The 60,948-nt window shown below is 37.9% G+C and overlaps 1 protein-coding gene across 1 annotated transcript; it reads right to left on the bottom strand.

Moving 5' to 3' along the window:
• Positions 1 to 21,638: 21,638 nt before the first annotated feature.
• LOC125230490 (protein hairy) lies at positions 21,639 to 60,657 on the bottom strand. The gene is made up of 4 exons (XM_048135652.1): positions 60,565 to 60,657; positions 26,971 to 27,066; positions 25,324 to 25,600; positions 21,639 to 24,933 (listed from the first exon to the last, which is right to left on the bottom strand). Exons 1-4 carry the CDS (start codon positions 60,616 to 60,618, stop codon positions 24,662 to 24,664), a joined length of 699 nt encoding a protein of 232 aa, XP_047991609.1. The 5' UTR covers positions 60,619 to 60,657; the 3' UTR covers positions 21,639 to 24,661.
• Positions 60,658 to 60,948: the final 291 nt, after the last annotated feature.

A 60,948-nucleotide genomic window follows, 5' to 3' on the forward strand; every position in this document is an offset into this window, starting at 1 on the left:
CACTACTATGTATATAAATTAAAACCGAAATAAATTACACATATGAAAGAAAAAGTGACCAAGTCCTCTGGTGCCTGAGGCTGGTGTCCAGTCTACTCGACTTGGTCACTTTTTCTTTCATATGTGTAATTTATTTCGGTTTTAATTAGTATTCACTCCATTTCAAATACGAAGGCCCGATAGCACTTGAACTAGTCATTAGGCGTTAACAATAGGTTTAGTGAAAACAAAAGGTACCTACCCCTTTTTCAGTGTGGCCTTTTATTTACATGCACTTTCGCTGTATTTAAGTACATAGTTGTATGCAGTTTGCTTTGCACCAACGCGTGCCAGTTTGAAATGCTCCTAATTAGTCAAAAGATAAACATAATAAGCTTTTTTGTTAAGTTTCAAGTACTATCGGGCCTTCATATTCAAATGAATAATACCAGTGGGTGACACTTTAAATCAGTACCTAGTAGATTTTATCTTATACTAGCTTCTGCTCGCGGCTTCGCTCGCGCTAAATAAAAAATTGCGGAATGCTCCATACAGACATCAACCCCCCATTTTAGAGAAGTGGGGGGTCAGAAAGAGACAAAAAATCGCATATGTCACTCTCCATCCCTTCAACTATCTTCACTTAAAAAATCACGTCAATATATCGCTCCATTTAACGTGAAAGACGGACAAACAAACAGACACACACACTTTCCCATTTATAATATTAATTAGTATGGATGGATTTGTTAAGTAATAAAGAAAAGTAAACAAACCCTGAATCGTAAAGTAACCTAATCAGCCCAACTGTCTCAAGACATATTTTTTCTCGCATCCCTAACCTTTATTTATCCAACATGGTGAAAAAGCTCTGTTTACACACGTTTACTCTTTCGCACTGATTAAGGCAGCCGCTGGACGGGTTCGACTGACGCACGTGCGGCGGCGTGGGTGGCTTGTCTATGTTTTATGTGAGGTCTGACGGGTGACTACGTCGGCTGCAGACTGTCACGGTACCTAGCCAACGCCGCAATCACTTGACTATTTCTCCGCAGTGACATTGACACTTGACACTGATAATAAAAGTCTGTGCCTAAGTATTTCTGGGTTCATAAGTAACATTGTTACTCAGCGTCAATATTTCCTTGTCGAACAGGCAATGAACGGCAAAGTATCACTGTCGGGCGACAATTGTCACTATTATATTTTATTGTAAACGCGCGACGGAGTATAGCGCCATCAGGCGGTCTAGCACAACTGGCACTCTCGCCCGCGAGTCCATACTTGAAGTCGCGCTTGATGTATGGACTCGCGCGCGACAACGCAAGTTGTGCTAAACCGCCAGTTGTCATTTTATAAAAGATTCGTCAGATCGTAATAATATGTAGAATGGCAGGATAGGTTCATTTGGCATAAAAAGGGCCAACCAATTTTCACGTTTTATGATCGGACGGAGCTTTTTTGCTAAAAATTTCGTTAGATACATGCATCTTCCTCATGTTTATCGATAAATTAGGACCTTTGACAAGAATTCAACACTTAGGTATATATGCAATTATGCATGCCTGCTTGTACGTACCACAGTCGACCAAAATGACTAATAAAATATTTACAGCGCTTGATTAGGCACCAAAGAAAGCCCATAACAAAAACACTGTTCTCGAAAAATTACGATTTAAAACCAAACAGGAGGTGACCAATTTAGCCGCTTCAAATTGCCATTATTACCATCGAAGCCAGGCCACCCCGATGTTACAATTATTCTCTAAAATACTCGGACTCCTTTATTAAATACTAAAATGTTTATTAAATGGCTATTGAGTTATTATTTATGGGTAGCTGCGAGCTGTGTTTGGGATAATTGTCAGTTTCTTTCTGTATAGACTGTGCAATATTCTGAGGCCATCTGTGCAACATCATGAGGAATATGGTAATAATGTGAAATAACAGACTTGTTTACATGTCTTCTTTGCATTAATTTGGTATTTTCCTTCTGCTCATGAAAGCCTGGTGGTTTAGCACAACTAGCGCGCGAGGATACTTCGACCTTGACAACACATCCTGAAATATAGCGTAGGCACAAGTTCTACGAAAGCAACTGATCTGACCTTCCAACACAGGGGGCAAAATAGGTTCAATTGGGATTAGTCCTATATCCTCACCACGATTTTCTTCCCCGAAAAACGACTCGTAAATTTTAAAAAACCGTTTGTACAGGAGTTTAAAATTAAAATATGTCTTTATTATTTTTCCGCTATGGCACCATAAAATTACACACCATTGTCAATTTTTCTTCAAATGCATGTTACATTTCATAAAATGTCAACAAATTCTCAAAAAAACCTTAAAATCCTATACTAATCAGAACTCATAGTTCTGGCCGCCGCAGCGACCACCTAAATAGTTCGTGGTTAGTCGCGGCGCGGCGGTCTTGCACAAAAACGAGTACGAGTCCAGCCAGGCCACCGCACGGAGGCCACCGTCGGAACTGTTTTTAGAAAACATACCGCAAATGAGACCCGATGAACTTGAAGAACAAAAAAATTGTCGGTTCTACTTCTAAAACAGCATTTAAAGCATTTGTTAGGCGCAGTATTGGCCCCGATTCTAGAATAAATGACAAATATTAAATCCGTATACGATTTGTTTGGGTTATGAGTTAAAATTTACGTTTTTGTTGGAAGAATTATGACCGACTCATATCGTATCCATATCCAAATAAAAATTAAAATCGGGTTGTGTTCTTAAATAATGTTGGTATAGATTATATATAGAGAACATTATTTAAAAAAGAAAATGGTTTTCTTAGAACTTTCATCGATTCATAATGTATCTACGTATGTATAGATGTACCCTGTTCCTTTTTTTGTCTCGTCCAGTCCAAACCATTTTTATATATAAAAAACCGGCCAAGAGCGTGTCGGGCCACGCTCAGTGTAGGGTTCCGTAGTTTTCCGTATTTTTCTCAAAAACTACTGAACCTATCAAGTTCAAAATAATTTTCCTAGAAAGTCTTTATAAAGTTCTACTTTTGTGATTTTTTTCATATTTTTTAAACATATGGTTCAAAAGTTAGAGGGGGGGGGACGCACTTTTTTTTCCTTTAGGAGCGATTATTTCTGAAACTATTAATATTATCAAAAAACGATCTTAGTAAACCCTTATTCATTTTTAAATACCTATCCAACAATATATAACACGTTGGGGTTGGAATGAAAAAAAATATCAGCCCCCACTTTACATGTAGGGGGGGTACCCTAATAAAACATTTTTTTCCATTTTTTATTTTTGCACTTTGTTGCCGTGAGTGGTATACATATTGGTACCAAATTTCAGCTTTCTAGTGCTAACGGTTACTGAGATTATCCGCGGACGGACGGACGGACGGACGGACGGACGGACGGACGGACGGACGGACGGACGGACAGACAGACATGGCGAAACTATAAGGGTTCCTAGTTGACTACGGAACCCTAAAAAGCTTAGCAATCTAGATACCTAGTTTATTAAATTAGAAAGACGTTTCTGGAAATCTCCATTAATTTCTTTATTTTGCCTCTCTGGGCAGAGGAACTGAGCCAGAACCTGCCTGCCCTTGCACTTCTCTTTGGACGGTGATTCGATATAAAGCAGCTGAAACGCATTATTTTCTTAAACGCAGCTCTTAATGAATTTTTAATTGAATTATTCGCAGAAGACTACTTAATGTGCGTAACGTCATTTTTAAAGTCTCGCGATCCATTCGTCTAGACGATACATCCAGTTTGAAAAGGTTGGCCATTCCTTCATTCTTCTTTTCAATTAACTGACAAACATGATCGTGACGTGAAAATGCCAAGCAAAATGCACCGAGGTAATCAACAACAGCTAATTAACCAAGTATACACTTTATTTTCAACAATTTAAGGTCCACCTATGGTCAGTAAGTGGCTGCATAAACACGTAGTCAATCTGCATACAAGCGTCATGTTGGGCTCTCATTAGCTCTTGTCACGCGTCATAACGCTGATTAATTGTGCATCTCACTGATACTAGTGGATATGGAAATAAAAATACGGACAGATATGGCGGTGAGGGTTCCGTAGAATCAAAAAAAAATCCTGCAGGCTAATCAAAATAATTGTCACAGAAAAAAAAATGTCAAGACAGCGTGAGCATTTTGACCAAGGTATCTGCTCAATGTAGCAATGTGTGATGTGTGTGTGTGTGTTTTCCGTGATCATGATGAATGCAACTGCGTCGCAATATCGGGAGCTCGGTCAAAAATCATAAAGATAATCACGGTCTATTTCCTGATCAAAATAAGTCCAATGTATCAAAACTTCTGTGGACAACTGCACTTCACAAAGACAGAAACAGCACATTTCATAAGAATGAGCTTAGCTTGATCACTCCATTTTGCCTTCTTTTGGAGAACATGGCAAATGAAAGATAGTGAATCTTTCACTATCTTTCACTATATGTTCAACAAAAAGCAATCCTGTGCTGCGCTTTTGTAAACATTTCTTGTCCTTATTCCACCTCGTTGGAAACCCCTGATTGCAATCGTCCAAAAATTCCAAAAACATTTGGCTCAGTAATCGTAGACGTTTTAGTACTAATATGTGCCCCAGTTACTTCCACTATGTAAGTCTATGGCAATTAGCTCTAAGTCATATCGATGATTGAGATTTTCTTGTGTACCTAAGCCGACAAATTAATCTACCAACTCTCTAAGTTCTAAATGTTGCTTATGATGTTCTCTCTAATATATCTTTCTTTGTAATTCAATGTCGCCGTTTCCTTTCTTTAACTGACCCTTCGACTGCAGACCCCTAAAAAACGAATGACAAGAAGCAAGCATCGACCTTTCCGTAACGAGGACCCGTCACTCAGCGGCCCGACTGAGACCCGATCTTGACATGTTCAATTTACGTACCAAGAGCAACACAAGATTAACAAATCATGACTTTTATGCCTTTGGAAAAAGGCTCAGAGGTTTTCAGGTGAGGATATAAATATGCAGCACAATGCATTCGCGAATGATAGGTAATAAAGTCCTGGGATTGAACGCTCTCAAAAAGTTTATTGGCAGAATTATCGAGCGTTCGATTGACACGCTCCGTCTGATTGGCTGGTGGATGTTTCTGGCGCCAGACCTTTCTGCCGGTCTGTACAGACTTTTTAAAATTTGGATGCCCTTTATAAATAAAAAATCACATTAAGCAATATTAGAGATAGGGAAAACCTGACTTGGTTGGAAGGTTAGATGGATGTCGCTTTCGTGAAACTAATGACTATGCTAAATCTTGGGATTAGTTGTCAAAGCCGGGGGTCCGGGCTCCCACTAGGCGATGATGAGAGATAGGAAAAACCTAAACCAGAAATGAAATGAAATGAAATGAAATAGTTTATTAATAACAAAGTTACACGTCAGGTTGGCCAGCATTCTACGCAACTTTTTGACAAATGCGATCCCCGTTGTTAAGTAGGTAGGTACCCGAAAAATTGTCATTGTTTTAATTGTTGATGAATTAAAGGTGTTTCACACCTTTGCTAAAAATATATTTTAGAGTATGTTCAGTCTGGTGAAGACTTCACAGAATGTAGATATTGGACAACATACATTCCACTATCATTTTATGCACGACCGGACTACCTAAGGAAACGCAGAATAACCCAATTTATTTCTCAATCTCGTTAAACAGTAATTGAGGACGCTAAGCCTTAGTTAATCCCACAGAAACTGCCTATTATTTAGCCAAAATTACAAGGGCACAGTCATTAAGTGACGTAAACTGTGGTTAGAAGCTGCGCCCGCGCAACTTGGGTGGCTCGCCAGATGTTTTAAATTCATAAAAAAATCACCACCGTATCAATTACGGTCGGACCTTAGAGCTCGATATCTTTGGACATTATACAGATTTTTACACTGCGTGAGAAATCGCGATTTTTAATACATTGCGGTGTTTGATTGGTCTCCTAAATTGTATGTAACCTGAACAGTCCGCAATGTAATGTCTAGAATCGCTTGCGAGTTCGCTCGCCGTCTAATCTAGCTTTTAAATTGTTAATTTTAATACGAGGCAGGGTAAACATACAAGTATTCATATTGATTTTTTATTCATATCAATAAGTGAAACGTGTAGTTGCATGCATTTGAGCTTTTATTGCTGCGTTTATCGTTATCTTAATTAAAATAATAAACGGAGTAGCCGAGATAAAGTAATTGCTGCGCCACCCAGCGCGGGTTCGGGACCGCTTCGTCAATATCCTATTTCGCCAAACTACATGATCTACCTTGTCACTATCCTATCTTTTATTTTGACGGAAGTTTTTGACAAATACGGAGGTTTATGATAAAGCCTGTGGGCTATGGCGGACAATCACTAATTTAGTTTGGGCGATATTTCTTGAGGGTGCTGCTTTTTACACACCCGTCTACGACGCTACTGCGGCGTGGTTTTTGAGGTTTGTGTGAATCCATACTAATATTATAAATGGGAAAGTGTGTGTGTCTGTTTGTTTGTCCGTCTTACACGGAAAAACGGAGCGACGAATTGACGTGATTTTTTAAGTGTAGATAGTTGAAGGGATGGAGAGTGACATAGGCTACTTTTTGACTCTTTCTAACGCTAGCAAAGCTGCGGGCAAAAGCTAATATAATATATTTTATATTTATTCTATAGGTATTGGCCACATTGCTATATATGCTATGTGGTCAATGTAATAACCTGACAACTCGTCCATATTCTTAACATAGGTGAAGGTCAAAAAGTCAAAATGACAGGCAAATAAAACTAAAATAATTATAGGTTAAGCCCTAATGATGAAAATGATAGAGTACGCTGCTGACTTGTCATTATGAATGAAAAACGTGACGAAATAAATGCACGAAACGAACCTAACCCCCAACGTGGCAAGGGAGGTTTCGTGTGTGCACGAAATTAAATAATTAAGTCACACCACGGCTGGCAAATTGCTGTCGGTGCCATAATTTGTGGACGTGTGTGATTAGTGTCCAGACTGTGCAAACATAAGGTTTCAGATGATGAATTAGGACCACCGGGGATATTGGGAACCGATTGGTTCATTCGTACTTGTACCATCCCTAATAATAATTGAACTGGGGAATAAACCTGAATATTTTTTTTTTTCAAGTTAATCTAAACATACATGCACTCACGTCTGTTTCCCAGAGAGGTAGGCAGAAATCGAGGATTTCCATTTGCTACGATCTTGAAATTCTTTCATAAGGTTCCTCAATTTTCTCATACATGCTCATCGGTTTCGGCTGACTGGGCCTTTTTGCAATATTTCCCCCATTCCTCTCGACTACTACTCATTACATCATCATCATTAGCCACAGCATCTTTCCAGGTGATAGTTGCAGCACTTGCAGCGACTAAGTAAAAAGGTAGTCTTTTCTGTAGGCTAGGTACTATGTATGTATGTATAAGCTTTATTGTTCATAAAGGAAACAAAAGAGACACAGTTACAGAGTCAGTAATATACAATGTAGGCGCACTTATCCCTTAATGGGATCTCTTCCAGTCAACCTTTACTCAGTACTCATTACAATACAGTATAAGTTATTCATTAAAAATAGATGTCATACATGAAGGAAACAACCCTATCGACGAGGACCAAAAATCACTCGTTAATATGAAGATGCGTACGCACGCATGCGATCCGCGACGATCACGCGTAAGCGTCTTTATATTAAGACGCTACAGGAGCGCAAATGCTAAAATGGAAAGGAGCCCCTTTCAATTTGGGAATTTTAGTTAAATGTACTAGTGTTATTAACTAGATTGATCGAAAAAAAGTTGTCCATTAAGAATAACTCATTTAAAAGATATTGCGAAAAAATCTTTAAAATCGAGATTCCGCTCTCGACTATTTCCTCCTTCAAAACTTAATCAATCGGTACGAAATTTGAGAATCAGAGTAACAATGAAATAATCTGTATCGGACCGTTTAGTTTTTTTGGCTAATTGTCAATCTTAAGTATCACACCTTTTTTTGCGCCATAATGAAAAAGGCCGTTTTTGGAAAATTTTAATTGGCTCTAGCGTCTTTAAAAATAGAAATATCAAAAAAATCAAAACGGTCCGACACAGATAAAAATGATAATAATCTGTGTTGAAAAAATCATTGCTCTATTATCAAAAACCAGGGAAGAAATAGTTGAGAGCGTTTGTATGGAAAGCTGACCCCTCTTGTATCGTCTTAAAAGCGAATTTTTGGTAGACTATAGTGCCGATTCCACGTGGATAATAGGTTTGGAAGATCCTAAGCCCAGTGGTTAGCCGGAGAGCGAACTTGGAGTACCCTGGCTCCCTTAGAGTTGGCGAAAGGCGCCTGCCTTATCAGATAACATACACTAGAGAATTTTCGACGGGCATCAACCACGGCGGGCGGGTGGTCTAGTGGTCAGAACGTTAGCCGCGTAAGCTGAAGACCTGGGTTCATCCACCACCAGTGGGTTTACTAGTAGTCGTTTTTTTCTTTCGTGTATGACATCTACTTTCGTCTTAATTGCTCTATTTCTATGATATTTTCTACCTTGACTAATCTGCCGTCGCAAGGAGAAAAACCATAACTGACATTTTTTACGAAATTGAGTTATTGACACCCTTGACATCAGGAAGAGAAATGTGATTTTTCTATCTAGTCGCTGTAGCGATATCTCTAACCAATCACGATTTAGACAAGCATAACTGCATGCTATTTCGTTAAAACTACCTCATTTTTGGCAAAGAAAAAGCATAAGTGTATATTCATAGACAGAAAAGTACTAAGTGATGCTCTTGTGCTATTTTACTCATACCTCACTCTCAAGTCCAACGTTAAATTCAGAAGAAGAAAAACCGGCCAAGTGCGAGTCGGGCTCGCGCACAAAGGGTTCCGTAGCAGCAAATATAATAAACCAATAACTTAACCAAAATTACAGTTAAATCAACCTATCTCAAAAACTATAAGAGATACTTTGATCAAACCAAAAATCGTTGAAAGAGTTAATTAGCATGCATCACCTCTATTTTTTTTAGAATTTTATACCCCGTAGTTATAAAAATAGAGGGGGGGACATACTTTTTACGACTTTGAGAGCTGATATCTCAAAAACCGTTCACTTTAAGAAAAATGTTTTTTAGAAAACTTTATATCATTTTAAAAGACCTTTCCATTGATACCCCACACGGGTATGTACATCGAAAAAAAAATTTTCATCCCTCAGTTACATGTATGGGGGGCCCCACCCCCAATTCTTTTTTTTACTATTTAGTGTCATAATTTTGTAGCGGTTCATACAACACATATTCCCATCAAATTTCATCACTGTAGTACTTATAGTTTCCGAGTAAATCGGCTGTGACAGACGGACAGACGGACAGACGGACAGACGGACAGACGGACATGACGAAACTATAAGGGTTCCGTTTTTGCCATTTTGGCTACGGAACCCTAAAAAACATATATTGGTGTTTTATTAAATTTCTATGCAAAAAAACCATAAATGTACATTGTATGTTTATTAAGGTTAGGATTACATTAGAATTGTATTTACCTCTCGGAATGTAAAAAAACACAACTCGCACGTTATGTCTTTTCTAACTCGTTTGACTCTTTCTTATGCTTTTCCTGCTTAGCGACGGTTTCAAAAAAAGGGAACTTGTGGTTCATTTCTTAAAAGCGACAGTCATTTATGCTTTATCAGTAGGTAGCCCCCTCCGCTCCCCTTAAGTGCAGAGAGTTTGAAAAGAAGTGGCCCGCCGAGTTTCTTGCCGGTCCCATAGTGGATACCCTCCTCAAACTGAGGGGGGACTGAAATCTTCTCGAGGCTGAGGCGTAGGGTTAGAGCCGGCGTAGTTTTATTTGACGTTCATAAGCGCATTGTAATATGCCTACTTGGAAAATAAATATTTCATTTCATTTCATTTCATTTCATTTCATTTCATTTCATTTCATTTCATATTTCATTTCATTTCATTTCAGATTTTGGTCGGATTTTTCGGCGCGCGAGGCTCGATCGAGTACTTTCGTCTGGAATAAGTAGCGCGTACGTCGCACGTATTTATTACTCCTGTCTGCTTCGTATTAGTAGGGATGCTATTGCAAAGCACTTTTTGATTAAGCTCTGAAACTTGGCATAGTTGTTCCTTGGTTTTTAAAATAGAAAAAATAAAATAAAATAATAAATATTATAGGAAATTCTTATACAGATTGATGGAGTCCCACACTGAAAGAAATGTTTGCATAACTGTAACCAAATTTTAGGTTACTGCTTACCTAAAAATTGTGACTTGCGAACTATGTGTTACCCATTACCAAACCGTGTTTTGTTATTTGTGTTGAGTTATGAACAACTTAACTATTTATGTTACGGTTTAAATTGTATGTTCTACTTATAACAATGGTAATAGTCTAGTAATAATTATAACATTTTGTGATTTGCAACAAAAGTACAAGCGCCATTTTGTTACTATGGAACAAATAATTTAACTATTTCACAACCAAATTGCTTACGAATCTATAACATCTAGTTGGTTGCAAACACAAAAATGTTTTGTAATAATTAAATAATCCTACATTTACTTAGTAATTAAACTGTTCAATTATTTTCTGAATTGATTTATTTATTAGTAGTCAAACTGTTCATCAACTGGTAACTAATTTAATTTGTTGACGTGTTACAGTACTTAGGTTGTTAATCAGAAAGTTTAGTCTGGTAACTAATAACAAAACTGTTTAGCTACAAGTAGCTCGACCAATTTAGTAATCTATAATTAAAATGGTAATTCCACTATATTTTGTTAGTTAAACGTCGGATCAAATAGCTACCAGTCCATCCGGCAATTAACTTAGTACAAAAAGGGACGATATCAATGAAACCGTCCTTAAATTAATCAACGAGAGTATAGTAAAATCACATTGTATTGAAATGAATTGTAACAACACCTTTTAGTAGCCTTACCCGATCACTTATTACGATTCAGTTTAAGTTTTTAGCTCCGTCCTGTAGCAATTCCGTTTAGGTCCTAAACTGAATCTTAGATAATATTCGTAATAAGTGATCAGGTAATGCTACTAGAAGGTATTGTTACAATTCATTTCAATACAATGTGATTTTACTATACTCTCGTTGATTAATTTAAGGACGGATTCATTGATATCGTCCCTTTTTGTACTAAGTTAATTGCCGGATGGACTGGTAGCTATTTGATCCGACGTTTAACTAACAAAATATAGTGGAATTACAGTATATTTATAATATTTATTATTTGACTGAATTCTGATAAATATTCATATTAAGACGGGGTTTTACTTGAATTGGTGTTACTTACATTAAAAACAACAATAATTAAATTACATTATTTTCATAAATAATTAACGTAAAGCGTCTTGATACGAATATTCAAATTTTAGGTAGGTAGCATAGTAAAACTCTTCATTTAAATGCTAAGTACAGTTTTATTCAAATAATTCCTGTATTTCCGAAATATTATAATAAAATTATGACACTAAGGTAACGGACCCAATCATGGACAGTTTAAGAAAAAATTTCGCCTGTTTTTGATATTTCACTGATAAATGTAAAAATTCTACCGCTAATAAGCGTGTTAAATCTTGAATGTCCTATCCTTCTTTTACATTTCAAGCGTATTGCAGAATAGATACTCCTATTGGTTTCTTCATAGTTAACAAATTAAAACTAGGTGTTTTTTCTCCAATTATGGACGGCAGATCTCCAGTAATGGATCCCCCATTATGGACAGTGAAATAAGTTTAAAATTTTACTTTTAAAGCCAACTGATACTCAATGAGTCAATTTTATATACCATAAATACAATTAGTTTGGGTTATTTTAACATAGGATTGTTTCTTGTAAATTTTGGTTTTGTAAATTGTTCCTTGTCCATCATAGGAGGTACGCAGTTTTTCGGGTCCAGTAATGGACATTCGCAAAATAACGCTATTTCTTTATATCTTTGGAGCAACAAACTAGTATGTTTTATGCCTTATCTCATGCTTAATGCAGTAAGTAAAACGCATTCAAGTTTACACCGAGCATTATTTTTTTATTATTTTATACGTGAACTCAACTCTCTTAACAACATTACTAAGAATTCGTCCTGATATTTTTTTCAGTAAACTGGTGAATTTTATCTTGTCGCCAAATCCTTCAGAAATAGCCGAATTAATTGAAACTTCAAAATGAAACAGCTCTACAACTCTAGTTTATGGTACATAGCCGTCAGTTTTTAGAAACTAATTTTAGATACTTATTTTTAAGGATTTGTGTTTTTTTGTCCATAATGGCATCACCGTCCATTATGGGGTATTTCACCTTATAACATTATTTACTTTCTGATTTCGTAATCATCAAAAAATAGAAACAATGGAAATACTAACTTATGCTTATGTTTCGCTTTTACTTTAGCCCAAGAGCTACCCAGTGCATTAAGAACAAATTTTATTTTAAATCACGCATCAACTGCATTTCGTAACGAACATTATTTACAGTTAGGTTTATTAGAGCTTTGATAGAATATCTTACAATTTAGACGGCGGCAACGTTAATTCCATTTCGCACCGTCTTTCCGCTCTGCGTGCGATGGTCTCTTCTATTTGCGCAGCACATTTCACATGCATAAAAAAAATCCTTCCGGCACAATCAGCTTAGACGGCCACCAGAAAAGTTTAGAGTAGACCTGGTTTAATTCTTACTCTTGCCTACGTTCGAAGTAGTCACCAAAAAAGGGGTCGCCATAAATGCTGCCAGGTCCAGGACTTCTTCACAATGTTCTGAAACATTCAATTTAATATGTACCTTCCTCAGTCCTCGTATACTTTTTAATAATGTTTTATTTTTGTACATATTACAAAACCATTTTGAACTTTTATCGTGTAAAAAAGGGTTCTAAATACAAAAACAAAACAATCGTTAATATTAAAAGATACATATGAAATCAAATAATGTGGTGATGTTAGTCTGTTCGGAAAGAGAAGAGTCGTGGAATGTATTGGACCCCAACCCCATATTATTCATATTCATATTTTTTATTGGTAAAAGTAAATTACATGTCAGTGGTTACATTACATTTCATTGTGTCAAATATCAATAAAAATAATAACAATAGGTAGTTCAATTAAATGGTTATATAATAAATCGTATTCACTGAATACATTAGAAAATGCGTTAAATGCTTTCAAATACGAATCAATTTTACATATGCGTTAAATGCATTAAAGTATTAATTAATAATATATTAAAATACGAATTAAATACATTTTTTTTTTTACAATGTTTGTGTGTGGGTCGATGACACCTTATCGAAAAATTCATCGATGGTATAACAGGCCATATTTAGTAATAGTGTTTTAAGTTTGTTGGAAAATGTGACGTCGCTGGGTGCACTTCTGATTGCGATAGGTAATGCGTTGAATAATTTAGCTCCCAACACACTGACTGATTTCTTGGCTTTGGCGGTATTATGTGGCGGGATCAGAAGAAGACTTCCACCGCGCGTGCTTCTGCCTGACTGCTGCTCACGGGTTTTATACGAGCCTATATTATTTCTAACATACTTACATGCTTCTAAAATGAAGACACTAGGCAATGTTAGAATTTTAAGATTTACGAATAATTCGTGTGCCGAGTGGTCGTATGGTTTCCTCGCGATTATTCGTATTGCGCGCTTCTGAAGTTTGAACACTCGCTCACGATCGGCCGCTGTCGCCCAGAGGTCAGCACCATAGGTTAGGATCGAATGAAAGTATCCGTAATATGATTTTTTCATATTTTCGTCTGAAAGTGTTGGGGCCAGTCTTGACAATGCAAAGGCAGCTGAAGCCAATTTATCACAAGCCATGTCTATGTGAGCTGACCACGTTAGACCCGAGTCAATGATGAAGCCTAAGTATTTAGTTTGATCAACTTGTGGTATTTGAGCGTTATCAATATTAATTTTTAACTCCGTCTGGGACTTTCTTAGTTGGAAATGGATTAAGTTGGTTTTATCCAAATTAAGGACCATACCATTGGCACGGAACCACTTTGCTATCTGGGTCATTACATGAGTGAGTTTAAGCTTAAGTTTTTCAGTATTGTTATCGCTGACTATAATACAAGTGTCGTCCGCGTAAATTACGTATTCCGCATCTGAGCTAGCAGCGGTTATGTCGTTGACGAGCAATAAAAACAAGTAGTTGCCAATCGTGGATCCTTGGGGCACGGCACATTCGCCCACCGTCTCCAAGCTGGACTTGGAGTTCAGGACGTGGGTGCGCTGTACTCGGTTTTCTAAGAAGGACGCAACTACCCTGTGAAAGCTACCCCCCACTCCATAGCACCACATTTTTTTCAGAAGGAGCTGGTGATCGACCATCTCGAAGGCGCGCGACAGGTCGCAGAAGACGGCTGCGACCTGCCGCCCGCCGTCAAGATGCGCGAGCACCCGCGCCTTCAGGTCGCGCGCTGCACTCACAGTGGACCGACCTGCTTGATACGCGTACTGATGTTTGTTGAGGATGTTATTATCTAGAAGGTGATTCATTATCCGGTTACTTAATAGTTTCTCGAAAACTTTGGAGACAATAGGTATCAGCGCGACAGGTCTAAAATTCTTAAGTATATGCATCTCGCCTTTGCCCTTGTAGATAGGCTGAATTTTAATAATTTTGAGAGGATTAGGGTACACTCCCGCGTTGACACAATCATTCAACAACATAAGCAATAATGATACTAAGTTCGGTGGTAGAAATCCTAGTATTCTAGTATTCATATCATTGCTATCTTTCGACGGCTTACATTTTATTTTCTTTAGCGTTAGAATAAACTCATCAAGGGTAAAATGCCTAAACTGAAATTCTATGAGCTCAGTCGGTAGGTATTTCTCTAAATAGGCGAGCGCGTCCGTAGGACATGGTTTCGGGTTGTGGGAATTAGCTGTAGTAGTGTAATACCGGTTTAAGGCATGCGCGGCGGCGGTCGCGCGCGCCTGCGCACAGTCGCCCTCCGACCTGCTCACGAGTACATCCAGTGCCCCGCTCCCGCGTTTGTTGTTATTGCACGTCTCCGATGCTATAATGCGCCATACACCGCGACACATGTCATCACATTCTTCTATTTGTTTGTTGATGAAGCTAGTGCGAGTTTGTTTTAATTCGACAGAGTACTTAGCCTCAAGTTCTAGCAAGTTCGAAAACATAGCAACATCACCCTTAGACAAACTTTGTTTACATACTCGAATCTGATTGCGTAATTGTCGCAAGGTATCATTGGCCCACACACTCGACTTATTTATTACGGGACATTTCTTTACTGGAAAATGTACATCAAAGGTGTGTTTTATAACATTTAAAACAGACTCGCATTGTTTACTAGGGCAAAGGTTTTTTGCTAACAAGGCGTCCCAATCATACAAGGTCAAGCTTTGTGTAAAACCATTTATTCTTTCCTTTGAAAAGATGCGTTTAGATATATGTTGTTGTTCTAAATTATTATTACACACATTTACTATAATATTAGTACACGAGTGATCAGATACATTCAATTCATAACAATATGAACGTATAACGTTATTTCTAGGTAAGTTAGTGTATATATGGTCAATACAGGTTTTTGTTGATGACGTTATTCTAGTTGGCTGTTTCATTTGTTGCTTAAATCCAAATTGTAAATGTACATACATCCATACATTTCACTACTCTTCTCTTTCCGAACAGACTCTATAGGTACTTACTTTTTTGGAAAATGCGTCCGTAATTATACTAATTATGTTTTGTAGCATGGCTGTTTGGGTAATCAGTTTCGTCTTGTAATAATTTCTTATATTTCCTCTTCTGATAATAACTGCAAAATATCAATATGTTTTCTGTGTTCTGAAATTAAAACGTACACAAATGTCAGAATACCAACGTTCACTGATAAAGGATAATAGAACATACAATAGAACTTTCCAACTATTCCAACGAATAACAATAAAATTGTAACCCCATAGCAAAGGTGAACTGAAAACGCCGCAGTGAAAGGAATATAGGTAATGGTATTGACCACTCGTTTACTATGTTACTGGAAATTAGTAGTAGAATTAATTCCTGACCTACAAACCTACCTGCTGTGTTTACCTACCTGTAAATTGCCCCCTGTAAACCTACGTATTAAACTTAGGAATTAAGAAAACTTCCACCTAATTAATTGCGTATTCAATCCTACTTATGGGCATTAAGCACGTTTGGTAGATATCTACTTACGCTACAACTACAGCTCCCATATCATGCAATTCATTATTGTTATTAAATGTTGTTACTTACCTTTAAACATCTAAATATTTACATAGGGAGAGCCACGACGCTAGGTACTCCTCCATCGTAGTGGTACTAGTACACGAGGCATCTCACACTCGGAGGTTCTGGCTGACTCCGCCGCCGCCGCCTCCTCAAGTTCACTCATATTGTGTACCCGCCCTTGCCTCCAAGGTTTTCTTCACAAATACCATGAATTTTATTAATAACAACCGGACTGAACAAACTGTGATGCGTGCTGAAGTGCTGAGACTCTCGTCTCGAGGAAACACAAACGGGAACGAACAGGTTTGCTTCGGTCTGGTCCGTTTACTGTGCGGCTGTGCGCGTCGCGTCATTCTGTTTCATGTTATAAACAATCGTTCGAGCTACAGATAACAAAAGTTTTGTAGCTGTTTTACTAAACATTACGTACTTTATAACTATAGTTTTCCTTAATTCGTACATTTGCTTAAGTAAGCAACAAAGAAGTAAAATCACTTATTTGTTACAAAACTATTTTTTGTTAATAAATAGAGTAGTAAATTAAAGACAACATAATTGTTTGTCTAATATTTGAATGAAATTGTTACCTGGTAGTTATGTAAGGTAAAATTATTAGTATGCTATTAGATTTGGTTAAAATCAATCAAACACTTTAACAGTCTGCAAACATATACAGTTTTGTTGGAACAACAATACATAGTTTGGTAAAATGTAGTCTAACGTACTGATAATAATTAAGGAAACATTTAAGTTAATTATAAAAAGACAGTTCTGTTGCAGCAGCTCTACTACTTCGTTTAAGTTGATTAAGTTAATAACAGCCTAATAATAAATTACTGCACATCAAATACAAAATAACATGACTAGTATTGTATTAGACCACAAAATTAGTTATGTAAATTTAACTAAAATTTGTTTCGCTATAACTTGAGTTCAATTATTTCTGAAACAACTTAATTAGTTCAGTTAATTATTTCTTTCAGTGCACGGTAAGCCCAAGATAGATCGTGTTGTGGGCAGGCAACGATATGTATAATATATACACTTATAAACATAAAAAACTCCCATTACTCAGGAACAAATATCATCACTCAAATAAATGCCCTTACCGGGATTCGAACCCGGGACTGTAGCGTTATAGTTTTGAGTAGATTCGGACCGGCAGGTATTCCCCATCTTTATGCGGGTGCCTTGGCCGGGCAATGCCGGAGGGCGCCGTGGTGAATGACATGATGACAACATCGATCCCAGCGCGCCCTCACGAACGGCAAAGAGGATGGAACGCCGGAGTGGGTTTAGTGGGTAGGGCCAAGTTTCCCCCCTCTCGACAGGGGAGGGGAAAGAAACGGCGAGTCCCACACATCGTGCGTAACAGCATTCCCACTTCGTCAAAAAAAAAAAAGGTATCGAGAGCCTTTCTGCATTTAGGATGGAGAAGGGGGTATGTATGGTGCCTTCCGCACTTCCTTTCAAATCATACTTCTCTAAAACTTTAAGCAATAGGGCGAGTAATAAAATTATAATTTTGGAATAAAACAAATGTACATTAGATGATGTTGGGTTTCATAACATGCAAAAGCCGTAATAATTCAATTTGTTTAGTATTTATTTTACCTATTCTAAACTTAAAAAAATCACCGCAAGAAAAAAAGGGGATATTATTTTGCCAAATTTCTTATCTTTTTCTTTATGCGCAACAGCCACACAACACAACAGCAATAAGCCACATTTACGTTGTTTACAAAAATATATAGTTTGTTACATAATTATACTACCAAACGGATGATAAAAAATAATGAAAATGATGCGGCAGGGCAATCTTGATGTACGGTTCAATTTTTATTATTCAGTGAGGTCAATGAGGTGTTTTCTTTTAGCTTATATCTGTGGGGTTTATTTTGGACACTCTTTGCCCAATGAGGGTCTTCTATGCAATTATCCCCTAGAATCGTAAGATTTTTCAGCTATTCGAGGGTTTCTCGATCATGTTAAATGATGAGGGTCATGGACATTTCTGAATTATTTTGGTCCCAGGTAACCTGCTCTAAATCTAATTCTTTACACTTTGTCTGCTAAGAGCGTAACATTATCTCTTTAGCTATCTAACAGTCCCTTTTTTTTTGCTACACATACGACAATCTGCCTAGATTAATTTGACCCCGTAATGGCCTGTAAGTACACCCGTTACAACCTGTACTGACTTTAAAATAAAATAAAAATTAATTAATAAAATATTGGGGACACCTTACGCAGATCAACTTAGCCCCAAACTAAGCAAAGCTTGTGTGTGCAAGGTGCTAAGCGACGATATACATACTTAAATAGATAAATACATACTTATATAAATAGAAAACATCCATGACTTAGGAACAAATATCTGTGCTCATCATACAAATAAATGCCCTTACCGGGATTCGAACCCACGACCGCGGCTAAGCAGGCAGGGTCACTACCGTCTGAGCCAGACCGGTTGCCGCTTTCGCTTATCATTTTATAAATAAGTGGAATCTAACTGTGGTTAATTTTAGTTTTGTGTTATAATTCCATGCACGAGAGATGAAATGAGATTTTTCAGATCTATATCTCAAAAAGTATCTGAAAGTAACATTTAAAAAATAATTTTTAATAATTATATTTATATTTATATGTTTTTTATCAATCCCCATAACGAGATGAACCAAATTTTAACTAAGCAAAAAAACACAAATTACCCAATTGTGCTTTTTCAGCTTCGAGGTTGATCACTGACAGAGCCACAACTGTGCACTTGTGTTTTTATTTCTTAGATATCGCAGTGTAAAACAAACAAGAAAAGCATAATGTGCACATGTGTCTTTTATAATAGTAAATATATTTTTTATTATTTTATGTTACGAGGCAGAAACAATTTTTTCTAAATAATTAATTTAAATAAATAGATATTCGAATTATTCATAAAGCATAAAATATCTGCCCTATTACTACGTTAATACACAAAAGTTTCAACTTTGTCTTTTGAATTTATCCTATTTTAAAAAGAAGGCAAAGTTTTTTGGCTTTTTCTCGAAACTTACTTTTTGTCAGTTATGGTTTTTCTCCTTGCGACGGCAGTAATAGCTACATGATTAACACTGATGTGCTGTGTTCGATCCATATCATATATACAGATCTAATATTTAATATATATTTAATTTCGAATCGGGCTAGTATTCAGTTTTTCCTTCGAGTTTTTGTATCTTAAAAAATACCTACTTTGTAAATACCTCACACCTGCTATTATGTAGCGAAACATAAGTACTTATTCACAAGTGTTTTGTTGACGATAATTTATGTAAATACCTTACCAGGAAGGCGATGGACATGAGTGTCAACTCGTGAGTTTATCTCTTAAATCGCTTGAGGCATGATTAAAGTACTTATGCCTATTTTGTATAATTACTGTTGTAGCTGGAGGAACACTGTGTCTTGATAGGGGAGACTAGGGTGGACTGAAATAGGGGTAACGTAAATTTTTCAGTATTATGGCATGGTAGATGGAGGACGTCAGAACTGCTTTTCGGTGAAGGAAAACATCGTGAGGAAACCGGACTAATTCCAATAAGGCCCAGTTACCCTTCGGGTTGGAAAGTCAGATGGCAATCGCTTTCGTAAAACTAGTGCCTACGCCAAATCTTGGGATTAGTTGGACTTCAGGCTAACATGAGCCGTGGCAAATGCCGGGATAACGCAAGGATTGCATTGACCATGACCATCATCCACCAAACTATTGGGTGGATAGTGTTAAGAGGTCTGCCAGGAATTAACACAGGCGCCTATAAGCTACTTGACCCCTTTTTAAAGTCAGTTATATGATTAAGTACTGTCCAATTAAAATATGGCCATATTTTATTACGGACTAAAGACAGCAAAAAATATTTTTAAAGTATTCAAGTGTGGAGCCCTTATTTTATCAAGGACATCGATTTGTTGGAGAAGGTTCAACGCAGCTTCACCAAAATACCGAAGAAACTTAAAAAAATGTCCTATGAGGAAAGATTGGAGTTCCTAAAGCTTACAAGCCTGAAGGAGCGTAGAGAGCGTGGAGACTTGATCGAGACATACAAAATACTAACCCAACATTATGACCTCAAAGATTTTCATAAAATGCTAGAACGTAATAACAACACCCGTCTGAGAGGTCATCAGTATAAACTGGTCTCTCGCAGGTCATACAACAATCCTCATAGACATTTCTTTAGTAATAGAGTGGTAAAAGCTTGGAATCAGCTCCCGGAGGATGTAATATCGGCCCAAAGTGTAAACGAATTCAAGAATAAGTTAGACAAGCACAGTGCTAATTCCACATAACACCTGAAACCTCTACTGACAACTGGATACAGGCTTTATCAGTTACTACAACTGCCTGCCTGCTTTACAAATAATAAAGACTTGGCTCACGAGATAACCGCCATGTGGGATGTTGAATCAACGATCATTGTTCCGATAGTCGTTTCAGCGAACGGTCTCATAGCGAAGAGTCTCGACCAACATCTTAAGAGACTCTCGCTAGGTGGCTGGATCAAGGGCCAGATGCAGAAGGCGGTGATCTTGGACACAGCGCGGATAGTTCGACGGTTCCTCTCTCTGCAGCCCTAACCACCGGCAGCTTGGGCCCTGCCCCGCTGCTGGCGGCACCCTAGGTTAGGTTTTTTATAATATGTTTATATGTTTTTATATTGTTTTGTAAGTGTTTTTTTTTATTTTACTTTTATACTCATATTGTAAAAAACCTAGCATAAGAAAAAAGATAAATAAAGGAAATAATAATAATAATATACTTTTACGTAATCAGGCAAAAACAACACAGTCATGTCGATAATCTATAGATTATCTGTGTATCAGGTCATTCTATTCGAAAACAACATGTTCTGACTTTTGAGTATGAGGCAAAAAGTTCAATATGTCAGTGATTGTTTTGACATGAAGTAAACTAGTTCGAATTCGATGACGTCACTACATAGCTGACAGCGTTTTCGGAGGCAAAAAAAAACGTAGTGATACTAATGATCAAACACTTTTAATACCCAAAATATATAAATATTGGTTTTTTATGTCAAATACTACAGAAGACAGTCATGTATTGTGCCAAATACGATATGAGTCCAGTAGCCTATTGGAAGCCCGATGAATGCATATTTGCCTGAAAACTCACTTCTAGTACTATCGGGCCTTCGTATTACAAATGGAGTAGGTATACCACTTTCGAAGCGCCCAAGGTCAACGTTATTTCAAGGTGATGGAATCGGTACTTATTGGCAAAGTATGTAATACTTATCGGTTTTGGTGCTGTGATGATTTGGTCTCTACATATTTATTCATATCGATATAAAAGGATTCTAAGGCTAATCAAATAAAATACTTTAATATACTTTGTTATCATAAATGTATTTCTATTTTACTTAAATGGCATATTCTTTTAGGTACATTTAGCTCTTAGTTTTAGAAACTGTACACTTTTAGGTACCTTATACAACAGAGGCATCTTAGTATTTAATATCACGATATATACTCTAATATACTTTATAAGAAGACATAAAAAGGTAAATATATGTAGTTACACACAATAAAAGTTTAATATTTTGAATTAAGTGACATCTTAAAAATATTTGCACATAACTTTAGTATTTAATAGAAAATCAAAATTAAGTGCATGCCTTCCATTTTTTTATGAAGTCATTTATTGAATATTTTCTTAACTTAAATCTACAATTGATTTACTAAGGTTAAAAACGCATGTATGTAAAAATAAAGTAAATATAATATGAATGATGAGCCATCTTTACTAAATCATAAATCCATGAACAAGGCGGGCACGTACACCGCATGCGTATGCGTAGCGTTGACGTGCGCTTTGTAATATACTGTTATTTATTAGAGGTGGCATATGGCCGGCGTGGCATATCATATGTGCGTGCACTACTTCAAACACTAGAACCTTAGGCCCAGGCAGCAATGTAAGCATTTACAAGATAGCCATGTAAAGTTATCATGAGTGTTAGTTATTCATAAAATAGAGGTACATTTTTTTCATTTACAATACTTATTTTGCTGGCTCTTTCTTTAGGTAACTTATAAAGGAAGACACTAATCGACTGTTTTCTTTCGGTAACAAACTAAGTTATTGAGCATTTGTGTCGAAAATTAGTCAAAAGTCCCACTTTGTAACTCACTGAAGATTTGTTTCTACCTTTATCATACTCCATTTCAAATAGAAAGGCCCGATAGCACTTGAGCCGATCATTAGGCGTTAAGATTTTTTTAGTGAAAACAGGTTTGCTTCTTCTTTTCTTATACCTACGCACTGCCAAGGAGTGGAATTCCTTGCCGGCGGCTATATTTCCGAGCTCATATGGTTATGGTTATATGGTTACCTTCAAATCAAGAGTGAACAGGCACCTTCTGGGCGAGCTCACTCCGTCGTAAGCCACGTCTCTGCCTTTGGCTAGTATGTGGCCAAAAGTAAGCCCATTTATAATAAAAAAGATGGCCAGACCTTTTTTCGGTTTGGCATTATTTTACTCGCACTTTCGCTTTAGTTGTTTAAAGTTTGCGCCGATACGTGCCAGTTTGAAGTGGTCCTACTTAGATAAGAAGCCCTTTTCTAAGTTTCAAGTACTATTGGGCCTTCGTATTTGAAATGTAGTATAGCAATAACCTGTCAAAGCTTCCTAGACCCCCTTGCATACAAATGTGGTCTACTTTTCTCTGCAGCTGACTGTACGAGAGCCGATCCCAGATGACATGAAGTTAACTTTTTTCAAATAATGGGACTTTTTACTAGAAAAATGACACAATTTTATATTAAATGTAGGTACGTTATATTAACTTAAAAAACTAGTAAGTGATAAACAGTGCTCTAAAGAAATTAAAAGAGTTATTTTACATCTTTTTTCGAAACTAAGTTCTTTTTTCGAAGCAGTAGAATTGGTATAGTATAAAAACAATAAATGGTAGAAACAAATAACGTTACATTATATTTTCAAAGATTTTTAGAAATATTTAAACCATGCAGTCATAACACTTGTATATGTGTGTAGGTACTTTTATTTTAAACCACTGGTTTTATATGTCGATAAAAAGTAGTGAAATTGAATTGGATTTGATAGGGCTATACTTTTGCGATTTTAATACACTTATGCGCCATCGATTTTTTTCTCGAGCACTTAACATAAATTATAATTTTAATCTCACTTACATCTAAGTATTGGAAGACTATTCGATTTTGCTGTAAGGCACACAGAATTCTTTAGATGGACAATTAAGTTGTTTATATATCTTAAGTGTATGTCGTAACTAATAGCGATTATATATTTTCCACGTCCAAAGTGTCCTTTAATGTGTTGAAGTTACTCTTCATCAAAAATTCTAATACAATTTCTGATAAAAAGGTCTTTATTGATAATGGACCCTTTTGACATGGAATGTCACATATTATTAAGTGTTAGCAAAGCCAAAAAAAGAGTAGGTTAACCTTTTCAACGCTTCCCCTCTTATTAACAATGGCGCGACGTACAGAAATAAAAACAAAATAAGATTTATTTAATAATTCTGTATAAAATATATCGAACACACCGTTCTCTCACATAATAATACGAAATACTGCCTCAGATGTCTTTCACAAATATACAAACCATAACTAAGGATCTACATTTAACTTAAGGAAGACTAAATCAATGCGACTTTAAAATAAAGGCCAAGAAGTCGATTCTGAATCAACAAATCATAATGGTTTTGATAAACACCTGATTATCGTCTTTGTAATCGACGTACATCTTCAATATCGCATCAAACTCATAACAAATTGAGAATTCTAAACTGGACTCTAAATGAAATAGAAATACATATCCTTAAAATATCGCACACACACTTGTACTGGCCATGCAAGTAGCTTGAGAAAAATTTACACTTTCTATATTTACAAACTTAAATAAAACACACGCTTTTATTTAATCTAGGAACTTCATTCTCGCCATTCACAGACTTAAAAGTATATCACAGAATCCAATATTAAGTATTTATGCATGCTCGTGGTCTTTTGAGAATTCTGAATGGAAGTCTTGAAAAATAATCCTCTGCCTTCAATGGGTTTCAAGTGCAGGTTTCAAATATTTAGACACTAAAATTCCACCAAATGTCCCTAACGAGAAGCGATTCTTGTAATACTTCTGAAAATGCTAAGAAAGCGATTTAGTCTCTGACAATCTTTCGTGACTTGGTTAAAATAAATTGGCAGCATTTTCTCGAGTTTTACGGATTTGATTGAAGTAGCTGCCGTACAAAACAAAAGCATTTAGTAACGGGCATTTTTTGGAATGCACCCAAACAGCAACCAGAAACACTTTAGACCCCACAACATTCAGAATCCTCAAAAAGCAGATACAAAAAACTGTCACCACGGTCTCCACGGCTTATCCTCCGTAGTCTTCCTAGTAACTAACGCTAAAGGTGCAGGTTCATCAGCAGGTGGTGGTGATCCCCAACCAGAGCTGGCCGGCGAGAAGCAGCGGGGCTCTGAGGAGGCGGAGGAGGCTCGCGGGGAGAGGGGCACGAGGGTGGGCACCGCGCCGAGGGCGCTGGCGCTGACGCCGGCCGGGAGGACGAGCGCGAGGTCCCCGTTGGAGAGGCGAGTGGGGACCAGGCGGACTCCGGAGCCGGGACCCGCTGGAAAGAGGAGCTGGTTAGAATCTGGTCATAATTTTTGTACTTCTCAAAAATTACAGAACCTACATAATTATAAAGGATAGTGCTGGCGGGTACTTCTGTTTTTCTTAAAAAAATACTAAGTACTATTTTCAAAAGTGTCATATTGTCTTTCTTGAAAATTGCCGAACCTACATCTTCTGCCTGTCGTCTTCTGTATCAGACGATGTCTATGATGGATCCGATTTATTGAAAACACTTTGTTTAAAAGACACTATTTATTTAACGTTTATTTAAGTTTACAACAGAAGGAATATCACTGAGAATTTTGGATCGTGCTTACGCCGAAGATTATTTCTAGACTGACTGGTTCTTTAGACAGGCAATGCTTGTAGCCATCACAGAACTAACCTGATATTAAAATAGTAGAATGCGGTACAGCGTTCGCGTCTTCAGCATCAGACGGTGGCGTCGGCGCTCCAGGAGGCCTAGCTACATTCCCCTCCAGGTGCTTCACCAGGCGTTTCTTTAACCCAGCTTCTAGCCCCGGAAACCGGGCGACTTCGGACAGGCAGTGCCGGTATCCGGCACGGAACCGGTCCGGCGATGACTCGGTACGGAGGCCTTCGAGGTGCTTCACTGTCATCTCCAGGATGTCAGCCTTCTCCAGTTTTGAGTGGCGGGCTGGCTGTAACAAGAATGACTGCTGTAGAATAACACAAAAAAATTTTAGTCTAAACTCAAGGCCCATTTACTGGAATAATAGATGTTAGATGCATATGCCGTCAAGTTCAAATAAGACTGGAACACGTCTACCGTATGCCGGATGACTTGGCAGATATCCTGGTCCTAGAAATTCCTAGAAAAGGCGAACCACCTCAAAGATGACGGGACGAGTTCAAAGTCTTTGACAGAAACTGGTGGGAGACTTCCGAGAATAGAGATGTGTGGAAGTTCTTCCAAGGGTCAGTGGCATCAACCACGGTGAACTAACACATCAATGTACTTTCCATACAATCTAGCGAACGTTTTAACAGTGAAAGACGGTTTGGTACAACCGACCCTAAGAGACCTTTGTCCAGCAGTCGGGCAAGGCAATGTGACAATAATAACAACCTACATAACATTGAATTATTGTCTTAACGAACCAAGACCTAAATTGGACTCCACGAAAAAATACAAGCACTACAGATAATGACATTGTCATTTAAGTAACGATGTCGCATATAAGGCTTAAGTAGGCATCATACTGACGGATGAAAGGGACTAAGTGACATATAGCCGACTTGTCCTTTTTTCGACGGACATACCTCCCGTTAGCCATGTGATTGGGACGCATAAATATAAAATAAAAAATCATGATTGATGAATTGACGTATTGATGGCTTAATTCGTTTTCCGAAGCGATACAATAATGGGTAATATTTCTTTTAAACAAAGGTATAAGATACTTTAATTGGCAATGTAATAGTTTATTTATACTAGAGTATTTAAAAAAATGTTATAAATATATACAAAAATGCAGTTAAAGCCGAAAATTATTACTATAGTCCGGCCCTTTAACTTGAGAAGTTTCTTGTGCCTTGCCTACCCTTCTGGGGGAAACAGTAAGATTATGTAGTTATACTCCATTTCAAATACGAAGGCCCTATAGTACTTACTTGAAACTTAAGGCTCATAATGTTTTTCTTTTGTTATCTAATTAGGAGCACCTCAATCGTCGGTGCAACTGCAAACTGCATGCAAAAAGCGAAAGTGCGAGGAAAAATACCACAACTAAAAAGGCTCCGACCATCTTTTGTGAAAACAGTGAAAACTAATCCTATTTGACGCCTAATAAAATAACCATCTCAAGTGCTATCGGGCCTTCGTATTTGATATGGAGTATATGTATGTTAGTTACTCACGTCTTGGAAGGTCATATCATATGGCAGTTGTTTTCGTAAATCTAGTGCCTACGACAAATCTTGGGATTAGTTTCGAATGCAAGCGAACCCCCGGCTCCCATGAGCCGTGGCGAATGCCGGAATAACGCAAGGAGGATGATGAGCTACTCACGTCTTTCTTCATAGCGTCCAGTATGAGCGCCTTCAGTTCGTTGAGGCAGTTGTTGATGCGCGCGCGCCGTCGCTTCTCCATTATCGGCTTATTACTCTGCAACAAAGAAACAGTCATTATTAATATCACTGCAAAAAATAATGGATCGCCTCCGGTAGATCGCGTTTATGCATCGATCTTGCAGTTTGGCAAAATATGAGTTGAAAGAATATGGACAAGGGCTAGGGTACATGATTACGAAGGCAATATATGTATTATAAAAGATGGTGAAGGTGGCATTTTATATTTTAGGTTGATTCACAAATCAACACTTGGTACCAAAATAAATGCAATCATAACAAATGAAAATATTAATAAAAAATTGAATGGGAGACCATTTTATAGGCCTGTACAAACGCATTGCAATATACCTAATTACTTTAAAATATGACTATTTTTATCTTATCTTTGAACAGCTAGAGATAAATAACCTACCCACAAAATTAAAATTTCGAAAAAGCCTTGACCGCGACATAGTAGACCGATTTTCATGAAACATGACTAAGAACAGTCCCGACTACCTCAGCTTTCGTACAAAAAAAATCTAAATCGGTTCATCCGTTCGGGAGCTACGATGCCACAGACACACACACAGACAGACAGACACGTCAAACTTATAACACCCCGTCGTTTTTGCGTCGGGGGTTAAAAATATACTCTATCTCGTGTTGGCTATCTGTGCTCCCCTGTAAGGATGAGTCGGTCGGCTGCACATTTTGTCTTCGTCGTAATTTAATTTGCATTAAAAACTGACAGTTGAAGGTTGAGTACCACCGTCCACAGCATTTGCTGGCTAATTATAGTCATTATAAACCTTGTTGTAAGGAGTTTAAGGTTTATTTATGATCAATTAAGGCTGTTGTTGTTTATAAGTTGAAGTTACGAGTAATACATCTTCGCTTGACCTTATACGTTGCATGTAAGTGGTTTAAGTTATGATCCGTAAAGTTTCAACAATAAAACAAAATCTCTGGACAGTTGGACATGTAAAATTTCATATGCATTTTGCTTAAGGTTTTTGTTCACTAAACCGTATCATACCGTGACCGTGCTAGGAGCGTATCCGACAAAAGCAGGTCAACAATAGTTTTCAACATTTCATGAACATTTCTTCCTACAGGCAACTATTTAATTTTAATGCTTGTGGAGACAATTCTAATAATCTCAAATAATGTTGCTTGGAAAAAAAAGTAGAAAATTAAAAGGGGAGCCACCGCGTTTGTAAACCGTTTTACATGTGAACAATATTGAGTCACTTTTGTATGAGAAAAGTGTATTTTTTTTGCCAATCTGTATATAATGGTTTCTGTGATCAGCTCGATGGCAACAAAATTATGAATTTTGAAAGCCAAATCAATTAGTCTCTGAGTTTTCAGGTAGCAGTTTGGGGGATACCCCCATTTGCCAGAATTTCATTTGCCATAATTTTATTTGCCATCCTATTCAACAATCATAATATTGTTTCTCATAACAACTTATGCCATAATCATTGTTTACTATATTAATCTAGTGCCAGAAACTTTGTTTCCCATAAAGTCAGTTTCCATAATGTCATTTGTCAGAATAATCGAAATCCGTAATTACCACATTCCATACCATCATTTGTCATACAAATTAGCGTCCAGAAAAGTCAATTTCCATAATGTGCTTTGGCAGAATCGAAAACTACTATAATAGGTACTAGAAGGACTAGAGAATGAAATTGCTATCAGAAAGTAGGTTAGGTTAGGTTAAAACTGTGTCCCCCTGGAAAATGAAACTGCTATCAGAAAGTAGGTTAGGTTAGGTTAGAACTGTGACCCCCTGGAGAATGAAACTGCTGGAAAAGTAGGTTAGGTTAGGTTAGAACTGTGACCCCTGGAAAATGAAACTGCTATCAGAAAGTAGGTTAGGTTAGGTAATAATATGGGCAACAATTAGGTTGTCTATTGTTTGCCCGACAGTCATTTAACATAATATTCATATGCCCGAATTTAACTTGCCTGAATTTCATTTGCCCGAATGATTTGTTTACCATAAAAATTGTATGACATACTGGTTGTTTATCCGAACATTACCTTCCATAATCATACAATGCCATACTATTTGTTAGCCATATTATTAAGTGCAATAATATGGTTTAATATAATATTCAAACGCCATAAGCAATTATTGCCATATTAATTATTGCCCATATTATTACCTAACCTACTTTCTGATAGCAGTTTCATTTTCCAGGGGGTCACAGTTCTAACCTAACCTAACCTACTTTTCAAGCAGTTTCATTTTCCAGGGGTCACAGTTCTAACCTAACCTAACCTACTTTCTGATAGCAGTTTTATTTTTCAGGTGGTCACAGTTCTAACCTAACCTAACCTACTCTCTGATAGCAGATTCATTCTTATCCCATTCTTTTTAGTACTTCTAGTAGTGTCGTCTCTGTGATAATTACGCATTTCGATGATTCTGCCAAATCACATTATGGAAATTGACTTTTCGGGTCGCTAATTTGGATGACAAATGATGGTATGGAATGTGGTAATTACTGATTTCGATGATTCTGACAAATGACATTATGGAAACTGACTTCATGGGAAACAAAGTTTCTGGCACTTGATTAATATAGTAAACAATGATTATGGCATAAGATGTTATGAGAAACAATATTATGATTGTTGAATAGGGTGGCAAATAAAATTATGGCAAATGAAATTCTGGCAAATGGGGGTATCCCCAACAATTAATATGGCAATAATTGCTTATGGCGTTTGAATATTCTATGAAACCATATTATTGCACTTAATAATATGGCTAACAAATAGTATGGCATTGTATGATTATGGAAGGTAATATTCGGATAAACAACGAGTATGTCATATGATTTTTATGGTAAACAAATCATTCGGGCAAATGAAATTCAGGCAAGTTAGATTCGGGCAAATGAATATTATGTTAAATGACTGTCGGGCAAACAATAGACAACCAGCAGTTTGGCCCTCCATAAACGACTAGTTGACTAACCCTTTTAGTGCAAGTAGCCCTAAAATCCCCATAAATTTGATAACCCTGAACCTGAAATTGAGTTCTCAATCACCATAACGACAGTTACGGACATTGGCAATGTGATTGAGTTCTAAATAACCCACATTATGCGTCCCACGCGAACATTACTGCGAACCAAGTACGGAACGACAAAAACAGACATTAATCTCATGTTCAACTCCATGTCTCGTATGGGTTAGGTACCCATTATAATCATAACGCAGTATGGAATCTCGTAAGTATACAAAGTATGGCAAAAAAGAGTAGAAACTAAAAAGGGGCAATATTAATAGTGTCGTTCCGATTTTTTACACAAAATTTGAAAAGGACGATACTGCAGAGCTCTTTGCCCAGCTGTGAACTACTTGAACGAAAACCGGCCAAGAGCGTGTCGGGCCACGCTCAGTGTAGGGTTCCGTAGTTTTCCGTATTTTTCTCAAAAACTACTGAACCTATCAAGTTCAAAACAATTTTCCTAGAAAGTCTTTATAAAGTTCTACTTTTGTGATTTTTTTCATATTTTTTAAACATATGGTTCAAAAGTTAGAGGGGGGGGACGCACTTTTTTTTCCTTTAGGAGCGATTATTTCCGAAAATATTAGTATTATCAAAAAACTATCTTAGTAAACCCTTATTCATTTTTAAATACCTATCCAACAATATATCACAGGTTAGGGTTGAAATGAAAAAAAAAAATCAGCCCCCACTTTACATGTAGGGGGGCTACCCTAATAAAACATTTTTTTCCATTTTTTATTTTTGCACTTTGTTGGCGTGATTGATATACATATTGGTACCAAATTTCGGCTTTCTAGTGCTTACAGTTACTGAGATTATCCGCGGACGGACGGACGGACGGACGGACGGACAGACAGACAGACATGGCGAAACTATAAGGGTTCCTAGTTGACTACGGAACCCTAAAAACGAAATGCCTCCTCGTTGTAACGAGGAGGCATTTCGTTTTTAGTTCAAGTCTGTAGCCTGTATCTAAGGTAACGGACCCAATCATGGACAGTTTAAGATAAAATTTCGCGTCTTTTTGATATTTCACTCATAAATGTAAAAATTCTACCGTTAAGCGTGTTAAATCTTAAATCAGTTAAATGTCCAATCCTTCTTTTACATTTCAAGCGTATTGCAGTATGGATACTCCTATTGGTTTCTTCATAGTTAACAAATTAAAAATAGGTGTTTTTTCTCCAATTATGGACGGCAGTTCTCCAGTAATGGATCCCCCATTATGGACAGTGAAATAAGTTTAAAATTTTACTTTTAAAGCCAACTGATACTCAATGAGTCAATATTATATACCATAAATGCAATTAGTTTGAGTTATTTTAACATAGGATTGTTTCTTGTAAATTTTGGTTTTGTAAATTGTTCCTTGTCCATCATAGGAGGTAGGCAGTTTTTCGGTTCCAGTAATGGACAGTTGCAAAATAACGCCATTTCTGTGTGTGTGTGGATTGAGTGAGCACCTTCCGAAAATAAAAAAAAATATGCTGATCATTTAGTAAAAGTTCTAAAACAATTGTAAAACGAATCTCTGAATTTGTAAAAAGATAAATCAAAAGATACAGCCATTAACATGTGCTCACTCAGTTCTCACAAACTACCAACGAAAACAGTGAATATATTCATTTAACATATAATATTTATATACTAACATTTAGTAAAAAATAGGCCAACCTACCTCTATAAATATTAGATCACCTAGTGACGTATTTAATTTTTTACAAATAGTTTCTTATGCTCACTCAATCCACACACTTTTGAAAAGCCGAATTTTGATGAAAAACATAAGATTTAGACCGCTATTATATGTGTATAGTTTAGTAAAAGTGAAATGGGAATTTGTAAAATACAAAACGAACCACTAACGTGTCAGGTTTTTTTATAATAAATTTTTGTAAGTGCTCACTCAGTCCACACGTTTTGAGAAAGTTAAAAATGTAAATATCTTACGATTTGTAGCACCTAAGACACTCGAAAGTACTTCAACATTTAGTAAAAATTTTTACTAAATATCCACCATCTAATATTTTATATTCGTTGTCTGGTTTTAAAGATATTCAGACATAACTTTTCTCATACAAATGTATCAAGTAGGGTGACCACACTATGTCGGCTCCTGATTTTCCCCACCTTCCCATTGTCATATTGAGATTGGGGAGTTTCGTTTAATTTTGATAATAGTTTACCGGATTTGTAAGTGGGAGCGAGAAAAGAATAACTATTTCTCGCTCCCACTTACAAATCCGGTACGCTCATCTGTTAGCGCGATTAGATTACCAGGTTCTGGTTTCTTACTAGTGAAGTATTATATTCTTTGTTTCTTACCAATTATTATTCATGTCCTTTTTAATGCATGCATGTCGATATGGTTATTATCCTGACGTCGATAAAAATTACACAATACACATCATCACTAGGCCAAGAATATAACCTAAAAACAGTTTGCAGATGGAGAATTAATATGGTATTAGTTTAATATTATCAAAATTGAACGAACGAAACTCCCCAATCTCAATATGACAATGGGAAGGTGGGGAAAATCAGGAGCCGACATAGTGTGGTCACCCTACTTGATACATTTGTATGAGAAAAGTTATGTCTGAATATCTTTAAAACCAGACAACGAATATAAAATATTAGATGGTGGATATTTAGTAAAAATTTTTACTAAATGTTGAAGTACTTTCGAGTGTCTTAGGTGCTACAAATCGTAAGATATTTACATTTTTAACTTTCTCAAAACGTGTGGACTGAGTGAGCACTTACAAAAATTTATTATAAAAAAACCTGACACGTTAGTGGTTCGTTTTGTATTTTACAAATTCCCATTTCACTTTTACTAAACTATACACATATAATAGCGGTCTAAATCTTATGTTTTTCATCAAAATTTGGCTTTTCAAAAGTGTGTGGATTGAGTGAGCATAAGAAACTATTTGTAAAAAATTTAATACGTCACTAGGTGATCTAATATTTATAGGAGTAGGTTGGCCTATTTTTTACTAAATGTTAGTATATAAATATTATATGTTAAATGAATATATTCACTGTTTTCGTTGGTAGTTTGTGAGAACTGAGTGAGCACATGTTAATGGCTGTATCTTTTGATTTATCTTTTTACAAATTCAGAGATTCGTTTTACAATTGTTTTAGAACTTTTACTAAATGATCAGCATATTTTTTTTTATTTTCGGAAGGTGCTCACTCAATCCACACACACACCCATTTCTTTATATCTTTGGAGCAACAAACTAGTATGTTTTATACCTTATCTCATGCCTAATGCAGTAAGTAAAACGCATTCAAGTTTACACCGAGTATTATTTTTTTATTATTTTTTACATGAACTCAACTCTCTTAGCAACATTACTAAGAATTCGTCTTGATATTTTTTTCAGTAAACTGATGAATTTTATCTTGTCGCTAAATCCTTCAGAAATAACTGAATTAATTGAAACTTCAAAATGAAACAGCTCTACAACTCTAGTTTATGGTACATAGCCGTCAGTTTTTAGAAACTAATTTTAGCTACTTATTTTTAAGGATTTGTGTTTTTTGTCCATAATGGCATCCCCGTCCATTATGGGGTATTTCACCTTATTAGTTTGTTATTTTTATTCAGAATCACAAACACAGTTCACTCTGTAGACTGGATCTATTAGTTTGTTATTTTTATTCAGAATCACAAACACTTTCGGATGTTATTCCATCCACTCACCATCACATTACTTAACTATTTATATTCTTATGTCTAGACTCTAGAGATAGCTGCCTACCTTATTTTACGATAGTAAAATTGATATTGATGGTAAAGCATAGCGCGTTCGTCCCAAACATTATTTATATTCGGAATCCCGAGCTGTTCCGAAAGTTATTCCATTCACTAATAACAACCACATTTCATCTATTGACATCTCTAGACTGATCCGTGGTATGATTGCTGATAGCAAAGCGTGGCGCGTGCGTCCCAAGGTGAAGGTCGTCGTGATTGGAAACGATGACGTGTAAGCGACACGCGCGAGGAAACACGTGACGCCTGGTTAGGGACGCCACGCGAAAAGTGCTGTTTGGATTCAAACTAACTCGTTCAGAATCAGAAACAAAACAAACCGCCGCCAAAACAGGGTGCCGCCAGCAGCAGGGCAAGGCCCAAGCATCAGCTAGAGGTTAGGGCTGCAGAGAGAGGAACTGTCAGACTATCTGCGCCGTTCCAAGATCACCGCCTTCTGCATCTGACCCTTGATCCAGCCACCTAGCGAGTCTCTCAAGATGTTGGTCGAGCCAGTGCATTTATTATCAATTATTATTAGATATTAGATACTGTATTAAATGATATCGAAACACGTCCGTCCTATGGTAATGGCCGCCATGATTTTAGTCTAATGTTGTTAGTTTCTAGAGATACAGTGATAGCAGAGTGAGTCCCAAGGTGAAGGTTATGATTGGAAGCGATGACGCGGAGCGGCGGCGGCGGCGCGCGTCACGCGCGAGGCTCCACGTGACGCACGATTACACGCCACGCGCCGGCGCGTTTCCCAAAGATTGGCCTAGCCAAAGCCATAATCTCATGGCTTGTTGGTGAATACGGAAGAGCTATATAATAAGGGTCTCCCCAAACGCATCGACGCGTAATCGTTTAGGCGACCGAAAATAGCTCGTTAGTATGAACATATACTGTATGTACAACCAATTAGAACCCTAGGCCAACGATGTCAAAATGACAAGCAATAAGAGATTTCTTACAATCTGATTTATAACGTCACTATGACATAGTTTTACAGTGGCCTAGGGTTCCAATTGGTTGATTGTACATACACGCATGCGTTCAGCGAGCGATTCCACATTGATAGGCTTGGAAAACCCTTAGGAGTTCTGGCATCTACTAGTAACTGTTATAATAATTTTTGAATTACTAATACGAATTATTATGATTTCGGCCCATTAATTACCTAACGCTTATGCTCATCACTTGACATTACTCGCGACACTCGCGAGTTGCGACCGACATATGACTGCATGACTGACAAACATTTACTACTCCTTCAAAAACAATAAGAGAATTCTAACAGTCTCTAAACTATTGTAGACCTTACGTCTTCCTAACAAGAGTTATGTAATATCAGTTAGCTGTGGAGGATATATTTAAATACAGCGGCAGCTTGGCGCCGCACTGTTAATGCTAATTAACGATGCCAAACTATAATAGAGCTAGAAACAGTAAAGACACACATTGCTCGATATTCACAAGGCGTAAACTGAACATGAAACAGCTGAAGTTTTCGTGACACTCAGATCTGAGTTCACGTTCATATTGGGCGAACAGCGGCGCGGGCGTGCGGCGTGCATGTCGAACAATTGCAGCTCATACAAGTGTTCTGAGTCGACGCTGCATAGTTTGTATGACGACACGGCGGGGCGTGCAGCAGCGGAGCGTGCGAGCGTGCGTCCACCGTACGCAGCGTCGACTAATAGGAGACTTGTATGAGCTTCAATGTTTGACATGCACGCCGCACGCTTCTCTGTTCAGACCTTACACTTCAACATGTGTCATATAGCAATAGCAGCAACTGCACGATATTTCGGTACTTTCGTGAACAGGCAAGATAACAGTTTAGATTTGGCAGAGGCACGCTTTTGCGCCGCGCCAACCCGGAACGTCTGCCACGCGGCGTTTCGAAGAATAATAAATACAGACTAAATCAAGGACGATTATAAAGGACCAGCAGAGTCCATACTAAATACCGTACCCCGTTGGCAGCCGTAAATCTATGTCGCTAGATGTCACTAAGAGTGTCATTTGAATAAAAATGTCGTTTTTTTTTTTTAAAATACGCACGCGGTAGTTCAACGGCATTACAAGTGATACAGTGAAAAGTATATAGATGACGCTAGGGGCCCATGTCATGTTTCAGTCCCTGTTTACAACGCAAGCCATCGTTCTTATTTTGAATTATGACAATCATGCAAAAGAGTACCATACTGTCAAATTTTCTATCTCTTTCATTTTGAGCGTGACGTCAATGATTAGTAATATTACTTTCAATATATTTAAAATTTAGATTTTAATGAGGCCATTTCGAACGGTGTTTATGATAGATATCATGTTGACAATCAATCTCCTGACCGTCTCGCTCACACCTATCCTATCCTATATTTGAACGAGTGCGACCGAAACAGTTGAGTATTATTGAAGATTTTTGAATGTCTAAAATCTTATTGGTAGTTGTCGAAAACCCGTTTTTTCCATAAAGTGTTGGCGCGACGTCAAGTGGGTGATAGGCGTACGAGCAAGTACGCGTTGGATGGTCGACTACTATGCGCGGCGGTTTTTACGCGTACTTAGTGCGTTTTCACATTATCCGATCCGATATCGGATGTCGGACCGATATCCCATACATTACAGGCACCATCTTGGATGCTTTCTATAGAAATCCTTCCGACATCCGATATCGGATCGGATAATGTGAAAACGACCTTACACAATCGAAAAAGGTCGTCGAGCCTTAAGTACGCATCAGTACGCATACTTGCTCGTATCGTACGTCTATCACCCACTTCAGACTACGTTTCGATCGGCGTTTAGCGTCAACGATTATCAGCTCGGCTTCATGGATTTACGAACCTTAGCTCGGACCATCGAATATGAACTTCTTTATACACAAGGGTATAAAGAAGTTTATAACCAGGTGCTCCATGACACCATTGCACCCACAGAACTTAATTTAGATAGAAGAAACAAATTCATATATTTGTATAGGGGCCGAGCGTGTCAAATTTTGTACTGAAGTTGATTCTTGCCTGTAATTTTAAATATGTCTCAGGCTCTTGATTGTTCATAATTTTTGTGTTGTTGCAATTGAATATCACGTAACGAGGCATTTTTTATGTTTTGGTTGACTTCAACTTACAAAAATTGACGCCCGAAAGCTGCAAGCTGCGAGTAAAGACGGACAACTCAGTGGATTTCACTGAGTTCATTTGACACGCTAAGTAGATACGTTTGCTTGATCTATGGTATATATGACATCTGTGATTGCACCAATCTGTCGCCAGCATCGCTACACTTCAACGGCCCACACAGTCACACAACATCCATACTAATATTATAAATGGGAAAGTGTGTGTGACTGTTTGTTTGTCCATCTTTCACGGTAAAACGGAGCGACGTATTGACGTTGAAGGGATGGAAAGTGACATAGGCTACCTTTTGTCTCTTTTTATATCCCCCCACTTCCTTAGAATGGAGGATGGAAGTTTGTGGAGAGATGTTCGTATTTAACGCGAGCGAAGCCGCGGGCAAAGGCTAGTTAACTATAATAATAGAGAAATCGCAGTAAGGAACTTTATGTAGATTTCATTACTTTTTAGAGATAAACAAGCAGCTCCATCGAGACGGCTATTTTTTACAGAATGTTTTTGGTGGGATATACATAGGCATAGGTATATAACACTAACAAGGTATCTATTGTCTTAGTCCGTTTTCACATTATCCGATCCGATATCGGATGTCGGAAGGATTTAAATATCAGTCCTGCATCCGATATCGGATCGGATAATGTGAAAACGCATTTAGTCTCATTAATTATTACTTATGTCAAAGTTTCACTAATTATTTCTTTTTATTCATTTATTATATCAGTTTAGGTTTATACGAGTACCAAACGAGTAGTATACGAGTAGAAAATATATTACCAAAACAATACAAACTATCATTAATTTATTATAAAAACGTAATCCAAAGTGCCACACCTAGTCGGCCAGTGCATGGCCTACGCTGCCGATGGTTAGGGTGCTCGTAGTGACATACAAGAAACGCTGAACTATCCGCGTTGTGTCCAAGACGAAGCCCGACCGACGAAGCTAGCAAGTCTCTCTACATGTTAGCTGAAATACTGTCAAACCTTTCACTGTGATTACTCAGATTATTATAAGCAGAATGATCTTCGAATGAACTTTCTGGACAATTGAGATGCATGGGCGCAGTCGAAACCAGCTCGCCCCTTCAGCCGTGTCCCGTTGAAAATCGGAAATATTCTTTTCCTTAGCACATTTAATGTTTACAAATTGGATTCGCCTTCTGTCACCTAAACTGGTAAATTTATGTGTGAGGTCATTGGTCATACAATTATTAATTTACATATACAGTTATTAATTCTGTATCTCTACTCGCATTGCTGCTGCGATTCTAAAATATTTAATATCCATATTATGAATATTCAATAAATCATACAATGACATTTGTGATGTGACATGGATGTCACATCTGTTGGCACAATGATTGCGTTTTGTTGAACGTATTTGAGCTCAACATATAGGTTTATTATCACTAAGTATATTATATTAATGAATAACGAAACGGATGTGACATTTTCCTAGTCCACCAACGTCATCTAGTCATTTTATTTGGCAATAATTAGACAACATGCGAACAAACTTAGCCAGCGAAGCGATCACAACTACGTCGAGGCCGACCAAAAAATATAATTTGTAAAAATTGTGTTTTGAGTAAATAGTTTGATATTAAAATAAAGTTTTTTGATAGTTATTCATAGTATAATATAAAAACAAGTAAAAATATGGGTGAAAATATGTTTTTTTCCACTCCCGGGTTACGAAACAACGCCATCTAGTTTTAAAGCAAAAAATAAGCTTTTTTCAGGGGTACGCTTTTTTGTATGGGCTATATCAGTCTAGTATTAAATGGTCCTTGACTAAATTAAATAAACTTTAGTTTCGAGTCTAGTAGAACTTGCAGAGTGGGGCAAGCAGGAAAGAAAGTGATTATAAAATAAACGACATTCATAAACATTTTGGTGAAAATCTCAAGAAAAGAAACGAAAGAGTGTGGCTAGCATGAGCTCGACAGCACAGTGTAAAGACTGAATCAAGGGTAAATCAATAGTTAGGTAAAAATATCCTTAAGGTAAATTGGAAAGTTTTAAGGTAGGTACAGTCAATATTGATGCAAATTATAGGTCATAATGTCTTTTATCGCCTAGATATGGCGAAAAAATATGTGTGTGTGCACGGGAAAACGTCCCACTTTGTCGATTGCTATAAAGCCGCTTTATCAGTTTATTTATATAAATATACAAGTAAATCTCGCCGTAATGGTAACCGACAAAAGTGGGACGTTTTACTAAACACACTCACATATTTATTGACGCAGATAGTGTCATGGTTTGATAGCCAAATGTACTTAGGTTAGGTACACGTATATATATTTTTTCGCGAATTCGGGTTGAATCCCATAATAAAAGTTTGCTGAGTAGGTAGGCATTGAGTAGGTATATGTGTATGTTACCCCGTAAATTACTACAGCAGAATATTTTCCACCCTGTATATGAACCGCACCATTAGGAAAGCACTCAGCGGCATCATGAAAGCGTTTAATTATGGCGATCGGCGTCATACGCGCGCCAAGTCTGCCCACTTAAGGACAGAGCACACCGCCTACGATATAAACTTGTCACGTTTAGAGGTACTACAGTACAATCAATACTTCTGACATTTTTTGTACCATGGCGAGTTTATGTTATGAAGACATAAACAGAGATCGTTTGGATAACGATTCGGAGTCACCTTTCTTTCGAAACATGTGTATATTCTCCCGAAAAAACAATGCTTCCAAATATACTGATCCACTGACGTCATTATTTTAAGGGTTTGGAACTATTCTCTTCACGTATCTTTGTATCCCGCGTTCATGATCACTCTTATATCGCTTGCTTTATTGCAGTTTTAGCACTCTTTAATGGTCGGATCTGACGAGTTTCCCCACAGATCTATACCATATGGCATAATGGAGTGTACGTAAGCGTAATATGATTGGATTATTAGAAATTCACGAGATATGATAAGCATTGCAATATACTTATAGTTAGCGTACGAGTATGTGTTATACATACGACACCATTCAAAACTTCTCTTCTTTATATCCTGTTACCTGTTGGGGTTAGGGCTCGAATAATATTTCTCCACTTACTTACTCCGATCTTTGACAGTTTGTGTAACCTCTTCCTTCCCTTCCTACCCCATCACTAACACCCTGAGCTCTTGCTGAACAGGGCGACGCCAAGTCGATTTAGGGCATGGTCTCTTGCCGGGTAATATATTCCAGGGGCCACTCTGGACAAGGTGGGTATAGGTTTTCTGAGAACATGTCCAATCCTATACCATTTAACGCTTCAGGATTTCTTCGTCATTAAAACCTTGGTGGTTTATTACTACATCACACCGCGATTATTTAACACATTAGGTACATTAGAAGACGAATGTCGAAGTAAAAACATCTTTAAATAAAAGTTGCTATTAGGTACAAAGCCTGAATGAAAAAATACCCTCGCATTTCTAAAATAGTTACTGAACTGATTAGTTAAAGGGTGCTTGATCTCTTTCTCACATATACATAAGTCAACATGATAGATAAGGACAAGCGATTTTTTTGGCTAATTCAGGTTTTTAAAGCGTTAATGAAAAGCGCCATTAGTAGTTGATAAGATATTATTATCTATTAACACTATATAGAATAAGTCTTTTAATATAAGGTACTAAATTTGAAAATGAGTGCTTCATTTCGCCGTTAAACGTAAGTTTCGCGAAAAAACTAGAAACTGTATAATTGTAATCTTTGTTTTCAATAAATTAAAAAAAAAAAACTTATATTAGTCTGCAGTGTACACTTCCAGGCGGCACGCGGCAAGGCACAGCGTGCATGTCACTAAGCCCATTTCCCTCTGACGCAAACCATTTGATTTTCAAATATTGCGCTACTTTTCCTAGGCGGCGGCACGCAGAAATGACCCTTAAGGTAAATCGGGTATTTTATAAGGAGATGAACACAGCGGGTGTTGGTCTGTTTATGGAGGATAGGATGTTGCTTGCTTCTAGCGACTTGTTTATGTTTTAAAGTCGTTGAAATATTAAAACTCATTATAACAGGCCCCGTAACCGAATGGCCAAACGCCGCAGAAATGCAGTCTGGCTCTGTCGCGCCAATACGCAAGAGCGATAGAGATAGATAGCTACGAAAGAGATATTATCGTGAGCGTTTGTGCATTCGGTTACGCACACAGAGCCTCTACATGGGCCTCCGTGGCTCTGTTGGTCCGAGCGGCTGGACCGGTAATCTGGAAGGTTACAGGTTCGAGTGCCGGAGGTGCAATTTTTTTTCCATTTTACATACATGCAATCACGCCTGTATCCCATAAAGGGGTAGGCAGAGCACATGAACTACTCAAGTTTCAGTGCCACTCTTGGCAAAAAGAGGTTGAAAGAAAACTAAAATTGTGACATTGCAGTGACAGGTTGCCAGCCTCTCGCCTACGCCACAATTTTAACCCATATCCCACAGTCGGCTTCTACGACACCCACGGGAAGAAAGGGGGTGGTGAAATTCTAAACCCGGCACCACACGCCATTCCATTTTTCCATTTTACCTTTAATTAACCTCCGACGCAAAAACGACGGCGGGTGTTATAAGTTTGACGTGTCTGTCTGTCTGCCTGCCTATCTATCTGTCTGTGTGTGTCTGTCTGTGACATCGTAGCTCCCGAACGGATGAACCGATTTAGATTTACTTATTTTTGTTTGACAGCTGAATTAATCGGGAGTGTTCTAAAGCCATGTTCCATGAAAATCAGTCCACTTCCACTATGTCGGGGGTCTTTTCAAAATTTTAATTTTGTGGTCATTATTTAAAGATGTACCCTTCACCGGCCTTTTTCCTACCGTGGGTATCGTAGAAGTCGACTGTGGGAGGGGCAATTGTGCCAATCCAACCAATCACTGCGATGGTGCGATGAGCGATGTCACAATTTCGTATCCTTTCAACCATCATCATCATCATCATCATCTGAGGCATTACAGCCGCGGGTGGGCCTTAGCCTGGTCAAGCAGGTCTCTCCAGTCCGATCTATTTGTGGCCTTCCTTCTCCAACTTTTCACTCCTAGGGTCCTGATGTCCTGGTATACGCCGTCTAACCATCTGAGCTTGGGCTTGCCTCTACCTCTGCTGCCCTCCGGTCGGCCATCTAGAAGGCGTTTGGGTACTCTGGCCTCGTTCATTCTAATCACGTGTCCTGCCCATCGCAGGCGTCCGATTTTTATGGTCATAATGACGTTAGGCTCATTGTACATCCTTTCAACCGCCTATTGCTAATAGTAGCACTGAAACTTGAGTAGTTTATGCGCTCTGCCTACCTCTTTTTGGGAATACAGGCGTGAGTTTATGTATGTAAACCTCTCTTGCCTTCTGCAGACGCTCACGTATATGTATATATCGTAAAATGTTCCTCGCGCGCTTATCGCATGCATATGTAGTGTGCCCATAATCGATATCCGCACGTGTTCACCGAGAATATACAGAAGCGGCCGTATTCCAACAAGGTTTATACGATACAATCAGTGATACGATACAATCAGTGATACGATACCAATAAGAACCTTGCCGGCACTTTCGGTTTACTAACGACCCAGAAATCAGGCACAAACTTGTCAAAAGTGACGTTTCATCAACCAAAAAACTGTTGATCTTAAACCGATATCGTATCGCTGTATTATCTTAGAAGCTTTGTGCGAATGGTGCCGTAGCTGAATAATACATGAACATTGTAATGCACCACGAGACTCATTCAAGCGTTCGAAGTTTCGTTCCTTTTGGAAGTATAACGCATATCCAATTATCCACAGCGTTTATTAACAGCCAATAGGAAAATATCGACTAGACCTGAGCCAGAATAGGCAGAGGGACTGTTTTTTGCTGTAGTATATTAGTAAATAATTATGTTAGTAACCAAGTACTAAAGCATACGATACGACTGTTTTATGTGTTAAACGCATGTGATCACAGATGACAATCTGAGGCTTTCCTATTTTACTGGCCACGGTGTGTATTTTTTTGTTCAACGGAGCCGGGAAACGCAGCGGTCAAAGTACTAGTCAGTATTAGTAACATCATGAACCTTTGATGCGATGAGAATATCCACACTGGCACGCGCCCAGTCCGCATACATAATGTCACTCATTAGCCAACAACACGGGAAACGGGATATTGAATGTTCAGTCTTATTCGCGGGGAATTTTAAGGATTATTTTCCGTTTTTAATGGTAAGACGCAGATGCAGACGTTAAAATTACTTACGTTGCGTTGTACTATTGATTTTTAGTAAGGCACAGCGGGGTAAATCTCGACTAGGGGGGCAATTGTTACTGATCCATTTTTTCAATTATTACACTATGATGTTGAGTTGTACATGTATTCAGATTCACTGAACACGCCTACCATATACAACCGGTGGACACTCTATTTAATAATGTAAACATTGTAAAACATGGATAAATGGACCAGTTACATTTGCCCCCCAGTCGAGATTTGCCCCGCTGTACCTTAAGTATTCATAATGTATGCGTAATCTTATTAATCGTACAAATGTAGGTTAGGTACTATCCAAAATATTTTAGCGGGTTACTCAAGTCAAAATAACGCTCGACATGGAAATGGATCGTAAGATGTCGAGCGGTATTTCGAATATTTAAACATGAATAGGTAACCCGCTTAAAACGTTTTAAATATATTTGAGTCTCACGGGAGTTTGGAAAACTTGGAATAATCTTAAGGAAGTGATCGTTTTATGCGATTCACGCAGATTTGAATGCATGCGATGCGAACGAAATGTAGGAAAAATGACATAACGCTGCGCAGCGGCGCAGCGGTAAGCGCATTGTCAATACTCAGATCACATGTTTGATGTTGACCTCGTCTCTGCCTCAGCCGACAATGACATGTGATCTGAGACATTTCTTGAAACCATCGCAGGGAAACCGATGTAGTCCCGATAATACCTAGGTTTGCTCTTTGGGTCGAAGGTCAGAGGTCAGTTTCGTCTTAGTAAAACTAGGGAATTACTTGGAAGTAGATAGATACCAAAGCGTGCATCTGATCAGGTTGTTATGAGCCGCGGTAAAATGACGGGGCAGGGAGAAGAAAAATAAACTGGGTTAAAATATAATTCCATTATGTTCTGTATACTTATATGACGTGTAAAAGGTGTGTAAAAGTACCCCTGTGGCCTATTTGCTGAATAAATGATTCGTAATTTTTCTTAGTCTGAGTCAAATTATACTGGCCGGCTGATCTTCGCGTTGGGAAAGCTGTGTGAATGTGTCTGGCAGAGTAAAATAGACGGCGTCTGGCGCTACGTAATAACTACGGTGCGGGCGCGAACGAGTTTCCCGACTAGCGACCGCTGCTGAAACTCTCGGCTGAGTTTTAAACGACCCGTCTTGCAATAGGTAAAGTTTAAACTCACGTTTATAATCCTTGACTATTTCTCTCTCATTTTACCTAATAATATTTTTTGATTATACCTCTATGAAAAACCTGATATGTGACTTTTGTCAATAGGGTGCTGTTATTATGATGTATGCGGTGACAGCTCAGTATAGTACTTACGAGGAGATAGTTCTAATGAAATTCCACGACATGGCGCGTAGTCAGGCTTTAGTATCAAATTTTGATTGAATGCTTTGTATCGATTGGGTATTATAAAAGCAAAATGTTTTTTTTTATTATTATTATAAACTGGCCAGTGATTGACCTTAGTCGCACCTGAGTATGTATCATCTAAGTCAGGAGATTTTCATGCCAGTCCGTTGTTGCAAGAGCGAATTATAAATAACAAACAAGTAGACGCCCTAAAATTCAAATAAAAGTATTCACTTGTCTCAATTGTTCAATTGGTTTGGATTGAATGGGTTAGCCCTCAACCTCACTAAAACCCACGTCCTCCACTTCCACGTAGGAGGCCGAACACCAAGACCATTGAGCGTTCAAGCTGGCGGTGTAAACTTGGAGCAGGCAACGTTCACCACTTTTTTGGGTTTCGTGATTGATCAAAAACTAACATGGGCCAACCATATCGATCTGTTATGTAGCAAACTGGGTGGAGCATGCTTCGCACTAGGCCGTCTCGCGCGTGTCGTACCCCGAAATGTTGTGAGAGCGAGCTATTTTGCTACGATTCATTCGCTGTTGCAATACGGCACGGAAATATGGGGACGTGCGGCGGACTGGCAGCGCATTTTCAGGCTACAAAAGAGAGCCGTACGAGCAGTAGCGCAGGTGCCTCAAGACTCCTCAGCGAAACCTCACTTCAAAGAGTTAGGTATTCTCACATTGCCATCCATACTTATATACCAGATAGCGATCTACGTTCACAGTAACCTCTCGGAGTACAAAACACGCGCAGACGCCGGCCGCCCTTTACGGAACCCAAGCAGCCTTCTTCCGGTACAAAGAAGACTCGCGCGGTCGAACAAGGTCACGCATGTAATGGGCCCAACTATTTATAATAAGCTGCCCGACACAGTCACCTCAGCTACTTCTCTCTCTGGCTTTAAGTCAAAACTGAAACGTTGGCTTCTTGAGCACACGTTCTATAGTTATGAAGAATTTTTAAATAGTTAGTAACCTAATAAAGTATATATTAACCCATTTACAGTTAATAACTAAATTGTATAATGTTTATTATGTGACATGTTATATTATAAATATAATAAAGAATATGAATATGAATATGAATACTATCCAGTTAGTAGGAACATTGACATATTATTTTCTTGTTAGGAGAAGAAGAATGTAGGTACATAAATGCTTTAGCCGCGTTTCTCTCCTACTATTGATCCTCCTGCTTCTGAGGAAAGCCACGGTAGAAGAACTGACTCCTCATTTCTGCCGGGCCTAGAGTGTACAACTGTACACTAGTGTGCTGTGTCTACTAACTTGTATTATCCAGTGGCCTATTTCACTGACAATTCTCTGACTATTTCTGGGGCTGCATAATTTAGCGTTAATATTTCCTTGTTGAACAGGCCGTGAACGGCGAAGACTCGAAGAGTCACTGTCGGGGGACAAACACTTTGGTGAAACAGACCGCAGATAGTGTAAACGAGTGGTACCGCATAGAGCATGTGTCACATCAATGTGGGCTTGTCACGTGCGGTGTAATCTGTCCCGCGTTATGTAAGCCTCACGTTGATCGGCTGCTTGTTTATTAATATACCTACTGTATATCTATACCTACTGCAGCTACGAGTATGTGGGAGTGAATCGAGAAGATTATGGGGTTTTGTGATGCACATGCATAGAAATAGTATGTCCTTGGTCAATCACTTTCACCCATTAATAGTTCATTTTAGATTCCATAAACTCTCATATATTTCTTAAACCCTGGCGAGTGCTGCCTCTGCGTGCGTCCCATGATTCCCGTGACACACAAAAGCAGCATCCAGTCAGTTTAATGAAACAAATCTAAGAACCAATGCGATTGACAATATTTTGAACTACAATAATTATTGAGTTTTGAATGATTCACGGTTAAGTATTTTCATTAGACTTACTTTTTTTTTCGGGATATAGACCGTGGTTAGTTGATTACCGTTTTGATTTTTGTCGTGTTCCCGATATTTCAATCAAAAAGGTAATCACAGTCTACATAAGACACGTATCCCGGTCAATATATGTTTATATCAAATTGAGTCTACGGTTTACAATTCCACGAACGAACCTATAACTTTTCGCGACTTGGGAGTTAATAACCTAACCACAAAATTAAAATTTAGAAAAACCCCCGACCACGACATAGTAGACCGATTTTCATGAAACATGGCTAAGAACACTCGCGACTAACTCAGCTTTCAGACAAAAAAAAACTAAATTTAAATCGGTTTATCCGTTCGGGAGCTACGATGCCACAGACAGACAGACACACACAGACAGACAGACAGACAGACAGACACGTCAAACTTATAACACCGTCGTTTTTGCGTCGGGGGTTAAAAATAGAATCAGACGACCGGTCTTATCATTTCTAGTTTTACCTCCTTACAAACACTATATCGTCTGCCGAGATGATATCAAGGGTTCGCAGAATTCTCTAAATAAAATCTGGTGACGTTTGAGACATATCACGTTGGCAGCTATCGTTGGCACACGCTCTGTCTACATTATATGTCTAGCGCCGTGTATTAAAAGCTTTACGACGTTTACGACGCAGACGCATCAGTAGGGCACACATGATTGACGCTAGATGGCCTGCGATACATTATGCCTGTAGCTTGCATAACTGGCATGCCAGCCAGAGCCACATAAAAAAATACTGGTAAGTGGACTGGCATTCCAGTTGTGCAAGTGCCTTCGGCTACGTCGGCAGACTGCATAGACAGTGTTAGTGCGTTTTCACATTATCCGATCCGATATCGGATATTGGACCGATATCCTATAGGTACATTAAAGCCGCCATCTTTGATTTTTGCCTTTAACATCCTTCCTACATCCGATATTGGATCGGATAATGTGAAAACTCACATAGGGTCCCCTCACATCTAGCGTCTCGCGAGCGTAGCATCAGGCCAACTGTATGAAAAAAAAGACGCCGCGTCGACGTCTCGCGTGGGCTTTGCCCATACAGTTGGCCCGACGCTACGCTCGCGAGAAGCTAGATGTGGGGGGGGGCTTACCTAGAGCGAAAAGTCTATGGTACTAGAGTGAGCTACTATGCATATTATATTATATTTATGTTCAAAAGTGTGAGGGAAACCCAAACAACGCCAGTGTAATGTTATGATTATGATACGCTCGGTTTAATCTTAACCTTTGCATGACCTGGCGCTAAAATATACGTATGTACTCTAAACTAAAATAACACTTTATGCCAAAGAAATTAGAACTAATATTACACTAACAACTCACTACGTTACTGCCCCTTTAAACTAGAAAGCCGTAAGTCGTAAGCTAAATTTAATAAAATTTGCATCTTATTACTATCAAATTCAGTTCAAATTGCCGTGAGGTTGAACGCGATTTTATGATCTTTAGTTCCGCAGGTGTTGGCGCTAGGCGCGTGCCAAGTCTGACTTCATTTCTAAAAGGGCGTATCCCCCTATAAAATTTAGTATGTGTCAATCGCAAAGGCACGTGCTGTGGTCCGTATTCTGATATTACTAAAGGTTAAATTTGTGAAATTCGCGCACCAATGTCAATGACACATTATGTAGATAAGGTTTAGAATTCACGAAGGCGCGTCCTGTGATCCGTATTGCCACGTCAATAAAGTTTAGATTTGTCAAATCCGATGACGCGATGTGATACGACGTTTTGGTCTGTGGTTTTAGCTTTGCGTGGCGTGGGAGCGGACGGGCTTCCGGCATGCGCCGACACGTGGCTATAGACGTCCTTGGCGCCTAGCCAACGTCACAATTACTTACTCTTCGTAGCTATCTGTGGTAGCTAGCTCTCCCTGATTTTTTGCAGTGGTGCGACAGAGCCAGACTGCCTTTCGATCGCCACGTAGCGTCAAAGATTGTCACTTCGGGTAGACCGGCTGGTCTATAATGCTTGTAGCATTTCAAATTAGTTGGAACTTTAGTCACGGAGTAGAGTTCACGATTATTTCTTGCCATAAAATGTTTGAATGGGTTGAGACCGGATGGGTGCCAAGGAAGCCCTTTTGCGTAGTAGCAAAAGAGGATCGAGTGGCTATAAGTATATAGATAACTAGCTGTTGCCCGCGGCTTCGCTCGCGTTAGAAAGAGACAAAAAGTAGCCTGTGCCATAGTCTTCATCCCTTCAAATATTTCCACTTAAATTATCACGTCAGTTTGTCGCTCCGTTTTGCCGTGAAAGACGGACAAACAAACAGACACACACACATTCCCATTTATAATATTAGTATGGATTACTGTTAAAGTAAAATGTGTAGCCATAGTGCATAGACTGCCATATCTATCTATACACAGTATCTTGACACAGGCTCCTCAACCTCAATTTTAATAGTTTGGCCTATTTCCTTAACTTGATAGGTATGTGTGTTAAAATTATCACATATCGTCACTACTTTTAAAGTTTTAAAAAAAATCGTATCTTCGTCTGTCAATGAAATAGTTATTTGTTATACAAGGGGGCAAAGTTGTATTTTAACGCCGAGTGTGGAATTGAGAAACGAGCAAGTGAAAGGATTCTATAGTTGAACCACGAGCGAAGCGAGTGGTTCGAGAATAGAATCCTGAACTTGCGAGTTTTTTAACACACGAGAAGTAAAATACATTTGCACCCGAGTGTAACACAAAACTTTTCCCCTCACTATAGCGAGGAAACTACAACGCCAAAAATGCGTTTATCACTGCTTCCAGTAGTTCCACAGGTGGTAAATCATCTTTATTACCTGATTCACCTACTTTTATCAATTTTAAAGCAGTTAATTTGACTTTATTCAAGGTCAAATTACTTTACTCACTAGTGGATAAAATGCGTTTTTACCCGCTGGTATTAAAGGACAAAACACGTGTTTCCGAGCTAGTGAGGGGAAAAGAAAATTGTAGTAAATATGTATGGAATGCATATAGACTTACTGCGTTTTAACTTTGAGGAACAGCGTGAGATACGAGATTTTTTAAAAGTAGTGACGATATGAATGTTAGCGTCATTTTTCTATGGAAAATAAAGGTTTAGTTCCTAAAAAGTTTTTTTAAAAAGATCACGCCGAGAATTTACCAAAGGTCACGCCATCTAGGCGACCGTACATAGGTACATTTCTCTACATAGATGGTTCCCTACGTTTTTTTCTTAGACTTGTCTGTCCATATGATGTCTTTGCTTATCAGCATCATTATCACCCACCATCACCACCACAGATCGCCCTAATCAAATCAATCCAGTTTTAGCGCCTCCGTAGGCGGCGCGTGGGCGCCAGCGGCGCAGCCGATGCTATCGGGTGATGGATGTCTTTAATAGCTCCGATCCCACGCGTAAGTTACCCGCCCTGGTAATTATGACTTAGTCACTTCTCGTTTTAGATTAAATTTGGTGTGATAGGTGCCTAATCAAAAAGCGCTGGTGGCCTAGCGGTAAGAGCGTGTGTTAGATAAAATATCATAAACTTAATTTACTAGAATGTTGATAACCGGAAACATACTCTGTTTATTTGGATTTCGCATATGATTTTGTGACGTAATAAGTTATAAATAGTATTGAGATAAATCTAAAATGACTTTTCTGAAATTCTAACTGTAAAATAAGTAGTTTTAAGGAAATTACATGAATATTTAAAACCGGAAGTTATAACGATCAAGTGAATATTTAAAACCGGAAGTTGTAATGATCAAGTTGGTTCGATGAAGGTGGGGAGTTTAGCATAAAAAGGGGTTGTCCATCGGTGGAGGGGACATTCTTGCTCTGACCCTAGCTGACAATACAAGTCTTAAGGGCTAAACTCCGCACCTTCGTGTCCTACTTTGGAATTTTGGTTTATGTATAAAATTAATACATTGATTTTTGGTACATTAAAATAGTGCCTAATTTACTACGTGGTATTCTGGATTTATAATCTTGGAAGTGACAAAATAAATGTAAGTAAATATGAATAAATGTTTTTATTTTCTCAATTACTTTTCTTTTTATTTCGAATCGATTACCTACCTTTCTACCTAACAGCATAAGCACTGAAATAGATTTCCCTAAATATTCTTGGAAATGTTGCAATACAATTATTAGTTTAACTACCTTCACTTTAGTTATTTTAACGTATTTAACTTTAATTTAATACTTTCATATCTTTAACATTTTTTCTATCATCAGAAGTTGGATCGTTAAAGAAAAAAACAAGACCACGCCCCTAATACCTTTTTTTTTTGTTTGTTTTATGTTCACAAGCCATGGAGCAGTCCCCAATTTTGGAGTCCCTCGTGAAAGCTATTTGCGACGCAGTGACATCCAATCAGCGGCATGATGATGTCGCACTGCCGTTATTCGACCCCGAGAAGAACGACAACGGAGCTGAGGCATGGTGCAGATCAATCGAGAAGCTTGGTGCCGAAATGAAATGGAGCAGCATCCAGCAAGCAGCTAAAGCCGGTAAGGCCCTCAGGGGCTCTGCTTTATTATGGTTCGAGACTTGGGAGCCGGAGACCGAGCGGTCTTGGGAAGTTTTGCGTAAAGACATTATAGATTTATATCCTGAAAAAAAGAATTTGTCTGAAAGATTATCTAAAGCTGTCACGTATACTTCTGATTTAGCCGATACCTATTGTGAATACGCTAGGGAAAAGATCAGATTGCTACGTAACACAAAAGTAGCTTTTACGGAATCTCAACTGATAGAACTAGTATGTGGGGGTATAAGCGAGGTGAATGTGAGAATATCGAGTTTAAATAGTGCGGTAGGTTCAACTCAAGATTTGATAACATTACTTTCCTCTTATGAGAAGGTATCAAAAAAAGACCTGCAGAAAGTGTTTCACAATCGACAAATACAAATAATTTTAAACGCTTTAAATCAAATAATGAATTGCGCAAGGAGGAAAAAAATTGTTTTCTTTGTGGAAAGAATGGACACCTGATGAACCGCTGCCCTAAAAATATTCCTCAGTCCAATAATAAAGAATTGCCGAGTGAAAACATTCAAAGCACGAAGACTACTTGTTCGTTCTGTAACAAGGTTGGTCACTCGTTCGAAAAATGTTTTCATCGTGTGGCTTGTACAGTTTGCAAAAAAATGGGTCATTCTCCCGATAGATGTTTCCAGCGCTCTCAACAGCAAGCCAAAAACATGAATAGCGCTGAATCTGAACCAAAATGACTAGACAAGAAAATAACAAGAATTTGTATAAATGATACTATTGTTGAATCATTATTGGACTCTGGAGCTGATTGTAGTGTTATTAGAGAATCTGTGGCAAAACGTCTTGGGTGTTCCTTCTTACCTTGTTCTTTATATTATGACGGTGTAGGCAATGGTAAACTTCACGTGTTTGCTACTACTAAGGCGACAATTCGGACACGTGAAGTTTGCTTTGAACTGAAACTAAATATCGTTAAGGATGATGATCTTCATTATGACTGTTTAATCGGACGGGATGCGGTAGAGAATGGTGACGTAGCTATCGTAACAGATTCAACTGGCAGTGTTTTAGTACGAACTAGTAGTAATGAGATACAGCCCCAAATTTGCTTAATTGAAGATAATTCCAAAATAAATGATCTCTTATTGCGTCTGGAACACTTGGAAAAATCTTTGCAGAGTAGGGTAGTTGATATTTTTAAAAAATATCCTTCTATTTTTCCAACAGATGATTACATGAGCACAGTAAAAACGGGGCAACTAAATATTGGATTAAAAAGTGATAAAATAATTCATTATCGACCTTATCGAATGGCTCCGATTGAGAGGGAGAAGGTGCAAAATATTGTCAATGATTTACTACGTAAAAATATCATACGAGAAAGTGATTCTGAGTTTGCGAGCCCTGTATTATTGGTAAAAAAAGCTGACGGTAGTGATAGATTATGTGTTGACTATAGATCTTTGAACCAAATAATAGAAAAGGAACGGTACCCTCTTCCCCTCATCGAAGACCAGATAGATCGTCTGGGGAAAGCAAAATACTTTATATCAATTGATATGAAAAACGGTTTTTACCAAATACCTGTGGCACCGGAGGCCACAAAATATACCTCGTTTGTTACTAGCGACAATCAATATGAATTTTTAAAAATGCCTTTCGGAATCTGCAACGGACCCTCAGTTTTTCAAAAAGCCATAACTAAAGCAGTTAAAGACTTAAAATTTCTCTTGGTGTACATAGACGATCTTTTAATACCTTTTACTACTATTTCGGAAGGACTTGATTATTTAGACCAAACGCTTAAGGCCTTGAGTGATGCAGGTTTTACCATCAATATAAAAAAATGTAAATTTTTTGAAACTAGTATCGAATATTTTGGCAGAACAATATCACAACAAGGCGTTAAGCCGAGTCAAAAAAAGATATCTGCTTTAGTTAATTCACCTATCCCAACAAACATAAAACAGGTTAGGCAATTTATGGGCCTTGCAAGTTATTTTAGACGCTTTATTCCGGAGTTTGCGCATCGAACGGCTTGTATAACTAAACTACTACAGAATGACCAAACGTGGGAATGGGGATCAGAACAACAGGTGGCTCGTGATTATGTAATTGACCATTTGACAAAAGAACCTTTACTAACAATATTTAATCCCGAACTACCGACGGAATTGCATACCGATGCTAGTTCAATAGGTTATGGCGCGGTACTTCTACAAAAACATGACGGATTAAATAAAGTTATAGCCTATTTCAGTAAACGAACGAGCCCCTGTGAATCACGATACCATTCCTACGAGTTGGAAACTCTGGCTATATATAATGCATTGAAACATTTTCGCGTTTACCTTTTGGGGATAGAATTTAAAATAATTACCGATTGTAACGCAATAAAATCAACGTTTAATAAGAGAGACATATCACCACGAGTGGCGCGATGGTGGAGCTACATGCAGGACTTTTCGTTTGAAGTTGAGTACAGGAAAGGCCAGTACGTCAGTCATGTAGACTATTTTAGTCGAAACCCAGAATCAAATGAAAAGTCAGCTGCTATTTCCCAAACTTCAAACGAAAAGGCTGACACTACAAGAATTGAGTCTATTAATCTCATTAACTCGCCCCGTTCTTGGTTAGAGACTGCGCAAGATCAGGATTTAGAGACTCAGGCTTTAATCGAAAGAGTACGTTCAGGTGATTTAGATAATAATCAGTATATGGTTCAAAATAATATTTTATATTACAAAGCCGACCCCACGTCTGCGCCGAAATTGTATGTACCCAAAGGAAGTAGGTTGAGCATTCTACGATTGTTCCATGATGACAATTGCCACGTTGGTTCCGAAAAAACCCTTCAAAAAATATTTGAGTACTTTTGGTTTCCGGGTATATCTAAATTTGTAAAAAAATATATAGATCACTGTCGGATTTGTGTCGAAAAGAAAAGTCATTGTGGACCAAAACAAGGAATGCTACATCCGATAGATAAAACTCCCATACCCTTTCATACAGTTCACTTAGATTGCACTGGGCCATTCCCTTTATCTAGCAATGGCTACAAATATTTGCTAATAATAATTGATGGGTTCACTAAATATTGTATTTTGAAGCCGCTTAAAACAATGGGTGCTCACGAACTAGTTAATAAAGTTCGTGATACTGTTATTATGTTCGGAACACCTTCTTTAATCGTAACTGACCGAGGCACCAATTTTAATTCCCGGCCAATTCGAGAATTATTTGAAGAATGGCAAGTGAGGCATCATATGATTTCCACGGGGACCCCTCGTGGAAATGGGCAGGTTGAGCGTTATGTGGCTACAATTACTAACATGCTAAGTACCACTTGCGTTGACGTGTCAGATTGGCCGAACGTTTTAAGTAAAGTCCAACTTTCTTTGAACACTACAGTCCAAAAATCTACAGGATTTTCACCAATACGGTTACTTGTTGGCAGAAACTCTAACATCCCTACTGTGCAGGCTCGATTAGATGAGGTATTACACGATAACGATGAAATAATAGACGTCAGGGCTGACAGGTTATTAGCACAGCAGCGTTTGAAAATTGTAGCTAAAAATTCAAAGGAACGTTTTGATTCAACTCGCAGGGACAATATTCAGTATAATGTGGGAGATACTGTTTATGTTAGTCAGGACCATAGGCGACATAATAAGTTAAGTGCTAAATATAAAGGTCCTTACGAAATAATAAACATAGAGGATAATGACAGGTATTCATTAAGAGGTATTGGCTATTTAAGGAACATAACCGTAGCTAAAGATAAGTTGCGGCTATGGCCTGGTGAATTTGAAGAATACGTTTTAAATAATGAAATATGATATTCAATTATTATCGATGATGGTTGTATTTAAATTAATTATTATATGTATACGTTTTAATTAATGAAATATGATATTAAAATATTATTGATGATGGTTGTATTTATGAATTGTTATATGATTAAAAAGTGACTATTAAGATTATTATTTTGGCTGGTGCCCGGCATCACTGTCGCGGGTGATTAAGCTTCACCGACAGCGGGTGATGGCCGTACACAGTATGAAGTATAATTATTTACGATTATGAATTACATGTGAAGGATTGATTATGAAACAATAATACTTACCATGTGTGTGTGTGTGTGTATGTGTGTACATATGTGTACTTACATACATATATATTTGTGTGTGTACGTGTGTGTGCACATGTGTGTACAACTGTACATATGTATGTATACATACATTAGCTTTTAAAATATTGTGCATGTTCAGTACTATTTGTTGATACTTCGAGAACGAAGTATCTATCAGAATGGCCGTGTTAGATAAAATATCATAAACTTAATTTACTAGAATGTTGATAACCGGAAACATACTCTGTTTATTTGGATTTCGCATATGATTTTGTGACGTAATAAGTTATAAATAGTATTGAGATAAATCTAAAATGACTTTTCTGAAATTCTAACTGTAAAATAAGTAGTTTTAAGGAAATTACATGAATATTTAAAACCGGAAGTTATAACGATCAAGTGAATATTTAAAACCGGAAGTTGTAATGATCAAGTTGGTTCGATGAAGGTGGGGAGTTTAGCATAAAAAGGGGTTGTCCATCGGTGGAGGGGACATTCTTGCTCTGACCCTAGCTGACAATACAAGTCTTAAAGGCTAAACTCCGCACCTTCGTGTCCTACTTTGGAATTTTGGTTTATGTATAAAATTAATACATTGATTTTTGGTACATTAAAATAGTGCCTAATTTACTACGTGGTATTCTGGATTTATAATCTTGGAAGTGACAAAATAAATGTAAGTAAATATGAATAAATGTTTTTATTTTCTCAATTACTTTTCTTTTTATTTCGAATCGATTACCTACCTTTCTACCTAACAGCATAAGCACTGAAATAGATTTCCCTAAATATTCTTGGAAATGTTGCAATACAATTATTAGTTTAACTACCTTCACTTTAGTTATTTTAACGTATTTAACTTTAATTTAATACTTTCATATCTTTAACATTTTTTCTATCACGTGCAATTTTCGATCCGGAGGTCGCGGGTTCGAACCCCGGCTCGTACCAATGAGTTTTCGGAACTTAATGTGCGAAACGTCATTTGATATTTAAAATAATAATATATTTGACAGTCGCTTTTCGGTAAATGAAAACATCGTGAGGAAGCCGGACTAATTCCAATAAGGCCTCGGTTTCGTAATATAAAGAATATTTGCGATGAAAACACATTACACAGTTTACAAGTTTACATCTTCAGACGCTATCGCTATTAGCGACGTTTCTCATTTTAAAGAGTATAACACAAAGTATAATCATCATCCTCCTTGTGTTAGAAATGCCGCCTAATTTATACAAAACATGGATTAATCATATACCTTTTGTCTCATTATATTGATAATTCCTAATATCATGTAAGCGGAACGATGATGATTATGATGTATTTAAGCTAGATTCTGAACGTAACCCTAACTGACAGCTCTGTTCTCTGTGGTCGAGCTGTCAATTAGAAAAAGTCAGCCCGCGCGCGTTTTATGGGAGTCAGGACAGTCGAGCATTGTGTATTTATTTAACTTAATAAATGTATTAAACAAGACCTAGTGCGTTTTATTCTTTCACTTGCGTTATCCCGGCATTTGCCGCGGCTCATGGGAGCCTGGGGTCCGCTTTGACAACTAATCCCAAGATTTGGTGCAGGCACTAGTTTCACGAAAGCGACTGCCATCTGACCTTCCAACCCGAAGGGTAACTATGCCTTATTGGAATTAGTCTGGTTTCCTCACGATGTTTTTCCTTCACCGAAAAGCGACTGGCAAATATCAAATGACATTTCGCACATAAGTTCAGAAAACCTCGAGCCGGATTCGAACCCGCGACCTCCGGATCGAAAGTAGCACGCTGTTACCGCTAGGCCACCAGCACCAGCATAATACACAGTAAAATATGCAGTATGATAAAGAGTATTATCGTACCGTATCGTATGATCAAGATGTAGGGGTCATGGCGTAACTGCCTCCTTGGTACCCTTTAATCCTTGTACGCATTATAATTCGTCTACCGCACCATAGCTCGTAGTCGCGTAGGCGTAGACGCGCTCTCACTGCTCTCAGTTCTCACGACAATTATCTTACGCCTTCGCGCCTACGCATGACTCACCATAGTCTGCTACCGTGCACCGTTCGTAGATCTTATGGATCGATTCGGATTTTGGTCTTAGCTCCATCCTAGATCAAGATCCAAATGTGACTTGATGATTTTATTTTTATCGCAAAAGCATTCCAATATTATCCGATACGATATCGGGTGATTCGGGTGTTCCTAATATATGCACAATATTATCAAAAGCGTCATTTTTTTATACCGCATGTTGGCAAATAAGCATACGGCTCACCGTCCATCGTAAGCAGTCACCGTAAGCTTGCAACTCCAGGCCAATCTATCTCTATTGCTCTTGTGTATTGGCGCGACAGAGCCAGACCGCATTTCTGCGGCGTTTGGCGTCGCAGAAATACCACTCGGCTACGGGACCTGATGTGTCACTTGCGCGTTGCCTGCCCTTTAGAAATCTTTACACTCATTTTTTGAAGAACCCTTTCGAAGTCCCTGGATAGAGGCGGATTCAGATATTTATGAGAGTTTGGCCATCCTAATACTTCTATAAGTACTTATTCGAAGGCGGCTGTACGAATTTACAAGGAGTATTTCGTGCTCTCCGCATGTTATTCCACGCGCACGAAATGCGTGTTTCTAGTGTTACACGCACGCACGATCAGCGTGACGCGTTATTTTGCGCGCGTGTCCGTAAAATTAGCGTGGACAACACGTAGCTATACTTAGGTAGGTTGGGTAAAACAGTCATTGAGTGCCCGTGCCTACTAAGCCTGTGTCTTTATTATGCTCATGGAGCACAAAGTACTTTTCTCTATTGAAAAAAACAGGATATAAGTTACTAGAAGAGCCAAGAAACGCTGGCAGTAATATACTTCGATTACCGACAAGAACGATTTAATACTGAACTGACAAAGACCGTACAAAGAAGCGTACCCCTGAAATGTGCCTTTTAGGCTTAAAACTAGATGGCGCTGTTCGCAGCCTGGAAGTGGCCAAAATCATATTTTCCCCAAATATTTTTTCCTGTTTTTATGTTTTATAAGAACAAATGACATATTTCTTTGTTTTAAAATCATACACATTTTGAAAAAAATAAATTTGTAGGCATCATCAGTGTAGTTAATAGTATTTAATAGGTGGCGCTATAAAATCGAGGTACGATTCTTAGTATTAATTAAGTATGTAAATCCTATGTAAATAAGTCTTGGTATCAGTTACTAGAAGAGAGAATCCGGCACTAATATACTTCGATTACCGATAAATAATATAAATATCCCACGATATGCCTGAAATGACTCATAGCTCTCATCTTTCTTTATCTCAGCTCACTATAACATACAAAAATAAATAGATAGACATAGAGAGAGATAGAAATATTTATTTGCTTTCAAGTACACGTAAAATTTTACATAAAATGATAACATGGACCCTATTAGGGACGGTAAATATTACAAAATTAGTAACATATTTATTAAAAACCGAGCCGGCAACGTGTATGTAACACTTCCAGAGTTGCAGGCGTCCCTAAGTCCGTTTTCACATTATCCGATCCGATATCGGATGTAGGGCCAATATCCCAGCCGCCATCTTTGATTTTTGCCTTTGAAATTCTTCCGACATACATACAATATCGGATCGGATAATGTGAAAACGTACTAAGCCACGGACTCTGCTTATCATCCGTCGGTTTTTAACCCCCGACGCTATAACGACGGGGTGTTATAAGTTTGACGTGTCTGTCTGTCTGTCTGTCTGTCTGTCTGTCTGTCTGTTTGTTTGTCTGTCTGTGTGTGTGTCTGTCTGTGGCATCGTAGCTCCTGAACGGATGAACCGATTTCCATTTAGTTTTTTTATTTGAAAGCTGTGTTAGTCGGGAGTGATCTTAGCCATGTTTCATGAAAATCGGTCCACTAGGTCGCGGTCGGGGGTTTTTCAAAATTTTAATTTTGTGGTTAGGTTATTATTGTATGTTTGCCGCCGTAAATATAAAAAATCTCGACATACGAGTATCATAAAAATAACCTGTTCACTACAGCTGATAAGCAGGTACTTTCCTAATCTTATCAACAGCAACGCTTATTTAAACTCTTGCACGGTTGCACCTTCAGTAGCTATTTCTATTTGTATATGCCGAGGCATGAAATGCGTTAAAAGATAACATAACAGTCATAGATTATATTACGTTTTTAATAGCAGCTGCGGCAGGGTTTAAAAAGAAGTTTTTAAAGTGTTTAATTATACTTACGTGTTTTACGCGTTGATGTCTTTTTATAGGATATAATTAGCATGAAGATTGTTTTAATAATTTTGTAATATTTTTACATCATTATAATAAAAATGTGTAAAAAGCATTAAATGTGTACATACTAATCAAGCGCTGAACAACAAGTTACAGTGTTTTCCCAGTGTGCGCGGCGCAAGAGGGTTAACATCTTTCATATTCTTGGCTTGTGGAAGCATTTTTGAATTAGGTTTTTCAAACTGTGGGTAATCATTTGTACTGTAGTTGAGCCGCGGAGGCTACGAAGCGTTATTATTATTTAAAATAAAAAAGTAATAACTACTATCATCAGTTGGGTACCAAAGTTAAATTAATTTCCCATAAGAGTTTGTCATGAAAGGAGTAAAAAAACACTTCAGTTAGCATTACCACGGCTTAAAAGTTTTAAAATGAATCACGTAGAAAACTCATTATTTCCTGTTATGATTTTAGATACCTACACTAAAAACAATCAAATAAAAACACATCACTAGAAAAAACCTAAAGGGATTGCGGGCTGCAAGGTGTAGGTAGAAATTGAAAAATATAATAAGTGAATACCTATATAATCCGAAATAAAACAGTTTTTTTTTTAATAATTATTAGTACGAACTATAATAATTATTATGCATAATCTGTGGGTAGGTATCCGAAATGAAAAATATTAAATAACCGCGACTGAAAACCAACGTTGAACCAACCAACCATTACGTTGAAAACTCATAATTTCTGCTTTTCCACATCACTAAAATTCACAAAAAAAAGACAACACTATAAGAAAAACCGATTACGTGCAAAACGAAAAGATATATATATATAAAATAAAAAGAGTGTATTATAATAATATATAATATAATCATCCAAGAGTACCTAAATGCCAAAATGTTGCAAAATTTTCGTATACTAATACTAACTAGTCGGCATTAAAAAAAAACTTCTGTACGATACTGAAAAGCTATCACTTGGAAAACTCATAAGTTTTGCTTAAAATTTTCCAAAATAAAAAAAATCACACATATTATATTACAAATATATTAAAAATAATGTATAATCCTTCGAAAGTACCTACCGCAACAACCGAAAAAATTTTACCTACTGAAAAAAATCTCATACTAATTGGTCAAAATGAAAAACGTTAAACAATAAACTTCTGTTTAAGTATACTACTGGAAACCGATAACCTGAAAAACACATTTTTCCCGTTAGCCTAAAAATCACTAGAAAAAAAACTTACCCTCCTATTCTCCTTTTTCTCCGGCGCGGCCGGCTGCCCGACACCGGTAACCATTGTCACTCACTCACTGTGTCATCACCGCGTGCGATGCGCTGCGCGGTCGGCGCGCGACTGGCGGCCGGGCACGCGACGCGCGTGGCGACGCGACACGCGACCGGCACGGGCGTCTAATGCCTCATTTACATAGGTCATATAGGTGTGACGAGGTGGTTGTTCGAAGGGGTAAATAAATAAAATAGGTAGCCATGATATGAGTATTGCTGGTAGTGTTATAGGGCAAAGGTGCTACGAGTTAAATCTTCATTTAAAATTGCAATCAGCTAGTACACCTAGGGGTATACCGGCTGATGTTTGAATACGTTTTGGCTTAAACTAAAACGTAAG

The sequence above is a fragment of the Leguminivora glycinivorella genome, chromosome 10 (assembly GCF_023078275.1).
Source record: "Leguminivora glycinivorella isolate SPB_JAAS2020 chromosome 10, LegGlyc_1.1, whole genome shotgun sequence".
Taxonomy (NCBI): domain Eukaryota; kingdom Metazoa; phylum Arthropoda; class Insecta; order Lepidoptera; family Tortricidae; genus Leguminivora; species Leguminivora glycinivorella.

Coding starts and splice junctions, on each gene's coding strand:
- LOC125230490 (XM_048135652.1), bottom strand. CDS start 60,618: ATGGTTACCGGTGTCGGGCAGCCGGCCGCGCCGGAGAAAAAGGAGAAT. Junction 27,067..60,564: donor AGAAAAAGGAGAATAGGAGG/GTAAGTTTTTTT, acceptor TCTTTGTTGCAG/AGTAATAAGCCGATAATGGA. Junction 25,601..26,970: donor TGGACGCTATGAAGAAAGAC/GTGAGTAGCTCA, acceptor TTCTTGTTACAG/CCAGCCCGCCACTCAAAACT.